The sequence below is a fragment of the Benincasa hispida genome, chromosome 11 (assembly GCF_009727055.1).
Source record: "Benincasa hispida cultivar B227 chromosome 11, ASM972705v1, whole genome shotgun sequence".
Taxonomy (NCBI): domain Eukaryota; kingdom Viridiplantae; phylum Streptophyta; class Magnoliopsida; order Cucurbitales; family Cucurbitaceae; genus Benincasa; species Benincasa hispida.
The window spans coordinates 47798451-47870539 of NC_052359.1; the positions used below are offsets into that span (position 1 = coordinate 47798451).

Consider the following 72089-nt stretch of genomic DNA (forward strand, 5'->3'; position numbering starts at 1 on the left):
TGGCCACATGACAATGCCATCATATATGATGATCTTCTACCACTCAAACAACAATATGTTTTCAAACACATACTTATGCTTAGTCCATGGTGAAGTTGAGCATTATTGTTGCTCAACTATAGAAAATGTGTTAGCTCAAAATTTACAATCAATTTTTTTTCAAGTTCAACATGCATAACCTTTAAGAAAGTCAGAAACTTGGTGGTTTTAACATGGAGTCTAACATTTCTGGCCCAAGTAAATGTGGAAAAAAAAGAAAGGTATGAAATGGATACGATTTATGTTCTAAAGCCTCGTAAGTTATAAATATTTTGTTTTTTTATAATTAAATAATTACTTTAATTCTAGGCAACATTTATTATTCATTTTAATAAAATTATGGCTTACTGTTATAATTTCCAATGGTATGTAATTAACATATAAATAAGAAAAAAGCTCAAAAAACAACTTGAAGGGTCTTCAGTTTCGAGTTTATAATGCAATAGTATTAAGTTAATAAATGAAAATTAATTAATTTTGTATTACAAAGCTTATAGGTCATAAAATTCCCTATTAGGTGACAAAATTATTAATAGATCAACTTTAAGTAGAAAGAAAAATAGATTTTGAAAAGTTGAAATTCATATATGATATATTGTGAATGCATTAAATATTGAAGGAAATAATTTTACTTTGGAAACTCAATGAGGTTGGTTGAAATATTATTGAAGGAACTGGTTGGAATGGCTAAGTACTAATACCTTCAACATCTTCCTAAGGTTCCACGGAATACCCGTTTCTTTCGGGAGAAGCGATTTGATGGGTGGAAAAAACCTCAAACAAGAAGGGTTATATTGCTGAAATCTACAAGATTGATGCAAAAGGAAATAAATGTTGCATCTTAATTCAAGAGGGTTTAGACAAAAATGGATGGAAAACATTTCACAATATGCTCTTACTCAAAGACAACAAAAGCATCGAAACAAAGGTCACTCATAACAGAGACATTAGTTGGAAAATCAGAAACAGAGGCTACCCAAGTTTGGAAGAAGAGAAACAACACGAGTGTAGAAACCACGAGTACAAACCTGTTAGAACAACTACCCTCCAATGGACAGAAGATGATAACAATGAACGGTCACGAACTGCGGTTGTCAGTAAGTAGAACCTGCGAAAAAGAAGCTCGATACAGGCTGAGTCGCAGATCTCGCTCTCTTTAAGACGTTTCATGGTTCTGCCCAAATGTGCAAGCAGTTCTATAAAATTGTCACGTCGTCCCCACAATAAAATAATCCAGAGGAAATAAATTGTCTCGATCGAAGTTGCACTGGAATCGATAAAAAAACTCACACTCTTCAGGATTGTTATGCTCGAAAAACTAAACACATAAAGAAAAAAGAAGGATCAATAGAGAAATGGAAGTGATACTATGAAAATGATTTGTGTCAAACTGATGAAAGGCTCGCCACGTCCACCAGACCAAATGGACAGCGACAGCGCGTGCGTGTGGGAAGTTCACCATACACACATTTGCCTATCTCCTCACTCCCTCTAAAACATGGGCACCCCTTAGAGTCCAAACCCACAACTCAAGGTGGGAGTATAAAAAGGAGGTTCCAATTCACAAATCTAGAAATGTGGAATTTCTCAAAACCTTTTTTTTTTTTTTTTATTTAAGTTTTTCACCAACAATCCCCCACTTGAAAATTTTTTCAGAATACAAGAAAACATTTTTTTCATCAAGCAATACCAGTCTATAAAACACTGTGCATAAGCAAAGGTGTCTAATGACTTCAACCTTTACGTAGTCTAGATGATTCATAATATCTAGAGTAGCTCTTGGTTTTGAACTCAATCTCTAACAACATCTCATACACAACATTATTAAGGTGTAGTTCGAAAGTTCGTGCTTTAAGGCCTAACACGCCGGTTTAGTGAACACTCTAGAGAATTTTCCTAAAATTCAATAGGAAACGGCCCCCACTTCCATGTTCACATAGGTGAGTCTATCAGGAATACTCCTGTAGCCAGATACCCCACTTAACATTAAGTGTAGATCTCATTAAGAACTAAGTTCATCCTTTCTTACGCTTCAAGATATCATGCTCAGACTCTAGGTCATAGGAAGTGAACTCTATTTGTTTTAGCATGATTCACTTCATTCACTTGTGATCAGTTATTACTCATTGAACTTGTTTCTTGGGATCTCCAGTCTACAGGCTGGGTTTTCCTCACAGGTGATTCATCTCTCTATAGGCATGAGTCCCATCCTTTCTGAGATTTTGAAAACCTTCTCTCTGGCCAGTCCTTTTGTCAAAGGATCTGCCAAGTTTTCATCAGTCTATATATGATCCACTCTAGCTGCACCAATAGTGAGGAACTTTCTAATGTTATTGTGCTTACGACGTATTTTTCGTCTCTTTCCATTGTAGTAACGATTCTAAACTTTTGTGATTGCTGCAGTACTATCGCAATGTATCAATATGGTTGGTATCTACTTTTCTCATAAGGGAATCTCTGACAATAGACTTCTAAGCCAACTTGCTTCTTCACTAGCTATTGCTAGTGCTATCATTTTTTACTCCATCGTAGATTGGGCTAAAATAGTATGTTTCTTGGACTTCCAACAATAGCTCTGCCTACTATATTAACGATATAGCCACTTTTAGCCTTTGAATAATCCAAGAGGGAATTCCAATCAGCATCGTTGAACCCTATTTAAGATAATAGAAACTTCTGGTAGTATAATCCTAGGTTTTGGGTTTTCTTTAAGTACCTCATAACCTTTTCTATAGCATTTCAATGTTCTATACTAGATCTACTTGTAAACCTACAAAGTAATCCTATAGCATAATTTATATCAGGTTTAGTATAGTCAACAGCGTATCTGAGACCACATATGATGCTCACATACTCAATTTGATAAACACAGTCACCAGTGTTCTTGAACAACTTAACACTAGGGTCATAAAGAGTACATGCTAGTTTACATTCAAAGTAATTACATTTTTTTATAATCTTTTCTACATAGTAATACTGATCTAAAGAAATTCCTTTTTCAGACATAGTCACTTTATTATGAGGTTATATTGGTCAATGAGAGAAAAAAAATACATGGATTGAAGTAATTCTAGTGATCGCGGAGAAGGTGTTAAAAAAGTCTATGTTTTCTCTTTATCTAAAGCCCTTTGCTACTAACCTGGCTTCAAACTTTTCAACTGTTTTATAAGGTCTAAGCTTCTTCCTTAGTATCCATGTGCAACCTATTGCCTTTTAACCTAAGGGTAGGTCTACTAAGTGCCAAGTCTTATTTGGCTCAAGAGAGTCCCTCTCATTATTTATAGCTTCTTGCCATAAGTTGGCGTCTACAGAGGACACGGAAGCTTTTAGGTCTTTAGGATATTCTTCTACATTGTAGGTCTTGAAGACATCCTCAAAGTCATTGATGGTTCTAGTGATTTTGATTCTTCTAGGTTCTGGGTCGACTTCCTCTATAGAGGTAGGATTTCTAGCTAAGGTTAAACTACTGGATTCTAAGCCCTCACTATTTCTCTATTTAAAGGAAAATCTATCCTCAAAGAAGTCAGCAGCATTTGACTCAATGATCACTCAGTTTACTAGGTCATAGAACCTATAGGCTTTACTATTTATGGCATAACCTAAAAGACACATTCATAAGTTCTACTAGCAAGCTTTCTTCTTTTAAGGTCTGGAATTCTTACAAAGGCTAGACACCCCCAAGTTGTAAAGTATGACAAGTTTGGTTTCTTATTTTTAAGGACTTTTCAAGGTGAAGTTGTGTTTTTAGTTTTTGGTATTATATTTAAAACATAACACATAGTAAGGATGATTTCACCCCACCAATAAGATGCAGCTCCTGAATTGAGTAAAATAACAACTACTACCTCAACTAAAGTTATATTTTTTCTTTACACTTTTCCATTCATTTTAGGAGAGTAAGGTGCAGTCTTTTCATGTATTATTCCATGTGATTTAAAGAATTCATTCAGCCATCTGAGTCATACTCAGTTCTCTTATCACTACGAAGTCTTTTAACCTTTCAGTTATACTGATTTTCTACTTCAGTAATAAACAATTTAAAAGCATCAAAGGCATCACTATTATTTTTCAACAAATTTACAAAGGTGAAATCAAAGCAATCATCAAAAAAGTAATAAAATATTTGTTATTATTCCTAGTCAAAATGCCATCAAATTCACATAAGTCAGAATGAATTAATTCTGGAGGCTCAAATTCCCTAAGTACAGATTTATGTAGAGTCTTAGTTATTTTAATCTGACTACAATATTCACATTTATCAAATTCATTCATGAAAAACTTAGAAATTATTTCTAACCTACTCAAGTTACTAATTGTCCATTTATTTACATGATAACATCTAGCATGCCAAATATTAAATGAACACAGCATGTAAATAGAATATTTCATCTTATTCATTTGAAGGTTAAGTTAAACAAGTCGTCAGTTGCATAGCCTTTTCCTACGAAAACATTATTCTTAGTAAGTGTATATAAGTCTGCCCTTATAGTCTGAGTAAAGTCGGCCTTGTTGAGGAGATAGCCCAAGACCAGATTATTCCTTATCTCTAGAGTGTGCATGACTTCCTTCAGCATGAAAGTCTTCCCAGAGGTAAACTTCAGCTCCACCTCATCGGTTCTAGCAACTTTCGTTGAGTGGTGATCCCTCAACAGTATGTTTTTATCCTTAGTTTTAGTATAAGTTCTTAAAAGACTAAGGTTGTGATAGACATGACACGTAGTGTCTGTGTTTATCCACCACCCCTTAGAACCATGGATCACATTTATTTTTGTGATCATGGCAACTAACGGTTCTTCTGTCAAGTTTGCCGGACCAACAGGACTACGCTTGTTCCTACAATTCCTAGCCATGTTTCCAGGTTTAGTATAGTTAAAACAAAGGAATTGTATCATTTCTCCCAAGAAGGGTTTCTGCTTCTTCTGATTATTCTTGTTGTCAGATCCACGATTCTGACACTTCCTCTTGGTTCTCTTTGACTTTTGGTCAGGCTTTATCATGATAGAGGCAGATTTCCTAGGCACGATGTTTACCTCCTCCCCCTAGTCTTGCTTCCGAGCCTCCTCCTCAATCCTTAGGGGGGTGATTAAACTCTCAAAGGAAAACTTCTTAGTTTATGTCGCAAGGTGTTCTTAAAATCCTTCCACAAAATAGGCAATTTATCAATAATAACGGCCACTTGGAATTGCTCGTTTAGGGGCATACCTTCACTTATTATTTTGTGGGCTATCTTCTGCAGTTCATGGGACTCAGCCTCCACAGATTTATCATCCATCATCTGAAACTTTAGGTAACGATTGACGACATACTTTTTCGATCCGGCCTCCTTGGTATCGTACTTTTTCTACATGCCATTCCAAACTTCCTTTGCTGTCTTCATTGAGTTATAGTAATCATACAGATCATCAATCAAACCATTTAATATGAAAATTTTACACAAAAAATCTTTTTCTTCCTAATCAATAGCTTATTTCAACTGCTGTTCGGTCGGATCTTCCTTTTGGACAGTTGGCTTCTCTGTAGTGCAGACATCAGCAACTTTCTTGACGGTGAGGAAGAACAACATCTTCTGCTTCCAATGTTTAAAGTTTGCTCCTTCAAATTGAAATGGTCGGTTGAGATCAGAGGACATGATGTCGTTCTGAGTTGAAAAGGCCATCAAAACAGCGACAGATGGTTAAAACGTCTTAAAAATTGTTAGAACAACTACCCTCTAATGGATAAGAGATGACAACAACGAATGGTCACGAATAGTAATCGTCAGAAAATAGAACCTAGAAAATAGAAGCTTGTTAGCTGTTGAGTCATGGATCTCGTTCTCTTTAAGATACTTCATGGCTCTGCCCAAATATGCAAGCAGTTCTACAGAATTTTCATGCCGTCCCTAGGATAAAATAGCCCAGAAGAAATAAATCTGTCTCGATCAGAGCTGGAATCGATAAAAAAACTCACACACTTCAAGATTGATATGCTCGAAAAGTAAACACATAAAGGAAGAAGAAGGAACCGAGAGAGAAATGGAAGCAATACTATGAAAATGATTCGTGTAAAACTGATGAAAGGCTCGTGCCTTTTATATTCCTCGAAGGTCAATTGCGGCGCTTAACTAACGGGGAGAGAAGCGCTCACAGCTGTTGAACGTGGTCCACGGACCATGTAAGAAGTAGAAGAATGAAACGACTGAAGGAATTTTTCTTTTATTTATTTTTTAATAAAAAAAAGAAATAATAATAATTATTATTTTTAATGATAAAAAAATAATCCCACACACACATGTCGTCCACCATACTTACATTTGCCTATCTTCTCACTCTTTCTAAGACATGAGTACCTTTTGAAGCTCAACCTACAACTCAAGGTGGGAGTATAAAAAGGAGGTTCCAATTCACAAATTTAGCAATGTGGGATTTCTCGAAACCTTATTTTTCTTTTATTTAAGTGTTTCACCAACAAAACCTTCATATACACAGGTTGCCACATCGGACATAAACTCTATGGAAGATCGAGCAATCAAAGATACCTCTAGAATACCTGCAAAACACTCCTTAATGAATGGAAAAAAAAACTTTCTACGAAATAGAACCAGAGGAATCATTTAAATGGGAATCTATCATGGTCCTATTATGTAGATACTTCCACAACAATCCAACCCAAATACTTGAAGCCCCTAGAGAATCCAATGAATCAGTTGATTCCCTCAATCTCTTTCACACTAATAAAGCTATTCTCACAATAAGGGATAAAGAACAAACATGATTACTATGTATGAACAAAGGATGGGTCACGGTCGATCCCTTCACTGTCAAATTCGAAAAATGGTCTCCATAACTCCATTTAATCCCTAAATTCATTCCTAGCTACGCTGGATGATTACATTCTGTGGAATACCATTAATTTCTTGGAACATGAACACGTTCAAAAATATTGGTGAAGCTTATGAGGGATTCAAGGATATAGGTTATAACACTGGAGAAAATTGGACCTTACTAAAACGAGAATAAAAGTTAGAGACAATTATTGCGGATTTGTACTGGCCTCAAGTCGAATTAAAAAAGAAGAAAGGCTTTCCCTCACAGTAAACACCATCGCTTCGAAAAACGAGAAATAGTTCACCAAAAAACATCCCAAAGTGCACGAAACTTTTTCCAAGGAAGCGACAATTGAATTTGACGAAAATGACGCACAAGCTGAAACGTACTTCTTCCAAGATTATACTACCAAAACACCTCCACACGCTAATACCGAAATCTGCAGTGAATTGTTAAATCGTTGGCTTGCAAAAAAACTTAGAAAAGGAAAAATGATTTCAAAAAATCTGGAAGAAAAAGAAACTAACGAAAGTTAGGAAGATATTCTCGGAAAGTGGCAAAAGAAAGATCAGCAAAAACATAAAAAGTAGCATTCCCCTCACCAAGAAATAATACTATTTTATTTAACACATCCATTGCACTAGTTTTGTCGATTGCAGAGATTGGATCACAAGCTAAAATAAAGCAACCCAAAAGATTACTATTCAAAAAGCTCAAGACCAGGAAAATCCCATGCCAATATTGAAAATAAGAAAAATCAGCAAGAGGCTCAAACTCAGAAATTAACCCATGACACCATGACATATAAGGCTGAGCATCAAAAACAGCCCAAGGCTTGTAGTGGAAATTTAAAGAAAGGTTTTATACATATGACTAATTCTATTGAAGATTACAACACAAATGACACTATAGAAATCAATGAGATATATATTAACCTAAGTGAAACTTTCTCAAATATGAACCACTTATCTCGGGCCCAGAGGAAACACCGAACCAAAGTCATGGGAGAAAAAACAACGAAAAGGCCACCATCACCAACCACAATTATAGAAAATAGTTTAGATAGATTATTTGAAGAAGCTGCCATGGATAATGAAATATTGGTGCATGAATCAACACAAAGGGATGTGAATTTCATAAAACAATTGAATGATTGGTTGCGGGAAAATAACCTCTATGTTATTCCAATCCCCTCTCAGACGTCATACAACCTGTGCAAACAAAGCAATTAAAACATGGGACATTAAGAAAATTGAAACAAGGGTAGAAAGTTACCCTATGAAGTTACTTACATGTAATGTAAGAGACATTAGCTCTGCCCCTAAAAGAGCTATTATTAAAGGGGTTATTGCATCTACCAGCTCATATTTTGTTATCCTTATAGAGACTAAACTTACAAAAGCAAACGGAAACAATGTCAAATCCTTATAGAGCTCTATTAGCATAGCCTGGTCTACAATTAATGTGATTGGTGCATCGGGAGGTATTCTAATCTTATGAGATCCTCTGGCTCATACTATCACTGAGGTATATAAAGGTCTATACTCATTAACCATAAAGTTGAAATGTCAAGATTGCTGTTATTGGTGGCTCACTGGTATTCATGGACCAACTAGTAGACGTGCACGAGAAGCTTTTTGGGTAGAGCTTAATTCTTTAATTACTCGATCTAGTTCTTGCTAGCTTATTAGAGGAGATTTCAATGTATACCGATGGACTAATGAGACTACTTCACCACGACCTTCACATCACTATATGAGAATATTCAATAATTTTATAAATGCAGCTTGTCTACATGAACCGTTGTCTGTGAACGATCACTACACTTGGACTGATCTTCGCAACACCCCCTCAATGTCCAAGCTTGACATGTCCCTATATATAAATGCTTACCGAGAAAAATTCCAAACTCATTAAGTCAAGAGACTCCCTTATGACACTTCAGATCATTTCCCTCTATTATAGAATCTGATTCACTGAGATGGGGACTTGTCCTTTTAAATTTGACAATTCATGGCTCTCACCCAAAACATTTGATCAATTTGTAAAAGACAGATGGATGATATTCCTAAAGAAGGCATCCCTAGATTTGCTATTATGAGAGGTCTCAAAGCCCTTTCTACGCATTGGAAATCCTAGAATGCTCAAGTGTTTAGAAAGGAACGAAATGCTGCTAAGAAAATATCAAAGCAAATAGCGAAAATTTATGGCAAAGAAAAACAAAATGTGATCTTTGATGCTGAGGTGAATAGAAGAATTGCGTTAAAAGTTGATTTACAAAGCATAATCCTTATGGAAGCTCGAAAATGGAGACAAACCTGCAAATTCAAATGGTTAAATGAAGGAGATGAAAACATAACTTTTTTCCATAAAATTTTTATGGCATACTGTCGCTTTAACTTCATATTTAAAATAAAAAAAAATGATCAAGGGAGTAGCCAATATATGGATAGTATAATAGAAATGGCTTTCATCGATTACTTTACCAACATTTACACATATAGTATTGAAGATAGAATGATGGTTGGAAGTCTGAATTGGAGGTCAAAAAATTCCACACAAGGCGCTAATATGTTCAAGCCTTTTGATAAGTCTAAAATGTATATATGATTTAAAGAGTCGAGTTGCAACAAGACTACTGGCCCAGATGGGTTTACGATCGAATTCCTTAAAAAATTTTGGAACATTCTTAAAAGTGACATCAAAAAAATATTCCATGATTTTTTTCTAAAACGGCATTGTAAACAAGGTTGTCAATGCTACTCATATTGCACTTATCCCGAAGACTCCATCTTTTAAAAAGGTATTGGAATTCAAGCCCATTAGTCTCACTATGAGTATATATAAGTTACTTGCTAAAGTGCTTCTTGAACGACTCAAAAAAATTCTTCCTTACACCATTACTAATCCAATTTTGATTGCCAATGAAATTGTTGATTACTGGAAATGTAGGAAAAAAAAGGTTTCATCATAAAACTTGACATTGAAAAAGCTTTCAATAAATCAGGTGGGACTTCCTTTTGGCCATGATGAGTTTTAAAGGCTTTGATAAGAAATGGATTCATTGGATAAAAGCATGCACATCCACTGTGAATTATTTTTCCTAATCAATGGTAAACCAAGATGATACATATAAGCATCTGGAGGTATTCGATAGGGAGACCCTTTTTCTCCCTTCTTATTCATGATTGCAATGATCTCCAGTCTACAGGCTGGGTTTTCCTCACAGGTGATTCATCTCTCTATAGGCATGAATCTCATCCTTTCTGAGATTTTGAAAACCTTCTCTCTGGCTAGTCCTTTTGTCAAAGGATCTGCCAAGTTTTCATTAGTCTATATATGATCCACTCTAACTGCACCAATAGTGAGGAACTTTCTAATGTTATTATGCTTAGGATGAATTTGTCGTCTCTTTCCGTTGTAGTAACGGTTCTAAACTTTTGCGTTTTCTGCAGTACTATCGCTACCACAATACATCAATATGGTTGGTATCTACTTTTCTCATAAGGGAATCTCTGACAATAGACTTCTAAGCCAACTTGCTTCTTCACTAGCTATTGCTAGTGCTATCATTTTTTACTCCATCGTAGATTGGGCTAAAATAGTATGTTTCTTGGACTTCCAACAATAGCTCTGCCTTTTCTCATAAGGGAATCTCTGACAATAGACTTCTAAGCCAACTTGCTTCTTCACTAGCTATTGCTAGTGCTATCATTTCTGACTTCATCATAGATTGGGCTAAAATAGTCAGTTTCTTGGACTTCCAAGAGACAGCTCCACCTACTATATTAACGATATAACCACTTTTTAGCCTTTGAATCATCCAAGAGGGAATTCCAATCAGCATCGTTGAACCCTTTCCAAGATAATAGAAAACTTCTGGTAGTATAATCCTAGGTTTTGGGTTTTCGTTAAGTACCTCATAACCCTTTCTATAGTATTTCAATACTTTATATTAGGTCTGCTTGTAAACCTGCAAAGTAATCCTATACCATAAGTTATATCAGGCCTAGTTAGTCAGCAGCGTATCTGAAACTAACTATGATGCTCGCATACTCAATTTGATCAACACAATCACCAATGTTCTTGGACAACTTAACACTAGGGTCATAAAGAGTACATGTTGGTTTACATTCAAAGTAATTATATTTCTTTAGAATCTTTTCTACATAGTAATATTGATCTAAAGAAATTTCTTTTTCAGACATAGTCACTTTTATGCCTAAGATTACACTCGTTTCTCCTAAGTCTTTCATATAGTTTGCATTCAGCATGGATTTCACATCATTTATGACGTGTAAGTTCAATCCAAAGATCAACAAATAATCTACATACAAGATAAGATCGTGCAAAGATTGTTTTCAACCTTGTAGTAGATTCATTTATCACTTTCATTGATTTTGAAACCTTTAGACAGGATTAGGTTATCAAATTTTTCATGTCATTGTTTAGGAGCTTGTTTTAGGCCATAAAAGAGATTTGTCTAGCTTGCAAACATTGTTCTATTCGTCGTGTACTATGAAGCCCTTAAGTTGTTCCATATAAACCTCTTCTTCAAGTTCATCATTTAGGAAAGCGATCTTCACATCCATTTAATGTACTATGAGATTATATTGGTCAATGAGAGAAAAAAAATACATGGATTGAGGTAATTCTAGTGATCGAGGAGAAGATGTTAAAGAAGTCTATGTTTTCTCTTTGTCTATAGCCCTTTGCTACTACCTTGGCTTTAAATTTGTTAACTATTCCATCAGGTCTAAGCTTCTTCGTTAGTATCCATATGCAACCTATTTCCTTGTAACCTGAGGGTAGGTCTACTAAGTGCCAAGTCTTATCTGACTCAAGAGAATCCATCTCATCATTTATAGCTTCTTGCCATAAGTTGGCATCTACAGAGGACACAGAAGCTTTTAGGTCTTTAGGATATTCTTCTACATTGTAGGTCTTGAAGACATCCTCAAAGTCCTTGACGGTTCTAGTGATTATGCTTCATCTAGGTTCTGGGTCGACTTCCTCTATAGAGGTAGGTTTTCTAGCTAAGGTTAAACTACTAGATTCCAAGCCACCACTATTTCTCGATTTAAAGGAAAATCTATCCTCAAAAAAGTCAAAACATTTGACTCAATGATCACTCAGTTTACTAGGTCATAGAACCTATAGGCTTTACTATTTATGGCATAACCTAAAAGACACACTCATAAGTTCTACTAGCAAGCTTTCTTCTTTTAAAGTCTGGAATTATTACAAAGACTAGACACCCCCAAGTTGTAAAGTATGACAAGTTTGGTTTCTTATTTTTAAGGAATTTTCAAGGTGAAGTTGTGTTTTTAGTTTTTGGTATTATATTTAGAACATAACACATAGTAAGGATGATTTCACCCCACTAATAAGATGCGGCTCCTGAATTGAGTAAAATAGCAACTACTACCTCAACTAAAGTTATATTTTTTTTCTTTACGCTTTTCCATTCATTTTAGGAGAGTAAGGTGCAGTCTTTTCATGTATTATTCCATGTGAGTTAAAGAATTCATTAAAGCCATCTGAGTCATACTTAGTTCTCTTATCACTACGAAGTCTTTTAACCTTTCAGTTATACTGATTTTCTACTTCAGTAATAAACAATTTAAAAGCATCAAAGGCATCACTTTTATTTTTCAACAAATTTACAAAGGTGAAATCAAAGAAATCATCAACAAAAGTAATAAAATATTTGTTATTATTCCTAGTCAAAATGCCATCAAATTCACATAAGTCGAAATGAATTAATTCTAGAGGCTCAAATTCTCTAAGTACAAATTTACGTAGAGTCTTAGTTATTTTACCCTGACTACAATATTCGCATTTATCAAATTCATTCATGGAAAACTTAGAAATTATTTTTAACATACTCAAGCTACTAATTGTCCATTTATTTACATGATAACGTGCCAAATACTAAATGAACACAACATGTAAACAGAATATTTCATCTTATTCATTTTAAGGTTAAGTTTAAACATGTCGTCAGTTGTATAGCATTTTGCTATGAAAACATTATTCTTAGTAAGTTTATATAAGTCTGCCCTTATAGTCTGAGTAAATTCGGCCTTGTTGAGAAGGTAGTCCGAGATCGGATTATTCCGAGTGTGCATGATTTCTTTCAGCGTGAAAGTCTTCCCAGAGGTAAACTTCAGCTCCACCTCACTGATTCCAGCAACTTTTGTTGAGTGGTGATCCCTTAACAATATGTTCTTATCCTTAGTTTTAGTATAAGTTCTAAAAAGACTAAGGTTGTGACAGACATGACACGTAGTGTCTGTGTCTATCCACCAATCCTTAGAACCATAGATCACATTTTACTTTTGTGATCATGGCAACTAACGGTTCTTCTGTCAAGTGTACTGGACCAACAGAACGACGCTTGTTCCTACAGTTCTTAGCCATGTTTCTAGGTTTAGTATAGTTAAAGCAAAGGAACTGTATCGTTTCTCCCAATAGGGGTTTCTGCTTCTTTTGATTGTTCTTGTTGTTGGATCCACGATTCTGACCTTTCCTCTTGGTTATGTTTGACTTTTGGTCAGGCTTTATCATGACAGAGGTAGATTTCCTAGGCACGATGCTCACCTCCTCCCTCTGGTCCTGCTTTTGGGCCTCCTCCTCAATCCTTAGGGGGGTGATCAAACTCTCCATGGAAAACTTCTTAGTTTATGTCTTAAGGTGTTCTTAAAATCCTTCCATAAAAAAGGCAATTTATCAATAACAAAAACCATTTGGAATTGCTCGTTTAGGGGCATACCTTCACTTATTATTTTGTGGGCTATCTTCTGCAGTTCATGGGACTCAGCCTCCAAAGATTTATCATCCGTCATCTGGAACTTTAGGTAACGGCTGACGGCATACTTTTTCGACCTGGCCTCCTCGGTATCGTACTTCTCCTACAGGGCATTCTAAACTTCCTTTGTTGTCTTCATTGAGTTGTAGTAATCATACAGATCATCAACCAAACCATTTAATATGAAATTTTTACGAAAAAAATCTTTTTCTTCCCAAACAATAGCTTATTTCAATGTTCCTATATACAAATGCTTAGCGAGACAAATTCCAAACTCATTAAGTCAAGAGACTCCCTTATGACACTTCAGATCATTTCCCTCTATTATAGAATCTGATTCATTGAGATGGCGACCTTGTCCCTGGTCCCTTTAAATTTGACAATTGATGGCTCTCACCAAAACATTTGATCAATTTGTAAAAGACAGATGGACTGATATTCCTAAAGAAGGCTTCCCTGGATTTGCTATTATGAGAGGTCTCAAATCTACGCATTGTAAATCTTAGAATGCTCAAGTGTTTAGAAAGGAACAGAATGCTGCTGAGAAAATATCAAAGCAAATGGCGAAAGTTTATGCGAAAGAAGAACAAAATATGATTTTTGATATTGAGGTAAACAGAAGAATTGCGTTAAAAGTTGATTTACAAAGCATAATCCTTATGGAAGCTTGAAAATGGAGACAAACCTGCAAATTTAAATGGTTAAATGAAGGAGATGAAAACACAACTTTTTCCATAAAATTTGTATGGCATATCGTCGCTTTAACTTCTTATCTAAAATAAAAAAAAAAAAAAAAAATGATCAAGGGAGTAGCCAATATGTGGATAGTGCAATAGAAATGGCTTTCATCGACTACTTTACCAAAATTTACACATATAGTATTGAAGATAGAAGGATGGTTGGAAGTCTAAATTGGAGGTCGATAAATTCTACACAAGTCGCTGAAATGATCAAGCCTTTTGATGAGTCTGAAATTTATCCATGCTTTAAAGAGTTGAACTGCAGCAAGACCCCCAGATGGGTTTACAATCGAATTCCTTAAAAAATTTTGGAACATTCTCAAAAGTGACATCAAAAAAATATTCCATGATTTTTTTTTCAGAACGGCATTGAAAACAAGGTTGTCAACGCTACTCATATTGCACTTATCCCGAAGACTCCATCTTTTAAAAAGCTATCAAAATTCAAGCCCATTAGCCTCACTACGAGTATATATAAGTTACTTGCTAAAGTGCTTGCTGAACGACTCAAAAAAATTCTTCCTTACACTATTACCGATCCAATTCTAATTGCCAATGAAATTGTTGATTACCGGAAATGTAGCAAAAAAATGTTTCATCATAAAACTCGACATTGAAAAAACTTTCGATAAATCAAGTGGGACTTCCTTTTGGCCATGATGAGTTTTAAAGGCTTTGGTAAGAAATGGATTCATTGGATAAAAGCATGCACATACACTGTGAATTATTCTTTCCTAATCAATGGTAAACCAAGAAAATACATACAAGCATCTAGAGGTATTCGATAAGGAGACCCCCTTTCTCCCTTCTTATTCATGATTGTTATGAACTACTTATCTAGCCTTGTAGAGGAAACACAAAATAAAAAAAAATAAAAAAAGGCATCATCAAAGGCTTTAGCGTCAACAATGGATCCCTATGCATATCACATCTTCTATTTGCATATGATATACTCTTATTCTCTTATGCTGATGCTATCTCTTTGAAGAATCTAAACTACATTGTTGAATATCTTGAAATGGCATCCAGGCTTAAAATCAATCTTCTAAAGTCCACTATATCCAGTGTTAACTTATATTTATACAAGTTATTCTCTCTTAAAGTTAGAATATTTAGATGTAGTTGAGATTGAATGCATTCAAATCATAAGAAAATAATGTGGAAATCCTTCCTGTGTGAGATTGAATGCATTGAAGTCATTATCTTCAAATGAAAGACATGATTCAATTGCATTACTGATCAGTTGAATATACAGGAATACATACGAAAATAAAGGAAAAGAAGCCATGTGTTGGAGCCAAAGACAAACCATGTGTTGGTGCCAAAGATAAGCATGCGTTGGAACAAAAGAGAACCATGCGGCTAGAGGTTCATAAAGCAAAGGATCATAAGAATAAGACACGCGACAAAGCATCCTAAGCAGCAAACATGAGAGCCAAATGCATTTGAGGGGAGTATAGACAACTGCAAGAAGGAATGTGCACATTCCCTGACACGCCTGCCATTATACTGTGTAGATGCAGCTTGACGCACCTGCCACTGTCTTATGTGGCAGACGTGGTCCCACACCAAACCCTATATATACATTTCAGCTTTAAAGAAGAAGATATCATTCGATCATCTGAAATTGCAGCCAGAGTTCTACTGGAGAGGGAGAGCCCGTTGAAATTCTCAAGGAGATTAGTGGAATCCAGCTTCCATTGTAGCCAGAGAAGACAACTCAAGAGAAGATCTTCTCCACACTTTTTTCACCGTGGAGCACAAATCAGCATCCACCTCAAAAATAACCGGAGAGCGCGAGAGTGTCACCAAAAATCATCATCTCCTTCATTCATCTTCTTACTCTATCTATTTACCATTTTATATTTTGTTTCTATTTCTATTCCATCCATTTACATTGGAACAAATTTTTCCTATTTTAATTCTTATATCATGATTTCATCTTCATCTTCTTTTTCTACCACTTTTATGTATTTTTCTATGAATCACTAACTCATGAGTGAGGTGGGATGAGTTAATCCTTGTTCCTACAAGTTTAATGATAAGTAAAGGTTTATTTGATTTAGTGTGAACATATTGAATTGCTTGCATCCATATGGTCAATCGGTGTAAGTAAAAAAACCAACTATTCAAGAGAGCAAGTGGTTGTGGATCTCACTAAACCAAATAAAAGATGTATTTCCACTCGAGAGGGCAAGGAAATTCATCCTTACATTCCAATGTAACCTAAGCATGCATCATGGAGACATGATCTATATGGTTAACTCACCGAGAGATGGAGACCTAAAGGTTATGAACATGAACACTAGTTTGTCATTAAGTTCAAAGGTTTAAGGATTGTTTATTCCAACTTCATTTTCTCATTTGTTTCTTCCTCTAACTCACTTCTGTGCTACGCGTTTACTACCACGCGTCCACCATTGCACATGCATCTTTGCATTCCCATTATTTCACTTGCTTTACTTTAATTTTATGCATCTTTTCATTCTGATCAAGGTAAGATGTTGGATTCCCTAATGTATGAACTTGCTGATGATTTTTCTCAGTGTTAGCAGGAATCCATTGCTCACCTGAAGGGGGGCCAGTTGAGGTCTATCATATCTCTCAACTTTCATATTTTGTGCTGACATTGGAGAATCATTTTGAGCTTCCTATCATCTGTGGCACCGAGGCCAACCTTATTGAGAAATTCCTCTGGACTGATGATGATGCTGATGTCTATCCCATGCCATGTTCAGAACAAGTTAGTAAAGTTAAGTATGAGCCTGTACCTCATTTCAAGGAGTCTTAGGTAAAAGAGTTAGAGGTTTTCGAGCCTCGTTCTAATCTTTCTCCTAGTGTTTCTTACATTTTTTGATATTGCTCATCTTTTCCTTGCAAGTCCGAAAAGTTAGTTGAGTCAGTTCTTAAGTCTTTTATTTTATTTCCTTTCATAAAAATTAAAAATCTCAAATTCGACCTGTCTAGTTCTTTTCAAAAAATGAGAAACCTTATAGCCTTACCAGACTATATCGACTCATCCAAGAAAGGACCAGAGAAATACGAGAATTTCTTTGTCTTGACAAGGGATGGGTCATGTCGAACAACCGATGTTAAAAGTTTGCACTTCCTGGAGGCAGTCAAGTGATTAATTTTATTTGTTTTCTTTTCTTACTTTTCTTAGTTTTCTTTATATTTCTTTTTTATAGGTCTCTCCAAAGTCTTAAGAAGAGAAAGAGGCCAAAGCAAAGAGAAGTTTCCCAACTACCACATCCCGTGAGCGTCAATGTTTTTAGGAGAGGTATTTTGTTCCCTTATTCTTTTTCTTTTTGAGCTTTACTTAGGATACATGGGGACAATGTATGATTTTAAGTTGGGGGTGGGATACCTGTTAGGTATTAATTTTGAGCATGATCTGGAGTCTTTGAGTTTTGTGCTCGGACTATTTTTTTTTTTATGATGTATGCTTTGATTATTGTGTTTGCACTGTTGCTTAGGTTATTATAATGAGTAGTTTATAACACACTGTTCCTGTGATTAAATTTACATGAAATAACATTAGGAGAGCATGATCTTGATTTTTAGCTCTTTTTTTAAAAAAAGATCTTGTCTCTCATGCATCTTTAATTCATTGTTTTTCAAAATTAAAGTCTTGTATGCTTAGAATTGGATTATTTTGTTTATTTTATGTTGTCACCCCGAAAGGTTCACCTTTGACTTAGGAGTAACCACACTTGTTGTATAGCAAAACTAGAAAAAGAGGATAAAATAGGGCCTATGTGAATAAAAGAAAGAAAGAAAAGAAAATTATTTTTTAAAAAAAAAGAAAAAAATCCAAAAAATGAGGCAATAGCTAGCTTGCCTGCAAATATATATATATATATATATATAGTGTGTGTGCATGTGCATGGATAGAGGTGAAAAGAGCTACCTCGTCTGTGTCTAGTTAGGGCCCCGTGTGAAAAGAGTAGATAGGTTCTTGGCTGTTGAATGTGAAAGCTAGCCCTTTAGATAAAACAAATGCCTTTTAAAATGTGTGTGCGTGAGTTAAACACCCTTGTCTTAGTGTTGCCTTTTCACAAGTTAGGTATGTCCAAGATCGATAATCGAGCTGGAGTAGGGGAAACGGATTGAGGACCTTATAAAACTTTTCCAAGTCGTCCAAGCTTAACTAACAAGACTCTAAGCTCACTCATGCATGAATAGATTTAGAAATATTCTTAAAAATATGCTTCATTGATTGATTGTAATCGAATTTCGTTGTTGATTGCAAATCTCATTCTATTTGACTGTTGAGACTAGAGTAACAACTAAGCATGATTTTTTAGTAAGCATGACATTTTTGTACTAATTTTTATTTGTTTGTATGCTTCTACCTTACTCGAGACGAGCAAGAATTAATCTGGGGGTATTTGATAGATCTCAAAAAGAGTTATAGTTTCTTACTTAACTCGGGCTCATTAGTAGATTTTATATGTTAGTTATCTTATTATGCAGGTATCGAGCAATCATGAGGTGGAACCAAGCATTTGAAGCTAAATGGAGTCATTTGAAGTAAATTGGAGTTGATTTGAGCATCCAAGCTTCAAAGGAGTAAAAATGACCAAAATGCCCCTAGACAACGTTGCAACACTCATGTCATGCATAAGCCTAACACTTGTCTGACGCTTAAAGACAGAACGTTGATGTGCAGGACAGCGTTACTATGCTCCGGATCCTTTAACGCTAATCAGTCGCGCGCACGCACGTTCCGTCTTTTGCCCAAATGTAGGGTAACGTTGTAATGTTGCCATCAACGTTGTAACACTGCGATTGATTCTATAAATTCCTCTCATCGGTTTTCGATCAAAATTTGTGCTGAAATTCATGGAGGCCGAGGAGAGGCCGAGTTTTCTTCTTCCCCTTTGATGTTTCAGTATCTTTAGGTTGGTTTATAGTTTAATTTTGGATTGTGAGCACGAATTGGATTGTATCTTATGGGTTTGTCCATAAATCGATGAGGTAATTTTCTATCTATTTCTTAGATCAAGGATTCAATATCAATTTCTTGAGTTTTCTGATTTCAATAGATGATTGCAACTCTGAATTATGTGTTTTCTTTTAATCGGTTTAAATTCCCAAGCATGATTTTGAGGTTGATCTTTCACGCTTAATCGTGCATGCTAATCGATTCTTAGTTTATCACAATTTGCATGAATATCTTGTTTAAGTTTATTTTTATATATTAATGTAGTGTTGAGGTCACAAGTAGCAATAGTAAAGTGTGGATTTGACGACTATTCCTAGGATGCATGAGTTGCTAGGTTCAAAGATAAAATTGGTTAATTGAATATGGCTTTCCTGAAGTTAATCAACATAATTGAATCCTAAATCTTAATGCATGTGTTTTTAGTTTTATATGGCTGCTATCGAACCCATTAGAATTTAGAAGCAAGTAGTTTAATTAGGGTTTCGTCTTTCTGACCTTAATTAATAATCAGGACGCTTTCTCGATTAGATTCACACTAGTTGTCTGTCTTTGTAGAAGCTAGTCAAACCGAATCAAGCGAGTAGTTATGCATGCAAATTCGATTGGATAATCAATTGGCTGAAAATGATGATTGAAATGACATTGGATATCTAACTTGATCTGAGAACTAGATGAGCCAAGTTTTTTTTTATATTTATTCCTTACAATCTTATTTCTTGTCATTAAATTTATCCATTAATCAAAACCCAAAACCCCATTGTTACTATTTTTCTATAGTCAAATTTCACTTAAGAGGGAATTAATTTTGTGCCTCTCTATGGTTCGACCTTGTACTTACCACTGTTGCTACGTTTTTATTGTGATAAGGAGTAGTTCGGCAGTATAAATTTTCTTTTGATTCGCAGTTCTTTAGGGGGCGACACCAAAAAGGCTCGAACACAAGTTATTGATGCTAAATATAAAATTGCATCCCCTGGCACTATACGCATCCACTGTTGGACTGCGTATAGTGCACGTTCTGAACAATATCTCACTTTTTGCTTTGACTAGTGATGCCAACATGATTGTCAAAGAGGCTTGGGATATGAGAAACAACAGTTGGAGAAACAGATTTAGAAGGCCTTTACTTGCTGGAGAATGGGATCTATGGAACCAAATCTCATCCAACTGGACTCCCCCAACTAATGATGCAGGAAAAGACTTTGAACACAAATGACATCTTCAACGTCAAATCTGTTGAGATACATCTATCGGGCTTTTCTTTCTAATATTCACCATTTGCAGGTTGGCTCCCTTTGCCTACAAAATGTAAATTCTTTTTGTGTAAAAAAAAACAAACAGAAACCGTGGACCATCTTTTCAGATACTGCATCTACTCAAAGCAAATTTGGAACAACATTAGCAGCATCACCTCCATGGCTTTTTCCTCTGACTCTCGAGGATTTTCTTATATCGGTGGTATCCCAATCACAAACTTCATAGAAGGGAGTCTTATGGTGCATCTCATTGAAGCTGGTCTATGGAGTTTATGGATATAGCGGAACAAACGTACTTTCCAAAATGAAAGCAAATCCTCTGGACACTTATGGAAAGACATGATATTATTGGTGGCCCTTTGCTGTATTAAATCCCCCTTATTAATAAATCTCATGATGCTTCCACCATTACTTTAAATTAGAAGACTTTCTTTTAGCCTTGCTTTATCTTTTATCTGACTTTATGTTAGAGCTCTCTTCCGACTCACATTTGTATCTTCTTTTTTATCAATGAAGCGTTTTTGGATTTGGGATATGATGTAGACGTTAAAGACATATCAGTCTAATTGGGATACTTGAGTGTATCTACTTATCCCTCCCTCCCTCTAGTATCTTGTTAAAAAAATAAATATTGAAGGAATTAATTTTTTATATTATTCTATGCATTAAATAAAAGAGAAAGCAAACAAAATCTATTAATTTATTAGATATCTTAATAGATGATTAATTTAATAATTTGAGTAGTATCCAATTAATCAACTCCTCTAGCTTCATGCAATTTTTATTAAAATTAGGTGTGCTTTGATTGAATTAAGTTTACATTTAAACCAATTAAAAGATAATCCATCAATAGTAATATAAAAGTGGTCCCAGTTGATTGTTTTGGTTGTTGTTTAAATGCCTTCCTTAATTGTAGTGCGTTATGGGGCCTGTATTGAAATCTATAATCAAACCGTGCAATCTAATTGAAGAATGAAGATTGCTCAATCTAATTGTGGGAAAAATTACATGGGACACACTACCTTTACCGTTATAGATATTGTTATTGTAACAATATGAAAATTATGAATTTGTCATATTTCATTACCTTTGTTATTACTTTACCCTTTATTGTTATCGTTAGGGTCAAGCAGTAACGGTAACAATAATTGTAACAGTAAAGTATGGCAGATTCATAATTCTAGGTAAATACAATTAAAAGCAATTCAATTACATTTGCAATTCAGACTCATTACAATTGATCCATCAATGGAATTCCATTTCGATTACACCAATTTTTATTACAATTTGGTAAACATGGCCTAAAGTCATGTTTACGTTAGGGGAAAAGTAATTAATAGATGGTAATTTAAAAAGTAGGCCCCCCAATGCTTACGTTTGTTGTTGTTTATCTTGTGTTTCGTACTTGTACTAACGAGGGGAGCCTACTATCCAATATGTAATCGAAAAATGCAAATGGATGAAAAGAAGAGAGTGATCAATTCGTTTGTGTTTTAAAATGTCGTTATCGTAACCATTAATGTACTGTTACAGTATGAGAAGTGTGAATGTGTCATGTTCACTATTACTGTTACCATTAGATCAAATGGTAACGGTAACAGTAAATGTGACAGGTGTATAATTCTAACTAGTAACTGTTATCAAAATTATTACAACTATATTTGTGATTCTGACTCATTAGATTGATCTATCAATTGGAATTCAATTATGGTTACACCAATTTTCATTATGGAATATTGGTAAACATGGCCAAAGATTTTATGGTAAACTTTGATACAATTGCCAACTTTGGGGGAGGAAAACAATATTTTCCCTAATCTCTTAAGTTCAGAGATTATTTTTACAATTTACCCTATTTGCAAAAAACTATCCTTCAAATTTCTGTTCGGTTTTGTTCTCTTTAAAAAGGACTACTCCATAACACACGTACAGTGCACGTGAAATTGTATGTACACAAAAACAAAGTCTAAGAAGATTCAAATTATTTCCTCCAAAAAATAAAATTCTAATTAATATACCAAATAATTTTTTTCATAGTTTGACCCAATTGAATAGTTGCAATTAATAGAATAGTTGCAATTATTTGAAGAGAAAAGAGAAAATAGGAATTTTTGAAATTTTGAAAGAGCAAAGACATGATTGAACGTTCAAACATATTTCTACTATTAGATATTAATGTTTCATATTTGTGGTCTAAATAACATCTATACATGAGATATTACTACTTCGACCTAAATGAATTAGTCACAATGTGGCAAATGATTTTACTGTTTGTTCAAACACATCTTCATTGTTAGATCATGATTTTTCATATCTATCGTCTACATCACACCCATACATAAAAATATATACTACTTTAACTCGAATAATTATAACCAAAAAATGGCGTGACTCTTCATTCAAATATGCTTCTATCATTAGGGTCTCTTTTTATTCTTTTATTTCATTTTGGAAGAAGTGAAGCTCATCCTTATACACAGAAAGTAGTTTCTTTTATTATAATGTCTCTGACCCTTCTTTTTCTCTCCTTTTTAAATGTTGCTGCCCTTTTTTCACTTTGGAAGAGGTCTAGAATTGAACAATTTGTAGAGCATGTAACTTTATTTTTAAGTTTATATGCACTAAAATTTGAATCCCATTTTCTCTTGTTTGCCCCTTTTTTTCTTCCACTTACAAAAAGAGAGAGGCTTTTGGTCCATTCCCTCATGCTAGCTTTTGCATCCATAAACAAAACCCCATCTTGAATTTGAATCCATGTGTCTTTGCATCCTTCATTACAAATCATATTTTTTAAGGACCCTTTGCTAATCTCTTTGGTTTTCAATTTTCTTGTTTCTACTTTTTGTTTTTCAAACACATGTTTAGTAATTATTTGGTTTTTGACTTTTTGTTTTTGAAAATTAAGCCTATAAAAACTACTTCACCTCTAAATTTCTTCCTTTGTTATCTTCTTTATATCAATGGTTTAAAGAAACAAGCCAAATTTTGAAAACTATAAAAAGTTATCTTTAAAAAGTTGTTTTTGTTTTGGAATTTGACTACGAATTCAACTACTATACTTAAAAAACATGCAAATCATTGAAAGAAATGGAAGGAAAAAGGCTTATTTTTAAAAATTTAAAACCAAAAATGAAATAGTTATCAAATGAGAATTTAGTAATTCATTAGTTTTTCTGTTTTTAGAATTGAAAAGTTGAATTTAAAGATATTAATGAAACGAACTACTAACAACTTTCATAAAAAAAATTAATTGTAAGAATATTTTTAAATCATTTTTTAAAAAAATTAAGAATGAATTTTTGAAATTTCAGGATATTTTCTATAGTTTACCAAAAAAAAACTTTAGTAGGCTATTAAAATAAGATTAAAACCAATAACTTATTAATTACTTTTTTTAAGAAAAAATAACAATTCTAAATGCTTTTGGCTTTTTCTTCTAAATATTATAAACATTTGAGGTTGAGTGCTTCATATTTGAAAAGTTCATTTGTCACTCTTAAATATATCTTTAGTAGCAACTTGAAATATTTGAACATGGTTAAAATGTCATTTTGATTTCTTTAAAGTTTGTTAAATTTTAGCTCCTATACTTTTAACGGTTCAATATAATCTATGAAATTTCAATAATTTAGTCTACACAAATAATTTATCATCTTTTTAAAAACTTTTAGATTTTTTAAGCATTTTTACTATAGATTTTAAAAAAAATTAACTTTGAGAGACTAAATTTAATATTTACTAAAAATATATAAATTAAAATTGAACTACTGAAAATGTAAGAATTAAAATTGAACAAATTTCAAAATATAAAGATCGAAATGATATTTTAACCTAAGAAAATTTAATAACTATCGCTTATGTTAATAAATATGTATATAGATGTCATCAATATTTCACCATAAGTACTTCCATAATCCCTAAAACTTGTATTCATAATATTCATAAAAGTATTAGTCAATTCGAATGACATTATGAAATTCATAAAATCGAAATCTATTTATGAATGCAATTTTATCATGTCGTTGTTCTAATTTTCAACTAACCTATTTCAAATGCAAACTCTATCTTTAAATAACAAATCAGCCATCTTTTGAGTATAATGATTGTAAAATGAGATTGAACCTTCGATTTCAAATAAGGAAGTGTAAACTGTTGTTGAGTTAAGTTCGTTCTGACAACTGTAATCATAAATTGATTGGAGTGGAGGATAAAATAATGTCACACGCTTAAGAATGATATTTAATGTGGAAAAAATAATTTAATATTATTTCACAAAAGTCAGAGTTCCACTTCCAAAATTAGTTGGTGCCAAGTAGCAATGAAACCCTAATTTTTAAAGAAGAATTATCAAAGCATGGTTTATGTACTGCCAGACTAATATTATTAATTAATAAATATGTTTTTAATTTTTTTTTTTAAAAAAAAAAGGTGAAGAAAGGAAAGCAATACACACCTGAGGGCTTAGTCAAAGTCACATGGTAGAAAAATATTTTTTATATTACTTTCTTGTGAGTAATTTCATATTGTGAAAAAAGATAGGCCACAAGATAGTATTTAATTAAAATAATTCCTATTTATGGGGTTGTTTATTTTTCAGCTATTTGGCTTAGATCTGCAAGAAAATACTGACAGTTTTTCTGTTTTATTATTAATATTATTAACTCTAAGATATCGCACCAACTACAAATGCCTTTTATTAAAACATTTTAAAAAAATAGAATAGTAAGTATTTTAATAGAATATAACCAAAATGATTGAAAAAGCATTTTCATCGATAGAAAAAATGTCAAATTACTTATAGAAATAGTAAAAAAAAACTAATAAACACCGATAAATCATTATATTTACCGGAAAAAAAAATGTATTTCTCATCTCTCTCTATCTAAAGCAATGATTTATCCACAATAACAATTTTGGTATAAGAAGATTTGAAATTTAAGATATAATATATGGTCACATGAATATCTTTTATATACCATAAGAAATGCCACTTTTCAAGCTAATCAATTTTCAATAATTCAATTGCAAGCCCATGTGATAGAATTGGAATTGTACTAATATTCATAAAGCTAATTATTTTTTTGGTTCCCCCAACAAAATGGTAGAGAAATGCTAGATTGGCATATTAAGTACTCACTTCCAATGAGGGGACAAAACACCCTCTTTTTATATATAATATTTAAATTAATTAGTTTTCAACTAACTTTCTAAATGAGATTTATTGTTATTATTAGTTAAGTAAATTGCAAATTTAATCTCTTAATTTTTAAAATCGAGTTTGTTTAGGTGTTCGACTCTTAATTTTGTGTCTAATGTTGACCTCAAGGCTACCATAAGATTACCTCACTCTCCAGCCCTACATACCCAAAATCTAATCCACTTATCAAGTCTTATTAGTTGCTATATTATTTTTTAGTTAATATATATGCAATGTTATATAAAAATTAATCGACAGAATTGACAATAATAATCTACGCATATTTGAAATTTATTTTAAAATCTTGAAAAATTTTTATAAATAGAAAATTTAAAAAATATTTACATTTTATAGCAAAAAGTTCCAAAAGTATGCTGTAAAATATTTTCAAATATTTTTTTATATTTAAAAAGATCCCTAAAATCTTCCAAGCCTATCTATTGTAAAAATAAATAAATAAATAAATAAAGGATTAAGTTGACTTAACTCTTATGGTCTAAACCTACTAAATTGAAGATATATGATGATATTTAACACAAACATTAAAATTCAAGTACAAAAGGTACAAGTATTTTTTAAAAAAATAAATAAATATGTGTGTTTTAATGGACCAAACCCCCTTTGAAATATATTCTAATATCTCTAGAGGTAAAAAAACAAATATTTAGGTGTTTGGCTTTCTCATCGATTTAATCTTTTTTTTTTAATTAATGAATGTTGTATCTACTTTTACATTAAATGATCAAGTCTATTCAATCCTCATCTTATAATTATTTAACTCGACAATTGAGTTCAAAAACTTTTAATCCTCCTAAAAATTACACCATTTTAGAGGAAATACTCCCAATATATATAATATAACATAAACATTGCAAGTGATTTTAAAAACAAGTAAGTGGAAAGAGAAAATGGATGGTAAAAGAGCTTTTGAAATATCATTTTCCAATTAGTTGTTAATACAATGCAATATATTTTATTATAAGATTTGGGATTAAAATAACATTTCAATTGCACTTGGAATATGACTTCTTCATTTTTTTATTTTTATTTTTTTTGATGACCTAGCTATCCATATGAACCTTCCCCAAGTATAACCTAAAGTCGATTATTAATGTTTTTATTTTATTTTATTTTATTTTGGCAAAGGATTATTAAATTTAAAAATACTATCACCATGATGGTTATTAAATTTTCTTAAAAATAAAATTTTAAAAAGAATCTTTATATGCCACGCAGGGAGCAAGGAGAGCAATCTGGACCGTAGATCTTCAGTCTTTTAATATTTTGACTTCTTCAGATCCGACACTGAGGCATGGAACCTTAATCCAACCTGCCACGTGTTCTATTTTCAATTACTCCCCTTGTGATCCAACGGCCTAGATCCAATCTTTAGTCCAAAGTCAACCGTCCGAAATATTAAAAAAAACAAAAACAAAACGTCCATCTCTGTACAATCTAAATTATAGATACGTTGGATAATTTTAATTTTTAGTTTTTTTATTTTTAAAATTTAATGCAGGTATGTTGATTATTCGGGTTATATAATAACGATTTTGTTTCTAATTTTCTAATTTTCAAATTTTAATCTTCATTCTTCTCAATTTTTTTATTATAGTTTTTATATATTTGAAAATAACTCTTAAACTTTTAGTCAAAATTTAAAATAAAAAACAAGCTTTTAAAAATTAATAATATTTTCAGTCTCAAAAACTTAGATATATTTATAAAAAATAGATAAGAAAACAAAGAAAAAAATATATATAAGTAATGCTCATAAGTTTAATTTTCAAAATTTAAAAATCAAATGATTAATTGCGTCTAAATTTTTTTCTTTATAATTTGTTATAATGTTTTTCTTTAACTTTCTTAATGAAATATTTGAATTATTTAACCATTTTCAACGAGAAAAGTATGTTTGTGAAAAATAGTTTTTAGTAATAAAATATTATGACTTATAATGCTTTAGCTTTCATACCTATATTCGTATGATTTAATTTTCTTCTTCTTTTTCTTTTAAATGTATTAAATTGCAATAAAGAGGAGACTTCACAAATTGAAGTCAAACATATTATAAGAACACAATTAGAAGAGATAAAAATATAAGGAAAAGAAAAATAACGCCACACAAAAAGGGTAAAAAACTTAAGAAAAAAAAGTTTTGATGGAAAGAGCGAACATGAATCTCCTAAATAGACACCACAACCCACTTAGAATAGTAATCCCAGTATGCTCTCTCCAAATATGATAAATAACAGCACACTAAACTACTCTTCAAACTTTACGCTACAACCAATTACTTGCACTCATATGGAAAATCCAGCCAAATTGGTGTCTCAATAAGAAATCCGACGAGAGTACGTCTTCCCAACAAGAGCACATCTCTTAGATTAAGGAAATAAATTATATAATTTAATCTTAATAAAGTTAAACTACTTATTAAAAATTTCATAAAATGTAATGTGCGTATAAAAAAAATATACAAATAAATTAAATAAAAAGACCTTTCTTCCTAAAAATTGAAGGTTCAATTCCCACCCGATAAATTGTATTAAAAAAAAAAAGAAAATCAAGTGAATAGTCCCCTCAATCTAAAATAATTACCATGGTACAACTATTTCATGTCCGATTAAATTTAAAAAAATTTATAAAAAAAAAAAAAAAAAAAAAAACCCTACTAAATGCAGACCTTAGAGTTGGTTTATTTTTTTAAGATTCCACGAACCAACTTCAGTTAACCTCCTCTGCTTCTATTTTATTTTTTTTTTTTAACTCTTTCTTTACCCTTTGGATATTTTTTTTTTATTTATTTATCTTTTAGTTTTTTTAACTTCTTCCAATTGTAGACTTTTTCGACAAACACATAACGGGACAAAATTTGTATTATTTTCAATATTAATAATTTCACACCATTAAGTAAAAATTATACACACCATTTTCATAGAATAAATAGAATACAAATTATTTTATTTTCCTTTGGCCCAAACTTCATTTTCAAATTATCCAAGAGATGCTTTCTTTTACAAGAAAAGCTAAAGTTTTACTAAGAAAATGAAAATTAAAAGTGTTTTAGTGTTTGTAAATGAAAATTTAATAGGAAAAATTGTACATCATGGCCTCTTTTGAGGCACAAGTGAAAAATGATGTAAGGTTCAAATTTGTTCAAAAACTAACCTTTTGGTTACGTCAGTTATATGTGAAAATATCCTTTTGACTCCAGAATATACACAAGGTCCTGGCTATTATTACATGAGTCTCATTGCTTCTTGTCACTTCTTCCTCACATTCTTCATTAGACAAAACTTGACCATGGAAAAAGTTCGAAGAGAGAGAAATGAGCGAGAAGTCATGAAATTATCAGACCCTCGCGCACATTTTCGGGGACAAATCGATAATTTCACACTTGACTGACGCAAGCAAAAGGCAATTTTTCGAATAAATTTAAATTTGGGTCAAATTTTATTTCAACCCCTCAAAAGAGGCCATTCATATAATTTTTTCTTTGAATAATTATATTAAAATGGGGATTTGAGAATCTAAAAATTTATTTCGATCAACGAAGACTGACACTCATTTATCACTAAAACAAGCATTTTTTTACATTATAGGTTTTTTTTTTTTCTCAATTTTAGATTTCTCCGACAAACACAATAATGAAAACAAAATCTTGAAGCACTTTCTTTTGGATTAATAATCAATTTTAAAAATTTTAAAAAAAATGAGGATTTTCTTTAATCTTTGTTTAATTAAACATAAAATTTAAATTTTATTCATAAACATTTTATGCCATCATGTCTTACAATTAGTTCCTTGCAAAGGAGTGGCAGTTTGGTAATTTCTACGTCTCCCCGTACTATAAATTCCCAAGAAGCCAATTCAATTGGACCTTTAGATAGCGAAAAGCACCTGAAAAGCGATCGGTTGGACAAAGAAAAGAAACAAAGTTGAGAGCCCTCGCCGGAAGTCGAATCTCCGGCCGCCGCTGTTTCCTATTTCCGATCGAACTGCCGTTCTTCTGGCTGTCTATTGCCGGAACTCCTATCTCCAAGAACCGATTCTCATCGGAAAGCAGTGAAACAAAAATTAGAAGGCATGGTGGGATTTTTTGCGATTCCGCTGGAGATTTCCGCTAGGTTACTGTGGACTACCAGCTTCTTCCGCCATAAGCGATCTTGATCCTCAATTTTTTTCTTTCTTTCTCTCTTTCCTTCTTGAGATTACTGTTCTGTTTTAGGTTAGTACTAAATCTTCGCCTTACACAAATTTGAAATTCCGTACAAATTTCACCTCTGCGCCGCCGTAATTGGAGTGAGATTTGAATGGAATCTGGTCGGTTCTTGTTTAATCCGCCGCCTGCCGGTGGCAATATGCTTTACCTTGGCGGAGCCGGTGGCGATCCTCTGCGAGGTCAATTTCTCTTCCGATCTTCCTTTTTAATTTTCGAATTATATTAAATACTGATTCATAGTTACAAAAAAATAATAATAATAATTAAATGAATTTAATCAACTTCTAAATTTCTTTTTTCCGTTTTGGAAGAGTTTGGTAGAGAATATGTTTTCAAATTTAATCGAGTAATTATGTGTTTGACATACAATAGTTTATCTCAAAATTATTATGTGATCCAAACAAAATAAAATTTCATATGATTGGTAAAAATATTCAAAATTTGGAATTTAAAATATAGAATTATGTTAAATAAAATTAAAATACAATATAAATTTATTTCATTTTCCAAAAAACTTAATATGTATTATGTAATTTACTATAAATTATATAAATTATAAAATAATAGTTTTAAAATTTCTTAAATATAAATCATATTCATCAGCACAATTCTTATAAATAGAAAAATCTAAAAAATATTTATACTCTATAGTAAAAAATTCCAAAAGTGTTTTGTACTTTTGAAACCTTTTGTTATAAAGTGTAAATATTTTTAAATATTTTTTTATATTTAAAAAGATCCTATTCATAAACAAATTAATAATAGCTACAAGTTTTATAATTTTTAAATATTATCAAATACATTTTAAATAATTATTTAAATTAAATCTAATTTCTAAATCTGTTATGAAATACATGTCTAAATACATATAATATAATTTTGTTTTCATATTTTTTTCAAATTTCCTACCAAACCTACCCTTGTTTTGTTTTATACATGAATTTTCTCGTTTTAAGAATTAGTTTTTAAAAAAATTATTTGACTAATTTTGCTTTCATTTGAAAGGTCACACATTTTAAGTTTAAAATGATAATTAATGAAGAAGAGGGAAGGAATAGAGTGGAAAAATATAATTTTTTAATTTAAAATGTCACGTCAAACATATAATGAGAAATCAAATTCTGTCTTACATATGAAATAGAGATATATATTAAACAGATGGGAATTTTGTGTAGTTTAGGGCCGATGTGATAATTTTTTGGTTTTTATTTTGAATTTAAATTTAATTCCTTACTATATTTTTATTAAACAAAATGGTTAGATTATTAGCTAAATTCTAAAATTAAAAATAAATTTATAAAAACTACTAATTTTAAGTTGGAAGAGATATTTATAGACTTATTTTTAAAAATTAAAAATTAAAATCTAAATAGTTATCAAACGGGATCTTAATTTTTTAATATAATTATAAATTTAATCTATATATTATTTTGAAATATTGATAAAATTGACATATATATTTACTTCGACAAGGCTATGAAATAAGAAATCTTATGTCAAATTTTAAAATAGACCAATAATTCGCTTAGGAGTGAAAACTCAATTTGAGTTATGTGTTTTTTTAGAGTTGTTTTCAAATACAGGAAAATGAGATAGGTTAGATATAGTGACATTTTACGTGAAAATATTTTCAATTATTTTTTCATTTAAAACAATTATTTTTTTATTATTAATTTAGGTTTAATTTCTCTTTTTTTTTTCTAACTTTTTTTTTTTTTTTTTTTGCAAATTCATGAAATTTCCAAAAAGAGAGAGAGATGACCTAGAGTTTTTGGAATCCTATGCTCCTCTTTGACGAATTATTTTTCAATATATATAAAAGAGAAATTTGTAATATATTATTTTTTAAAAATTTTAATTTATTATCTAAAACCTCATTATAATGTTTATAATTAACTAGTGGTCTAGAATTGATTTAAATTTATTAATAATGGTTAGTAAACTACCACATGCCTATCTTATAGAATAATCCAAATAACCCTATATTCCCCTCTTATTTAATACTCACATGTCATTTGGAAGTGGGCTTCCTTTTGTTTTGTTCTTCAACAATTGCTTTTTCATTTAGTGCTCTATTTTGCCTAGTTTAACGAATATACATGTTAATGGAAACCCTTTTGTTAAAATAATAATTTTAAATAACTATTGAAATTTTATTTTAATGTTTGAAGTTTTTTAACTTTTTTCCCTATCTTATTTTGGGAATTTTTTTTTTCATTTTTTTGCGGAGGTGAGGATCGAATAGAGAAATTACTATTTTCTTTGGCATTTGTGAGGAATCTAAAAATTAAATGACATGAAATTTTAAGGTCTTGTTTGATAATCATTTGATTTTTTATTTTAAATTTTTTGTTTTGTTATCTAATTTTTATCGATGTTTTAAAAAAATTAAGCCAAATTTTGAAATCTAAGAATAATAGTTATTAATTTTTTTTTTTAATTTGACTAAGAATTCAAATCTTGTACTTTAGAAAGATAAAAATTAGCATAAGACATTGAGAGAAAATAAGCTTCATTGTCAAAAATAAAAAATCGAAAACAAAATGATTACTCAACGAAACCCTAAATAATTATTTAGAAAAAATTAATTCTGTATACCAAAACTCTAATGTCCAGAAAATAATTGAACAAAAAACAAAAACTACTACTAAATACTAATACTTATTTTTGGCAAGAGATTCATGTTTATAAATGTTGGATTACCATTTTCCCTTGCAATTAAATAAAGCTGATTTTTTCCCGCATAATTGGAATAGAATTCCTTCCTAGAGGTGAGAGGTTTGATCTCCTACTTATTTCCTTTCCCAATTTTGTTCAACTAGGAGGAAGAACAATGATGAGCATGAACATGAATGTGAGTCCAAAGGGGAGGCCATTTTTCAGATCACTTGACGATCTATACGACGATGAATATTACGACGAGTTATACCCCGAGAAGAAGCGTCGTCTCACCCACGAACAGGTTCGATATATTTGCCTTGATCCTGCCATGTTAGGTAGTGCTCTCTTTATCTGTGTGTAGAACAAAATTGAAGTTGTGGAAAACTGCTGAAGGTTCAAATGCTGGAGAAGAACTTTGAAGAAGAGAACAAACTGGAACCAGAGAGGAAGTCCCAACTAGCCAAGAAGCTAGGCCTGCAACCGAGGCAGGTCGCTGTGTGGTTCCAGAATCGTCGTGCTCGATGGAAGACGAAGCAGCTCGAAAGGGACTATGATGTTCTTAAAGCTTCATATGATTTGCTTTTGTCTAACTATGACTCAATAGTCAAAGAGAATGCAGTTCTTAAATCTGAGGTGAATTCTATACCCACTCTTAAATTCTTGTATAAAGAGTAAATATTTAGACTTACTCTACAACATGTCCAATTCTCGCTAAAACCAACTACCTATGCATATCAAATTGATTTAAACATTACTTTTATTTTTACTAAAAATAAAAATAAAAATAAACATTGCTTTTATTTATCAACTTTGACACTTTCTTTGCTTGGTTACTGTTATCTAGTGCATTATGAAAGATCTAATTTGACATTTTTTTATTTCAACAAAAATGATCATACAAATTGCAAAAATCACCCCTCAAACGTGGTGGTAGTTGCAATTATACCCTTAAGCTTTCAATTGAAAAGATTAAGCCCTAAATTTCTATAAATATTAAAATTAGACCCTCAAACGTACAATAATTATATAAATTGGACCCAAAAATGATAAAAATTGAACTCTTTAACTTATACAAATGATACAAGTTATGCAATTATGCAAGTTTGAAGGTCCAATTTAATCCAATTTTAATATTTATATAATTTTGAGGGATCGATTTTAAATTTTAAATTTTTAAGGGTACAATTGCAACTACCACCATACTTTAGGGGTAGTTTTTGCAATTTGCTTGAAAATTGAAGAACTAGAAGAGTATGTGTGAAAGGATAAGAAAATAGGAAACTCTAAAAACTAAGAATAAGGGCTAGACTTGTATACAAAATAATCTATAATGCTTTCAGGTGGCTTCCTTAACTGAGAAATGTCTAGCCAAAGAACTGGATGGAGGAGAAGCACCAATTCCATATGTAACATCAGAGCTTCTTCTAGCAGACGTCGCCCATGTCTCCACCCCACACTCCGGCAGAAAGGCTGAAGATCGTCTCAGTTCAGGGAGTGATAGCAGTGCAGTGGTCGACGATAATTGTCCACAACTCATCGACAGCGGTGATTCTTACTTCCCTAGCAATGAGTATCCCCAATTGCCTAGCGGTTTGCAAATTGAACACGATGATACGAACGACAACAGCAACTACTTGTTCTCAGATATGTTTGCAGCAACAAACCAACAGAATCAGGAGGAAGGGCCTCCAGCTTGGTGGGCATGGCCTTAAGGTTGTTATTCAACTTATAACAGCCTGTTGCTTATACAAAATGTTATTGAAGCTTTTACTTGTTTGTAATCAATGAAGTTTAGATAATTATGGTGTCATTGTTTAAAGTATTGTTGTATTGTACTTGAAAGAAAAATGGACTTGACAATTTGAAGCCTGTGTTCACAATTAATCATAGAAGTGGAAAGAAGTTTGTCTCCATTCCACTACTCGAAGCCTCAATTACACAACTCCAAGTATATATGGTGAAAAGTCAAAACTATGAAAATGAAGGCCAAAACCCTCAAAGAAACATTTCAACTGTAAACTTCTAAAACATTACAAGGATGTGCCATACTTTGATTTGTTTTTTCTTTTTCCCTTAAAAAAAATGCTATTAAAAAAAACTGATCCAAATTAGGAAAATTCTCAAAATTCGATCAGTGGAAAACCATATTCCTGTTTGCAATTTAAGACACCGATACTGAATTCCCAACTGGATAGGTTTAGTAACCATAACTGGTTTAGAATGACAGGAAATATCCGAGAGCAACCATGTTGAGCAATCCTTAAAATTTCAAGGAAATCGAGTCATCAAGAATAATCAAGACAAAAAAAAAAAAAAAAAAAAGGCTGTGCAATTAACTACCTTTGATTACTATAAGCAAAAATATTCAAGATTATATAAATCAGTGCATGGTACTTACTACCTAACTGTTACAATGATTGAGGAAGGCCCCAAACAAGTCACTCCTCGAGCACCTAGGAAGACAGAACTCTACAGAAGAAAAAGACAACTTTGCGATTGTTAATACTAATGCCTGTATGGCAACGGCTGCAGAACTTGAACAAGTTTGTGTATGAGAAACTTGCAGGGTAAAAGTCAAATCGAGCAAAAAAATCCCACCATGCAGGTCATTCGCAACACGGGAGAAGACAAGGAGAAAAGAGAGAACAAGTATTCCTCGCCACCAGTGAATGATGGTAAGACATCTACAAGTACCCAGTTGGGATGGAAATAAATTGCAGAGAAAAAATATGGGTCAAGGGGAGGGGGAAAGAAATGTAAAGAATTAAATAAGATTACAACTGAGCTTCAGTTCTTTTTCTAGACTTCCCTTCCTCCCTTTTCTATTTATACATAATGCTTTCTATGTGTATGGATCTTGCTCTTTAAGGATGACATCATTGGATCCTACCCGCTCCAAGCATTTAATGAAACAAAGAAAAAGAAGAAAAAAGAAGGAAAAGAAAAACTCCAGCAGTTCAGTCCAAAATTGGGCCAAGGGACCATATTATCGATTAAGAGTTGGAGCCTCAAGCAGTCTTTATGAACAAAGTGCTTGGCTATAGATTCTGAACCACGTATCCCAGTTAGTAGAGTTACCTCTATGTACAGACGATCTGTCAGCAGCGGGGGTGCAATGGTTGCAGCAGTGACATTGCAAATAACTCCCAAATTTGTGAAGGAGCAATGGCATGGTATAAACAACAAAATGAATTGAAGGTACTTGTCTTCAAACACAAGACCTCTACCACCACCATAACCACTGGAAGAAACCCTCTGGATAGACTTTGTCAGAAGTAATGCTATGAGACTTTCAAATTAACCTTCTGGTTCCTTTCTTTTCTTGCCAGATTTTCTGCTGCTTGTCCTGGGCTTCTCTATTAAATCCACACCACCCAGCTTCTGTTCTGGTATACTGCTCGGCTCCAAATAGTCATTTGAATCTTGATTAGGTGATACCTTCTCGTATATAATAGCAGCATCAAGAGAGAATATACGGAGTGCAAGAGAAGATACGGTAGATATTTGGGCAGCAGCAGAGAGAGATGACCAATACCACCATTCATTCTTTAAGTATTCCGTTCTTATCATGTCCTCTAATGCAATTGTTGCCTGAACCATCTGGAGAAATGAATAAAGAATTTTAACTCCACCACACTAAATAATTCAAAACCAAGACAAATTTAATTATTGCTTCAAACTCTTAGCTAAAACTTCACGTAAATTAATAAGCACCACAAAATTTTGTGAACAAAGTATATCTTGATGGTTACAACAACTATGAATACAAGCTAGCAAGAAATGATGCACCAGAAACAAAAAATCATTAAGGAAACCGATTCTCAAATCACAAAGTGGAATTGAAGTACTCAGACTCGGTATCTGAACTCCGAGAATGCTAACCTCAAAAATTGTTCCTGCAGATTTCACAAATGCACGCCATGACCATCTCCGTTCAATATGTAGTTTTGATGGTCTTAGAGCTTCATCAGGGAGTGCAGCATCCATGTCAAGCAGATTCATTTTTAGTCCTCTTACAACTTGCAAGATTCTGCCAACTAATGGCCTCTGTGATGATTGTGGGATGACACAGCATCTACCGATCCCAAACTCTGAAAAACGGTTATCCATGCAAATTTTTTTACTTTTTGGTTCTGGGCATCCTGATGCGAGTCTTTTTGATTTCAGTGCACTAATTTCATTTCCAGCAGGTTTTGGGATTGAATTATCAGTAGCCAAATATTGATGGCAAGCATTTTCCAGAATAATATTTCCTAGTGAAGGCCATTCAGAAGCCAAGGTCCCATCCTCCGGAGTACTAGAATCCTTCTTGAGATCAATTACATTCAATGTTGATTCCATAACATAAGGTGATACAGAAGACACAAATGATGGAACCCCATTAGAACTAATAAGTCCAATCTCCTTAATAAGGTCCTTGTTTGAATCCTTAGTCAAAAACTTAGAACAGATGAGATCAAAGTCATATGGGCACATCATACCATCATTCTGATATTTAATTAACCCCATACTTTGGTTAAAATACCCTCCTTTAGAAGTTTCTGCTATGGTCATGCTCGAGCTCTCCTCCTGCTTGCTCTCAAATTTGATATTGCATTTACTTTTTGAAGAGTCGCCAACTTCCTTAACACCATCATATGAGGCAGGGTGTAAACTACACTTTCCATTATCATGCTCCTCAAGTTCAACATTAGACAAAAAACTCTTATGGCAAGAGAGACAATGGTACCTAGATGGCCAGACAGGTTCCAAGCATACACACCTGAACATTTTCTCATTTTCAGTTAGCCTGGTCTTGTCTAGCCATCTATTTAAGTCGTCGGGCATTTCAAATTCAAGAAAGGGCCCATACTTACTTACTAATAAAGAAGATGCCCTATTAACAAGAAAACCAGAACATTCAAGTTTTTCAACATCCGAGCTTGATGATGAATCTTTTAACTGCTCCTCAGGACTTTGATTATTGGATCGTGAAGATATCTGAAGTTTAGGTTTATGCCATTGCAAAATAGACTCCTTTAACTCCCTTTCTTTAGGGTCACTATCTTTCAGCCAATCAACGAGTTCTAATATATCCGCCTCCGTTTGATAAGAAACACATGGAGAATTTCCAATAAAATTCCTTGGCAGATGAAGCAGTGAGGAATACATATTTGCATCTAAACTTGAACAATTACCATTGCTTGTTGAAGTATAATTCTTAAACACGTGACCCTTAACAACTCGGTCTCTAGATTCACTTCCAATCTGTACCGAACTCCCACTACTGATGATTTGTGGCTGTCCATTTGACATAACACTAGCCCAATACAGCCGACCAGCAGAGTCACTACCCAAAAACTCCCTACGTACAGATATCTTCAGAAGCTCTAACTCCATACATGCTATAGAATCCTGCACCTGCAATATGTCCTTCTTAATACTATCCAACTCATTATGATAGGCTTGCGATTCATTTGGAGGAACAAAGGGGGCTACAGGCACTCCATTAGCATCACAAGGTGTACAATATTGCTTTCCGGATGGAAGAATAGAAATTTCAGTCTCCATATTACTTTGGTCAGAACCATCCATGTCTTGTGGCAAAGAACCAGACAAAGGTGGCTCAATGAATTTTACAGGTTTGCCACTGTTTTGTGACCCAGAACTGGATAGGACATTGCCACCAGCATCATTGTTATCAATAACATCGTGGGCACTGCTCATTTGTTCTTGAAAACCTGTGTGGTTGTGACACTTATTCTCTAAGCTCGTTAAAGATGAGTATTGATCAGAAGCACCAAGCCTAGCTCCGTCACAACTACCCTGTCCTGAAACATCATCAGAGAACAAATTGAAATAGTTAAACCAATCAAGGAAAAAGAAAAAAGATATTGAGTGAAGACATTTAATGTCATTAGCAGGGAAGTCAGCAGACCCATCATTCATCCCACCTTCTCGAACTGCACTAAGCATAGTTGTATCAAGCTTTGCAGCCCTTGCAGCCACAACTTCTTCCCTAGACTTGAGGTTTTTCCACTCCATGAAACACGAACGTAACTTCTGCTGCAACTCTGCTGATGTCTCCACACACTGCTCAAGATGTTGCCGAATTAAGGCTGAGCTAAGCAACTCATCACATAGATATTTGAGCAAGAATAATCTCTGCATCCAGAAGAAATATATATCCTTAAGGTAATATGAGCCATAAAATGAAACTAACCTTTTTTATTATATTAGGATCCACAACAAGAAACCCAAGCAATATCAAAAGAGAAATTACAATTACAATTGCCTTTCAAGAGGGTTGTCCCTCGTCTCCTCAAGTCCCACACTAGAGCATCCCCCAAAATAATCCACTCACCCTAAGATCCCTAACTCCTCGTATTTATAACCAAATCATCCTAACTAAATTTTTTTTTCCACTACGCCCTTACTAATATCCGACTAATACTCCCATTAATTCTCACGATATATCCCCTATTAGAAATCTCCTTATAATAATCCACTCACCCTAAGATCCCCTAACTCCTCGTATTTATAACCAAATCATCCTAACTAATTTTTTTTTCCACCACGCCCTTACTAATATCCTACTAATATTCCCATTAATTCTCACGATATATCCCCTATTAGAAATCTCACAAATTATTCCATAAACGTGTGGTAATTGAATTGAGGCATAATAGAAATGGCTGCATACTAAAGAACCTTTGAAATACATAGATAGAAGTGCACAAGTAAAACAATGTTCAGAATTAAGAAGAATCAAATAACATAATGGAACAGGAGAAAAACTATAAGCTTATGCCACACGTATGAGAAATAATCCAAGAATGACAAAATTAACAAACCTCATCCACACTGAACTCCGAATACTCCTTCTCTTCCAAAGCAGCTGCTAGATTAGCAAGTTTATTCAGAAAATCTCGAGTAACTTCTCCTCGGAATTTCTTGCCTTTGTGCAGGTTAATAATGTGGTTCTTAGTATGCTCAGATGGATCTTCAACCATACGTGTTCCCATGACACAAGAGGGACAATACCAGTTCCCTTCAGGAATCCGGGCAAGAGGAGGATTCAAACAATATGTATGATATTCAGCATCACATGTATCACATAGAAGGACGCTATCATCGTCTTTATCAATGCCACACACTTTACAGACTCCTTCATCCCAAGGGGCTTTTGGAATCTCATTTGAGGACACGAGAAAGCTATCTACTTCCACTTTCGTCTCTGCACTCAGAGATTCTAGCTTGGAAAATTCCTGAAGTTTTCCAATAAGAGATAAAACCTGCAAGAAAGTTATAATCTTATTTTCACAGAGAGAGAGAGAGAGAGAGCAAGAAAAGGGACGAGAAAAACGTAGTAATTTTCCAAGGAGCTCCTATAAGAAATGAATACAGGAGTTTCTGTCAAGTGTCAAAAATATGTCACCAGTAAAAGACAATGCAAAAGAGAGAATAACAGAATGCTGGCTTCAGATTACATGTACGGCAATGAAATTCGTTCCTAAAACCTTCACCTACAAAAAACATTATAAAATTCCTCATTTATGCCAAATGTATTTTTTATGAAATAAGTTATCTTCAAATAAATGAAAAAAATACAAGGACATACCCAAAAGAAGAAGACAAGCCCTCAAAAGGAACCCCCTAAAGAAAAGGGCTCCAATTGTGCACAATAGAACCTATAGAATAATAGGATCCCCCAAAATAATAAATACTACTATTATTATTATTATTAAAAATAAATAAATAAAATAAAATAAGGTTCTCGATGATAGATATTCTTAGGATTTGGTGGTTGTAAGTTGTAACTCAATAAGGAAAAGGAAAGAACGCCGCTAAGGCAATATGTTGATTCGCATCCAAGCAATCATATCTACGTCTCCCAGCGACTTTAGATAAGACATTGAGAAGTTCATTGGAGAGGAGGGGGGTGACCAAGAGAGAGAACAACCTTGTTAATAGCATGGACAATCATGAGCTTGCCCTTGACTTCAGAAGTTTCATGGATGAGTAACATGAAAAGATGAACACTGTTTGTCTCTCTGAGTGGTTACTGATGTAGAGAAGAATGATTTATTAAATTGCACTCCAAAAGCATCAAGAATCCATTGATAAGAAAGAGCTAGCAAAAGCTTGAACTCTGTCAAAAGAATAGACCGACCCTCTGGCACAAGTCATGAAAGCAAATATGATTTGAACTCTCGGTGGTTCACTTAAAGTTCTTTATGGTGGCAGTGGCAGAGCCCCATGCCCTAGAGGCAAAGTAAATAGTTCTCTTTTAGTTTTTCTAAAGGTGGAAGATTATAATTCAGGTTCGGGAAGTCCTACAATTCTAATGGTTTTTCCCTACCCGCAAGTACTACATCCTAGCTAACAGTCATCTTTAATTTGTATAAAAGAAACAAGATAATTGAAGCCTCATGTATATACATAATATGTTTTCAGGCATCTGGGACTTCTCTGCCTGAAGAGTCCTGTAACTGCTTCTTTTTTATGCATGCCAACAGAAGTATTTTGGTAATCTCATTGACTTAAGAAATGGCAAATGAGTGTCCATTGCTTTCCTCAAAGGCCCTTTATTCCTACATTATTTAACTAAAATATGTTCTTCAATATAAATATAAGGAAACGAAAGGCTTTTAAATCAACATATAAAACTCAAGCGTTAAAACATCCAGCTGCATGTGTAAACATACATCTCATGCATCACAACTGCCAGTACACCACTGCAGAAACATGAACACGTCAAAATTGTAAAGAGAAATGGAAAGTGAAAACAAAAAGGTGCATACCTCATTTTCATACAGTCTCTCAAAATTCTCAGATAATGTCTCAACTAATTCAACCAAATCAGGCTGATCACCATAAGCATAACGCAAGTTATTCCAGAGCTGCAAGGGAATATCAACCATTAATACGAATAAGTTTTTTGGATAGGAGAGCCAAAGCCACAAGCCAAAGGAGTAAAAACCAATTAAAACAAAACACGATGTATCTGGTAAGACAATAAAAGGAAGGAAATGGAAAAATGGAACTCGTCCATGATTAGCTTACACTAACGTTCAAAAACTGTAAGCAAAAGAGGAAGGATAAGATATTTCCATTTCCTTGAAAGTAACAAAGGGATTGGCTTATTAGAATTCAGTCGGTTGGTTTCCCATTGGAGCTCTTGTCAGAACTCCCTTTTGGATGCAGACCAACTAGAGAGGGCCTTTCAGGACGAAATATCTTATCCTTCCTCTTTTGCAATCTTTTCTTTTCATTAATAGAAGTTTTTGTATCTCAAATGAATAGCTTATCCTTCCTCTTTTGCTTACATTAATGGACTATCGATTTGAGAATAGCTTACATTAATGGTCTGCATCCCTTTGTTACTTTCAAGCCAGGATACCAAATAGAAGGCAGCTTGTTTAGTCCAGAGAAACTTTTTTCTCTGAAACTGAAAGATCAGACACAAACATCAGCTGAGAAAACATTCGACTCCTGAACTGTTAAATACCTAGCACTGTAGCATGGCCATGGACATAGCTGGAGTTTTCTTATGATAAACCAAATTTTCATTAAGAAAAAATGAAAAAAGAAAAAGAAAAAAGTACACCTCCCGTTTCCCACAACATCTTGAATAAACAAAGAAGGAAGCAAACTAAAATATCTTTCCACAAGTTAGTTATTGTACTTGCTAACAATAACCTTTTGCCACAAGGTGTCAGAGTCATGATGGAATTGCCAAAGCCATTAGTCAGTAGGATCTTGTTCCTCCACCTAACGTTACCTATGAATTACCCCCCAAATTTTTTCCAGCAAGCTTCCCAGGAAAAACTCTATTAAAATATACCGTATATGATTTTGGGAGGATCCTAAGATTTCAAAGGTCCCTTGTCCATGGCTTTCCTTATATCAAATCTCCTAAAAGGAGATAATGTTATTGCTGGCAGTTGGAGGATGTCTCCCAAACTTAGGACCTCAATATAAGACAAGACTATTTGACATAGAGATCCTAGATGGACAAAGTACACTGAACTCCTAGGGACCTAGAACGTTTGGGCTTAGGCCAAGATAGAGTTTTGTGGAAGATAGATTCCAGTGGAGCTTTCTCAACAAAATCAGCTTTCATCCATCTTACCAAGCTAGTAGTGAGAGTAAGAACTCCTCTGGTCCTTGCTCTATAGAAGCTGCTTGAACAAGCGAAACAGGTTGCAAAGGAAGTCTCGAAGATGGGCCTTCCATTTGATGCTTCTATTTAAGGGAGGCTGAATTTCTTGGTCATATTTTCACCCATTGTTCTTTTGCCCAACCCGTATGGTGCTCCATTTTGTCAGTCCTTCAGCTGCAAATGAGCTTTCCAGATAAAGTGGATGGATGGCTGCTGGAATCTATTGAAGGAAAGGGCTTTAGATAAAACACTAAAACTCTTTGGAAATGGTCTATGAGGGCTATGACTATGCATGGGTTTTTTTAGAAAATTCATCCGGTAGTTCCCAATTTAATCCTTGTCTAGCCCCCTGTTATTGTCATTATGGCACAGTTCTATATGCCCTTTGCCCTATCTTCTCCCTACCCTGTCTTTAAGTTCCAACTATTAGGTCTCAGTACACTCAAGAAAGTAATATACCACCAGGATGCCTCACATAACCCCAAAGCAAACCGTTGAAACTGTCGAAAAAGGGTTTTTTTGCCCTAGGAATTTATTTGTAATTTACTTATGGGCCTAGGACTTCCTATCTATCTATTTATTTGAGCTGTCTTTCTGTATTTCGGTATAACTTAATAATAAGATTCAATCGTGGTTTTTTCTCCCTGGCCTAGGATTTTCCACGTAAATCTGTCTTGTGTTTCTCTTCTTCTATTTTTATTTTTATCATGGTATCAGAGCACAGGGACAAAACCCTAGCCACCATTGATGAGTCTCCTTCGACGACAAATTTTGAGATGACTGATATGATTAAGGAAACTATCCAACAATACCTAGAGACTACCTTACCTCGCCTCCTCCAACAAATGAGTGCCGGTGGACAGATCGGGTCTCGCCCAGATGTGAGCGATGCCTATCCACTCTTCAACCGCAGACGAGCCGACATCCCAAGTGTAGATCGTGGTCGGCGAACAGATCCAGCCTTGTTCGGTGTTCGGCCAGGTTCAGTCATAGCCCAGATGGTGTTCAGCGACTATTCAGATCCGTTAACGACGATCAGACCTACCAATCGGCCGGGAACCTTTGCGCACAACAGGCCGGTCGATCTCCCAGAAGTTTTCGCACAACCCAGACGAGAGCTCCCAGCCACCGCGACTTCAGATGAACTTCCAGCCGCAACTTCAAAACTACCGGGTTGCGCGACCAATCGACGGCGTTTTCTGACCAGCAACCTCCAGGGGTAGGACGGCCGGTCTTCTCTGACTACAGTGACGCCGGTCCGATTGTTTTTCCGGCGAACTCTCCGGCCGGTCTGATCAGGGCATGTTCTGATGAGATTAAAAGCAGGTTTGTTTTCCTCCAGCAACAGCTCGCTGAATTTGGGTTGGTTCTTGGTACAAACTCAAAAATGGTTCAACCGGAATCGTCAAATTTACAGCTAGGCTCTGAGAACCCGGTAAACTCTTTCCATTCTTTACCTGCTACAAATTTATTATCTGGATCAATAGGACACTCTGCAGGGATTATAATTGGAGAAAAGTTGAATGGCGAAAATTATTTTTCATGGTCTCAATCCATACGAATGGCTCTGGAAGGAAGACAAAAATTTGACTATCTAACTGGGGAGATAGCCAAACCCGAACCTGGTAGTCCCCATGAGCGTCTTTGGAAAGCAGAAGATTCATTGCTACGATCAGTTCTGGTGAGTAGCATGGAACCTCAAATTGGCAGACCGTTACTTTATACGGCGACTACCAAAGAGATCTGGGATGTAGTACAACAATTGTATTCGTAGAAGCAGAATGCATCCCGCCTATATACCTTACGCAAACAAATTCATGAATGTAAGCAAGGAGCTATGGACGTCACATCATACTTCAACAAATTGTCCTTGTTATGGAAAGAAATGGACTTATGTCGTGAGATTGTCTAGAGATGTACATATGATGGAATGCAGTATTCAAAACTTAAGGAAGCTGATCGAGTGTATGATTTTCTGGCGGGGTTAAATCCAAAATATGACGGTGTTCACAGCAAGATTTTGGGTCAACGCCCTACACCATCACTGAAGGAGGTGTGCTCTGAAATACGCCTCGAAGAAGACAAGTCTAAGGCCATGAATATTTCAGTTGTTATGTCTACTGAGGCTGCAACTTTTGCCACCAAGTCATCTGGATCAAATAGTGACAAGAAACCTCCACCTATCTGTGAACACTACAAAAAACCATGGCACACGAAAGACCAATGTTGGAAGCTTCATGGGAAACCTCAAAATTACAAACGACGCCAGTCACAGGACAAGACTGGTTCTGGACGTGCTCTGGCCAGCGACTCGGCAAATGACAAGACTTTAACTCCGCCTCAAGTTGACAATCAGAGTAACTTAAGTGTTGTTGGGGTTAGTGCAATTGCACACTCAAGTACGACTCAGTCTTTTGGCTTTATTAGCATTAATGGTAAACAGCCTTTGATTGTGGATTCTGGAGCAACAGACCATCTGACCGGGTCTTCTGATCATTTTATCTCATATCACCCGAGTGCCGGCAAAGAAAAAATTAGAATCGCCAATGGCTCCTTTGCCCCTATCGCAGGGAAAGGATATCTATCTCCGTTTGATGGTTTGGTATTGCGTGATGTGCTGCATGTTCCTAAAATTTCGTATAACTTACTATCTGTTAGTAAAATTACAAGGGACTTGAACTGTCAGACTATTTTCTCACCCGACATTGTTTTGTTTCAGGATCTGAGCTTGGGGACGACGATTGGTACTGTCCAGCACGATAGGGGGCTCTATTTCCTGACTGATGAAACTTCCTTTAAGGATGGTTATAGGACTAGTTTTGTTTCTTTGAATTTCTCTGTTGTTGAAACTAATTTTATGTTATGGCATTTCCGTCTGGGACATCCCAGTTTTCAATATATGAAGTACCTTTTTCCGCATTTATTTCATAATATTAATATGTCATCCTTACAGTGTGATGTGTGTATCTGGGCTAAACAGAGTCGTGTTTCGTTTCACTCTCAACCTTACAAGCCGTCCAGACCGTTCAGTCTTATCCATAGTGATGTCTGGGGTCCCTCACCTACCACTACCTCTACAGGCAAACGGTGGTTCATCACCTTTATTGACGATCACACCAGATTGACCTGGGTCTTCCTTTTGACCGATAAGTTTGAGGTGTCCTCTGTTTTACAACAATTTTATGCGACCGTCGAAACCCAGTTCAACACAAAAATTGCCATTTTACGGAGTGACAAAGGGCATGAATTCATTAATAACTCATTCCAGGACTTCCTGGTATCTAGAGGAATCATCCATCAAAAGCTCGTGTGCTATACTCCCTAGCAAAACGGAGTTGCCGAGAGGAAAAATAGACATCTAGTAGAGGTCGCCTATTCCCTTATGATATCAACCTCTCCTCCTTCCTATTTGTGGGGCGATGCTATTCTCACTACAGCCCCCACTTGTCAAACCGCATGCCTTCCCACGTCTTGTCCTTCCATACTCCTCTTGAATGTTTCAAAAGAATTGTATCCCAACACTCGATTAATTCCTGACGTACCTCTGCGGGTGTTTGGATGTGTTGTCTTTGTCCATACCCATGGTCCCAATCGTACAAATTCACTCCTCGTGTCCAGAAATGTGTCTTTGTTGGGTATTCTCTCCATCAACGGTGGGTACAAGTGTTATAATCCCTGTCTCGAAAATACTTTGTGTCTATGGAGTCACCTTTCTTGAGGATCAACCGTTTTTTTCCCGTTAGTCCCTTCAAGAGGAGTGTCCTAGTGAAGAGACTAACTGGTCCTCGTACTCTATCCTCCTAAAGATGTCGGCTGAACCTGAACATCCATAACCCTGTTCTTCCTAGTCCTGTTCTTCCCACTAATCAAGTCCCTTGGATAACCTACTACAGGAAGAATCTCAGGAAGGAAACAGTGTCGCCTCTCCGGCTCCAATTCATGAGTCTAACTCGGTCTCAGTTCCAGGTATGAATATCCTTGTTCGTGATATTGATGATTGTGTTGAGACTGATAATTGTAGAATGGATAGAGATGTAGAGATTGATGCAGATAATGAGAAAATAGAGGGAACTAAGGAGGATGGAGAAACCGATGGAAAAGACAACACTGAAGAAATAACTTTAGCAAACAAGAATAGTGGAAGGGAAGGTGATTGTGTGGGAAATCCTTCTGACAAAAGATCCATAGATCAGACGGCTGACTGCAGTAAGGAACGTGGAGAAGAGGAGAATCATGATGCGTCTCTTGATCTTCCAATTGCCTTGAGAAACGGGACTAGGTCATGTACAAAGTTTCCTATGCATAGTTACATGACATATAGTAACCTATCTCCTGAGTTCAAGGCTCTTACTACCAATCTAGATACGGTAATGGTTCCACGTACTATACAAGTTGCCATGGAAACTCCCAAGTGGAAGGCTGCGGTTATGGAAGAAATAAGAGCCCTAGAGAAAAATGGAACATGGGAACAGGTTACTCTTCCTAAGGGGCACAAGACGGTTGGATGTAAATGAGTATTTACTGTCAAGTACAAATCCGATGGCTCGATTGACAAATATAAGGCGAGACTGGTTGCCAAAGACTTTACCCAGACCTTTGGTATTGATTACTCTGAGACATTCTCTCCTGTGGCCAAACTCAATACAATCGGGGTGCTATTATCTATTGCTGTTAATAAAGATTGGCCTTTACACCAGTTGGATGTGAAGAATGCGTTTCTTAATGGAGAACTCGAAGAAGAAGTCTATATGAGCCCTCCACCGGGCTTCGAACACCAATTTAACCATTGGGTTTGTAGATTGAAGAAGTCTATGTATGGGTTGAAACAGTCGCCAAGAGCCTGGTTTGACAGATTCACCATGTTTGTTAAAGCTCAGGGGTATGATCAGGGACACTCAGACCACACGTTGTTCACAAAAAGGTCGAGTTCAGGAAAGACTTCAGTACTTATTGTGTATGTAAGACTTCAGTACTTATTGTGTATGTAGATGACATTGTTTTGACTAGTGATGATCCTGATGAAATCATAAGACTTAAAACGAAGATGGCTAAAGAATTTGAAATTAAAGATCTGGGAAAATTGCGATACTTTCTTGGGATAGAGGTGGCCCGATCGAAAGAGGGTATATCTGTATCACAACGAAAGTATACTCTAGATCTCCTCAAAGAAACAAGAATGACTGGGTGTAAACCTGTAGACACTCCTGCAAAGTATAATGTCAAACTGAGTAATGTTAATAATGGAGCTCCTATTAGCAAAGAAAGATATCAGCGGTTAGTCGGGAAGTTGATATATTTATCTCACACGAGACCTGATATATCATATGCCGTGAGTGTTGTTAGTCAGTTCATGCAAGCTCCCTATGAAAAACATATGACAGCAGTTGAACACATCTTACGGTATTTAAAGGGCACTCCTGATAAAGGTCTTCTGTTCAGGAAATCTAGTAAACATGGTATAGAAGCCTATACAAATTCAGATTGGGTTGGATCTGCTGTTGATAGAAAGTCTATGTCTGGATATTGTACATTTGTCTGGGGCAATCTGGTCACTTGGAGAAGTAAGAAACAGGGAGTGGTTGCCAGGAGTAATGCAGAAGCCGAATACAGGGCCATGTGTTTGGGGATATGTGAAGAGATCTAGTTGAAGAAAGTATTAACAGATCTTCGACACGACAGTGAGCTTCCAATGAAGTTGTTTTGCGACAATAAAGCAGCAATAAGTATTGGACAATGGGAGCATATGCTAACATTCCGGTCCAGCATGATAGGACTAAACACGTCGAGATTGACAGACATTTCATTAAAGAAAGATTGGACAATGGGAGCATATGTATTCCCTACATCCCTTAAAATCAGCAGATTGCAGATGTCCTTAAAAAGGGGTTGTTAAGACAAAGTTTTGATTACTGTGTCAGCAAATTGGGTCTAATCGATATTTACAACCCAACTTGAAGGGAGTGTTGAAAAAGGGTTTGTTTGCCCTAGGGGTTTATTTGTAATTTACTTATGGGCCTAGGGCTTCCTATCTATCTATTTATTTGAGTAGTCTTTCTGTATTTCAGTGTAACTTAATAATAAGATTCAATCGTGGTTTTTTCTCCCTGGCCTAGGATTTTCCATGTAAATCAGTCTTGTGTTTCTCTTCTTCTATTTTTATTTTTATCAGAAACAATAGCCTTCAAGTTCACTTGGAATTTCATCTCTTAAAAGGTGAACTTGAAGGCTATTGTTATCAATGATTTTTCTTCTAAATAATCATTATAACAGCAAATATATTTTCTCTTACAACCCCAAATATATCCCCTGTTAGTAATCTCACACATACATCATTATTAATACATTCTCTGAGGTAACTAAAAATGTAAGCAAAGACATAGAACAAGACACTATTATAACAGATTTCGATTAAAGAACAACAACAAACCTCCTGAACATCCTCAAGAAATGCTTCATGTGATCCACCATAAGACCCGGCAGCTAATCTCAAATCGATAGTCCGGAAGTCCAATGGTCGAGCAACCATGGCTGGTGGACCAAGAAGTCCTTCATCATCATTATCACTTGAAGCCATCAATTTCCGGCCAAGCAAGTTGCAGAAGACTTTTGCATCATCTGCAGCAGCGGCACGACGTAATACAATGCGACATTGCTTCATGACTATATCTGATATAGAAATAGTAGTTATCCTCTTTCTTCGTTTTTCAACTTTCTGGGGCAAGCCATCACCACATATATCGGCTAATAATGAAAGAACGGCTTTCTGTATTTGATAATTAGAAATAAGCAAGTTATAAAACAAACAAAATGAAGAAATAAGCACAATGAAGTTTGGAAGAAGCTAAGCTATATTCAACTAAGAAATTCCTGAAACTGAAACAAAAAACAAGAGCCCAGACAAGATAATTTCCACAGATTATCTGTTTGAATAACAGCAAACACTCAGCATATCATGACCACAAACTATGCTGACAACTTCAGCTGTCTAGCCTATTCTCTCTTTTTGAAGGCCACCTCAGGTGTATAACTTACCCTTGTATAGGTTGCCATTTCATCTTTTGATAAGAAATTAAGATACAAATATAAAGACAGCACATAATATCTATGTTCAATTTTTTGCTATAAAATAACCGAACTTACATTGAGAAAAATGAAAGAACACATGAAATGCACAAACTAAGCCTTAAAAGTCCTCTCGAGCCCTCTAAAAACTCAATTGTTCCTCTCTCCCCAAAGAACCCACAAAACAACACACTTTGGCCAGCCGCAAAAGCCTTCCCTTCTCATGAAATGGTGGATAAAAAACTAAATAAGGAACTCAATCTATTCTCCTCTCTCAGTAATCCCTATGCCTAGGAAAACACAAGCCAAACTCATCAAAGAAGCGGCTCCAAACTCAACTACCCTCTTACCAATACTGCAACATAGCAACCAAATCAAGCTGGGCATTCCACGATACCTGATTTTAGGTGTTAACTCTTCCATAGATAACCTACCACACCAAAAACTTGACCAAACCACCCATGGAGGAACAAGATACTACAACATAGCAACCAAATCAAGCTGGGCTGCTTTCCACAATACCTGATTTTAGGTGTTAACTCTTCCATAGATAACCTACCACACCAAAAACTTGACCAAACCACCCAAGGAGGAACAGACAATAAAAATAGGATCTAAAATGGGGAGGGGGAAAAAAACCAAAACTCCCGAATCAAACATGAAAAGGGCCACAATATCCATCATTTTCCCGTCAGACAAAAGATGATTAAACCCATACAAGGCGAGGAAGAAGTCAAAAAATGAGAAATAAACGAGGCCACCTAACAATTCCTCGCAAAAGAATAGAAGGTAGATGTTATGAACGAGGAAATACAGAGCAAACAGGTCTATCTCCAACCACCTATCCTCCCAAAGATTATAAACCTTCCCCTCATCCATCAAAACAATCAATGATAGAATTAAGAAAAGAATAGGAGCTCCTCAATGATATCTCTCCACTTCCACTTCCACTTCCACCCCCACTCCCCACGGTTTCTGGAAGCTCCTTTTGTTTTGTAACACATACACACTTGGGTTTTGGATCAAATCTAAAATAAAAGTAACCATTATTGTTCCTTCCAAAATATGACAGATATTCAATGGATATTGAAGCATCTAGAAAAGATTATGCTTTTGATTGGACGCTAGTCCCTAGGAAAAGTGATGCATCCAACAAATTCAGAAATAATAGCACAGCAACCCTAAGATGAAACTTAATTCCTGCACACTATGCTCTATGGAAAAGTTAGGCAGAAGAACTACAATTCTTTGTGCACTCCCTGAGCTTGGGGGGGCCTTTAATAAATAAATAATGGTTCCCTGACAGTAAAAAGTAAGATGAGGTTCTTTAACTTGCTCTCGGTCCTTGTATTCTTTAATTTTTCCAAACCATTGTAAAAGAGGGGGGCTGCCCGGGGGGTATCTCTACTCTCTAGTTTATTTCCTTGATTCTTTTCATTAATGATTTATTATGCAATTGAGGTTTAAAAGATACTCAAAAGGAATGTAGAGAATAAACAAAATGGCACCTTTGTAGGTCCTGAAGCGTTGCCCTTGTAAACTTCCTTGCTAATTGAATGTTCCAAAATCTTTTTCGCCCATTCCGGTGGGTTCCTCTCCAAAGCATCATAAACACACTTTCTAATTCTGGTTCCCACATTGGTAGGTAACTTTCTAACAGGTTCTAGCACTTGTGCCCACTCTGGCATGTTACCATCAGTAACCAGCACCTTCTCACAACCACCCCCAGTTGTATCAGGGGTTTCCTCTTCTATTGTAATAACATGCTTCTCTCTATTCAATGTTCCAAATATTTGCTTTGTAGCCTCTGCAAGCAGCTGAAAATAGCAAATATTAGCATGAACACGAAAGAGAAAATATCATAAGAGTTAACAATAATATAACAGGTAAAAACAAAAGAACCCCGTAAACTAAACAGGGGTATACTTGTCATGGTTCCAAACAACATATTCTCTAAACTAACATGATCACTGTAAAGTAGCTGACCCGAGGTCGAAAATGTTCTCCATAAGTTGACAGATAGAGAGGGTAGAGATACTTTCTCAGAAGGAAAAGATGTTTTTTTTTTCCAAAAATCCTAATTATGAGCCTACTGATGTGTAACCTCAAACTATTTTATCAGACCAAACTGCTGCAGCAGAACTCAAGGAAGATATAATTCATATTGCTGCTGTCTTACTCCTAAATATACGCTTCAAAGTGATTAACCATTGGCAAACTCACAAGAACAAACTCCTTTCATCAAATCTGAACTCATAAGAATATGTATCAAGTACATAGTAACAAACATGAAAAACATTTCCCCTGCCACATAAAAATCCTCTCAACACTCAACAGAAACCTTAAAAACGAGTTTTTAATATCCCATTCAAACGAAAATAAGTTCTTAGTATTATTACACAAGGAAACCAAGACTTTCAAGTACCAGACTAAGTATCTCCTTGCCCATGCTAGCTTCCTAAAAAAACTAATCCGCATGGAAGCTAATATGTCAATCATGTGACTTCAGGATTTTCTTTCAAGTTAAAGTTATAATAAATAATTGAGCCTCAATCATCACAACAAATAAGAACGATAGTGCTATCATGGTGACTGGTGAGACTACATGCATTATCTTTCCTTACAAATTACTATAGTGCTGAAGATTAGAAGAAAAAATCAGCATTGGCTACAGAAGTTTAACATATATAAAAACTGGCAAGAAATGAAGGCACAAATTTGAGATGTCACGCTCAAGAAAAGATGTGAATTAACTAAAAGCCATCTTACAAATGCATCTGCCTCCATCCCAGCCACTCCAGTGAGAGAGCCACAAAGCACACCGCCATCACCTTGTAGGCATCGAAAGACTCTTCCACTTTCACGAGCAGTTACTTCAGCTGACTCAAGATTACCATCCATGGATAAGACAGCCAAGATGAATCGGTGAGCTAATTCTGGCCACGTTAGTTCATTGAGAGGGAGCAAATTCAGCTTCATTTTCCTAATAGAAGATGCACTGTCTGCATCTTTTTTCCTTCCTCGCTTTGGTTTTGACTCTCCAGAATCAAAATTTGGATCCACAAGAGCAGCTACCTTGGATTGAAGCTCAGTAATTAGCACTCTTAACAGAGAAGTGTGAGCTTTTGTTAAAGCTGCACCCATGCATCTGCTGTCTGTTGAGAAAGCCAGATTACCTTCAGATACCTCCTTCATTACCCTTGTTTCCATTTGTATAAAAGCATGTGGATCTCCATTAGCATTAAATTTTGAGGATACTCGGCCATTTGAGAACTCAGTGTTAAGAGCATTTGACAGTGGGTGGTCTTTCTTAAATTCACTCTCAGACTTTTGGAGAATATTAGCCCCACCACCCGGCAGGTTGAGAAGATCTTCCTCAAGTTCCTCAAGAGATAAGGCCTCTTTAAGGCCCAAATTTTCATGGAAACGAGATAAGAAATCCCAAACCTGGGTCATTAAGATAACATCTAAAGGTATCATGCTAAAAGAAATAAGATTATACATCCAAATTAAAAACAAGATTTCATTTTCTCAAATAAACAAATTGCTAGCATGTACCTGGTAAACGTCACCAGTAAGTTCAGGAGGAATACGCAAGCACAAAAGCTTTCCAGGAGGAGGATTCTTGTCATTGGCATTGCCAAAAGCAGCTAACTTGGCTTTCTTGAATCTTCTAAATAAAAAATTCAGTGGCTCATCTTCTTTACATTCTTCTCCATCAAATTTCTGAACCTCGAGGACTCCATTTTCAACTGTTGGTAAAGTCGTAGTGTCTATTCTCTTATCTACAAACTGATATTTTGAACAGGATTGAACCCGTGGAATTTTTTCAAGTATTTCTTGTACAAATTCCATGTCTAACCCAAATCTATCCTGATCCAGCCACTTTTCAAGTTCATCAGGCAAACTGCATTGCTCGTTCTCAACTTCAACCACAGATCGAATGAACGCAGAGTTTGGAAAACCACAAAATTTTGCTAGTCTAGAGTTCAGTTCACAATCATCTCTAATTCTACAATGGCCTAGAAAACTCTGTTCGTTACCCACATGATTACAACAGAATCTTAAAGTGTTTTTCCGACTGCATAATTCAGAACAAGCTTTGATCAAATCATGTGACATCCTTTTCCAAGCTGTTGATGATGAAGCATCTTCAACTGAAATCTCACCAATTTCATCTCTCAAATACTGAAAATCTGAGAGGTTCCCAGACTTCCCCATGGAACTTGCTTCATGATGCAATCCATTTTGCATATGAATATTAAAAGCTCCGTCAGAACAAACACCAAGACAAGACAAAATATCATCTTCATTTGGTGGAGAAAGGTCTGAGAAAATCGTCTGTAAGTTCTCGTCACTACCATTATTGATTAAACCATCTTCTTTGTGTTGTTCAACAGAAAAATTCTCACTTTTTACCTTAGAGAGGACAGTTGAACCTACTGGAATTGGAAAAGCAGAGCATGTACACCTCCTAACCTTAAAGCGGGGTCCAGAATCACCGCCATCTAGCACTTCATTTATAAAAATAGAACCAGTAACCTTGTCATGCCAACAAGATCTAAAACCTACTGGATAGACCCGGGTAACATCATGATATGAGGGTCGTGCATCAATTTCCCCCAAGGAAAGAACAAAGAAGTCTTCAAATTGAAGTGGAAATCCTTCCTACGCAGTAAAACAAACAAAAGAATTAGTAAGGAAATGATAATAATTATCAGTTTAATTTAATAACAAAATCGGTACATAGGCACTGTGGGGAAAGATTAGAGCTAAATGAACAGAATAAACATAAATCACTGATACACTTACATAACATTGTGATAAAATGGAACCTCCATTCTCTTCTGCCACAGCTTCCTCAGAATTTTCAAGATTTACAACTGTAATAACAGATGGGCTTCGACCATCACACAAGAGCCCCTTACATCGATCATTAATCAAACTCTCGTTGTTATCAGCAAAACCATTGGCAACCAAGGATTTGGTTGGCTTCCTTCTTTTTGGTATATAAGACTTTCCAGAAAAATGTGAAGACCCTTGTCTTCTTGTTTTGGGCTGCATAGAAGACATCAACCCAAGATGACAAGCAACTTCATAGACTGAACCAAAAGTCTTCCCGTCAGGTGCACGGTAAATAGCATAAAATTCACAACTGTCAACTGACTGTTTAATCTCTACACACCATCCTTCCTCCAACACACCATGCCTCTCAGAAATAAACTCTCTAAGCGCCTGCAAAAAGACCTCACTAGTATTTTGAGATGACAATTTAACTGATGTGCCCCTACTACTTCTACAACTTCCTAAAGGACAGCCCAAATCTACATCCAAGCTTCTTCCTGCAACCTGTGTCTGCTGCAATATGTCTTCTAAACCCATTTTAACTTTGTTTTTCACAATATCTGAAGCTCTTTGATGGCCATATCCATTCCCCGAATGTAACAGGTTTCTATATTTTGCAGATGTGCAAAAGGGAGTACGAAAAGAATTGTCTACTGCAGTGTGCTTTCTAGAAAAAGAAAAAATCAAAATTGAAGTAAATTACTCCAATAAAAAAAATAAAAGAACACTACTACATACTAGTTTGATCTCATGAAACAGAGTCAATCCCAATTCCCAAACATGCAAATCTTCATAAGTAGGTAGATGATGAGAAACACGTGATACAACAGTACTGATAAGAGTAAGGCCTCCACCAATGTTCAAGCTAGAAGACTAACATAGAGATATGACATAATAAGTCAAGCAAACAACCCATGCAAAAAAACAGTAGGAGCTGAACCTATGCATCCTTCTCCGCAACCCATCTTATCCCCTTCAGCAAAGACCAAAGGAGATGAAGGCACATTTAACTTCTTCTTTTTTTTTTTTCACTTTCATTGATAAAAAATGAAAAAAATACAAGCACGGATATACAAAAAACCAAGCTCACAAAAAGAGACGTCCCTCTACAAAAACGGACTCCAACTATGCAAAAAAAATGCCTATAGATTAGTTACAAAAGGTCTTCGTAATCGAAGCTCAAAAAGGACTTGATAGCAAACAAGAGACCAAATCTCACTAGGGTCCTCCTTTCCCTCCCTCTAAAAGTCATATTATTCCACTCACCCACAAAGTCCATAAAAGTCCACAAAGTTAAATGTTGGGCACATTAAGCTCAACAACTGCTCTTGGACTGTCTCTTATACACATCTAGATGTGTATAAGAGACAGCCCACAAAGTCCATAAAAGCCCACAAAGTTAAATGTTGGGCACATTAAGCTCAACAACTGCTCTTGGATGTGGCAGAGTAACTAGAAAATGATGAACTAATTTACCCACAGTCAAGATGTTTGAGATTAAATGGCTCAAATTCACACCCTTGGCTATTTAAAGTTTGTTCTTCCCAAAATTAGGAAGCTCACAAGTCCAATAGATATAATATAGCTCATCTTCACAACAGCTACCTTAAACAAAAAAAACAAGACCCAAAAAAAAAAAAAGACACCATTACCAGAACACAAGCAAAGGGGTAGAACAAGATCTAAGGGCATAATTTCTGACACGGACACATTAACTCACTAACCAGCAGTCATTAACTTGGGGGAAAATATCAACTTATACTATACCATAATACCCCTAAATTTTGGGTTGTATCAATTAAAATCCTAAACTAATAATTATATCAATTTAAACCCTAAACTTTTGCAAATGTATCGATTTATATCTTCCATTATATTACATTTTGGATTAACATCATGCAATACTTATAAGTTTATCAATTAAACTCTTAAACTTTTATAAGCAAATCAATTCAGACTCTCAGTTAGAATTTCCTTTGAAAATCATCCATACATCTATTCTAATTATACATTTTGTCAATCCGACGTTTAAAGAAGTCTACACATATGTAAGAATTGATGAGGTAATCTTAGTAAAGGGTCTAAATAAATTCACTTATAAAAATTTAAAAGTTCCATATTTTCAAATTTGAGGATGATTGTAAATTGGTACACTTTTAAAAGTTCAGGGGTTAAATTGATACAATTATTAGTTCAAGGTTTTATTCGATACAACCCCAAAGTTAAGTTTAGTGGTATAAATTGGTATTTTCCCTTAACTTTGTACGTTTCGAAGCTGAGTGAGACACCAAACTCCAAGCATAACAAGAAGACACATAATACATGAGAGTGTTTCATTTCGCAACTTCTAAAAGACTTATTAAGCCTACAATCTATAGACATTGACATGTTCTTCGTATTAAACGTGAAGCACTCATCTACAAACATTTAACACTCAAAACGACAATAACTCCAACTAAATTTCCCTAACATGTAAATTTCCTAACTCAAAGTTCTCGTGGAGGAGTGGAAACTCAAACGATGTACTCCAAACAATGACGGCAGTAGCTAGAACTAGAAGAGACACGAAAGTAACTATGTCTACTATTCCCCAATTCACCCACAAAACCCCATACCTGGAACCCGGCAATTCCTCACCATCCTCGCCATACGCATCACCGTCACTCGGGGGCGAAGCGTTAATATCCAACAGCTGCTTCGACTTAACCCCAAGCGGCCAGCGTTTACTCTTCACTCCGCTGCTAAAACAGTCCCCACAGACCCAATCCTCGAAATTCAACGCGTGAGCGCTCCGCATTCCGGTGCAGGCAAGGTGAAACCCCCGCTCGCATCCGTCACACACAACCACGTGGCCGCGCACTTCCGGCTGGCCGCACAAACCACAGACGGAGCCGCGAACCCCGCGAGGGACATGGGCTGGGTCGCCATCGAAAGGCGGAGGGTTGTCGTGGAAGGAACGGACGACGTCGAATGTATCGGATAGGGTTTCGGAGAAGGAAGAAGGAGAAGGGATCTCGTTGAGATCGATGCCTATGCCGGTGCCGCTGGCGGAACGGGTGGTGGAGTCAGTGGGGTTGGGAAGGTCGTTGAGTTGTGGGTGTTCGTCGCTGGAATCGGCGAGTTCCATCATCCGAGAAGGGGTTCGGAGGTGAAGTGAGTAAAGAAGAGGATAAAGGATGGTACCATTGCTCAGTTGAGAGATTCCGGCGGGGAATCGGAGAATGTGAGAAGGATCGACGGCGGAGATTTGAGGTTTTTGGTGGTTCCGTTTTTGGTTTTGATTTTGAGGGAAATGGGAGAATGAGGAGACAGAGGTGGGGAATGGAAGAAACTGGGACCGATACAAGACCGGACCGTATCCAAGAGACCGTCTTTTCTTCTTCTTTTTTTTTTTTTTCCTTCTTCTTTTTTTTCTTTTTTCTTTTTTCTTCTTTTTTTCCTTTTTTCTTTTTTCTTTTTTCTTTTTCTTTTTCTTATTGATAAATGCTTTTGTTTCTTTTTTTTTCATCTATACGACGGGAAAATGTAATGTTAGAGTGGAATGTTATGTATTCATGATGGACAACTGATACATAGACATTTGAAGTAATTAAAAAAGTGCTCAAAGCAACCGGTTATCTTTCCTAATAATACCATTTGGACATCTCAATTTCTGATTTCCACTTTCGAAATTTAGATTAAAAATATACAATCCAATCTATCAAAAATATATATAATAATATATACAATGCAAGACGCATACCAGGTGGCAAATTATATAAAATTTTATTTTTTTAATTAAAAAATTACGACTCTGATAATTATTTGGGTTCGTTTCTAACCATTTAATTTAAAATTTTTGAAATTGAGTTTATTTTTTACCATAGGTTTCATTAAAACAAAAAAAAATAATAAGTCTAAATTTTTAACCAATTTTAAAAATTGTTCTATTTAATTTTCAAAACTTGGCTTCATTTTTTTTAAATATTGATAGAATAGAAGATAAACAACAAAGCAGCGGAATTTGAGGTAAAGAGGTGTTTATACGTTTAGTTTTCAAAAACTACAAATAAAAAGTAGAATGATACAAATTGGGACCTTGATTTTTTGTTTTTGTTTTTTGGTTTATAGTTGAAAAATCAAAAAACAATTTCTAAACATGTTATTGATTTTTTGTTTTTAAAAAATAGAATACCCAAAAAGGTAACCGAACATGTATGATTTTTGTTTTAGAAATTAAAAACCAAAAACATGTTTTCAAAAATCAAAAGAAATCATTTTTTAAATTTTGTTTTTGTTTTTTTTTTTAATTTGATTAAGAATTTAACTTTTAGCCAAATTGAACATAGCTCAATTGACATCAAGTATGTACGATAATATTGAAGTTAGATGTTCGATCCTCCACCTTATATTTGTTAAAAAAGAAAAAAAGAAAAAAAAGAAGAATCCAACTATTATACGTAAGATATATGCAAAGCATTTGAAGAAATTAAAGGAAAACATCCTTAAATTTCGAAAACCAAAAACAAAATATTTACAAAACGCGACAGGTAAAATTTCCAAATACTATCAAAATTTGCACTCTACGTTTGTATTTTTGAGAATTAGAAACTCAAATTTTTTACTCCAAGATAATTCTTGGCAATGTTTGGACTAAAACCTCGTCCAAACTTTGCTCCATTCAAATATTGGTATAAATTATATTGATTAAAATTTCAAATTAATTTTGGTATAAGTTTAAACTATAAATTTTCATATGTGAACCAATTTTGAAATCGACATTTTAAAAGAATCAAAACTGAAAGTATTGGAACCAAAGTAATATAAAGCTAAATATTTTTTTGTCTTTATATTTAGGGTGAACAATATGGTGTGTTTGGTCCAAAGAATTAAGAAGTAGGAGTTGCGAACATCATTCACTGTTTGGCCCAAGCAGTTGTGGGTCCTATTACTACTCCTTACACATTGTAGGTGAAGGATCTCTTATCGAAGCGTTCCATGAGCGCGTTCGGATCGCTCCAATTTCACAGTGACTGAAATACATCAAATACATTCAAACGCACAGATATGCAAACAAACAGTAATTATCGGCATGCTTTGAACAAGAAATTACAAGGGAGAGAGTTGCCATACCAATTGAAGACGTTCTTCAAACTTCAGAACTCAATGCAACGGAAACCTCTACCTGATCAACCAACGCCCAAACAACTGCACGAACACGAACGTCACGGGGACGACACCACCAGAAAAGAGCCCTAAGTATTCTCGGAGTGAGAACCCAAAGTGTGGTCTTTGGTGAATTTGGTAGAGGAAGGGAGGACGAATAGATCGTGTAGACAATAAGCAAGTGGGAGGGAAAAAGACGTTATCGTATAACACGATGCTTATCGTTTAGGAGAAACTACACAATCATGTAGATTTTACTGAACGATCGTTTAGGAAAAGGTATACGATCGTTTAGGGAAGTTATTTGATCGTTTAAGACTTAGTGTGCGATCGTTTAGGCGCAGAGCGACTATCGTATAGCGCTCTCGATTTTAAGCGATCGATTACGTTTTCACCAACGCGCTCTTCTGATTTCTTTTTGGACGATTTATTCAAAATGAAAACTAATTTCATTTTAATTCATCGGTTACAATAATCGATATACAATCATGTAAATTTCCAATAATCGACGCATTCCACTAACGCACGTCCGAACGTGATTTTTGGGTTAATTATCCTATAATTAACCAATTAAAATATTAATAAATATAATCATATTATATTTTTACCTTATAGTTTTGAATTCACATATCTACTATAGTAATTTCCCCTCTACTTGATATTAAATCATATTTTATATCTAATTTCCTCCAAATAATGTACTTATACATTTAGCCAATTATATCATATATAATTAACCAATCCAATTATATCATATATAATCGAACTTCCTGTTGTCAATTTGAACATTTCAAATTAACCCAAACACTGATTCTCGACTTTATCTAAGCTATCCAGAGGACCTAATGAACCTTTGGCTCGAAACTCTAATGGTCCGTGAATAACTAACTAAACTCTTTAGCTACGAGATCCACCATCCGTTAATTGTCAGGCATTCCACTATAAGACCAATAGCTGAACTCTTCTTACACAGATATATTTCTGTGTCCATCAGATATAACCAATCATGAGTACGATAACCATTCACAGATGCTCGTAAGTACAACTGGGCCAAATTACCGTTTTGCCCCTGTAGTTACATCTCACTCCTTAAGTACCACTGATTCCTCTAATGAACAATACACCATAGTCCAACTATGTGTGAACACCTCTCAGGCCAAGAGAAGGTGTATGGCGCCACATCGTTCAAGCCCTGGAATCAACGCCTTAAGGGCGCTATCTATCTACTTACCCCTGCCTCAGGGAATGAGTTAATTTCATCTTGTGTAGCTGAGTTCCCAACTCCCAAATCAGACGAATCCCCAAAATGGTAGGTTTGAATCGGCAACCTGGCCACTCGCACCCATACAAATCAAAGGACCGCCCTCAATGGAAGGAGTTTCCAACTCACTCAAGATTGAGGTCATGTTACCTATGGTCATTCTAGTGAAGTGGTGTCTCTGTCATGAACGGTGTTATATAACGAGACATTAACACTTCGTAGTCAGGTCTTATACAAACTCTTTTTATAGGATGCCCACACTCACATGTCCTCAACACAAATGATCAGGATCAGACCATCTATGACAAGTCATAACACTTGTGACCATTCCACAAAGCGGGTCGCTTCCGTAGCGTTACCAGGATAAAGTTTTCCTCAAATATCCATATACTACAGACCATTTTGATTATCACTCAAGACATGATTCACTTGTATGTCACCACATACATGCTTGAGTCACATACAGATAACTAGTGATTTTATATTTATTGGTTTGTAGTAAAGCAAATAAAACAAACAACTGAGCAAAAAACAAGATGTGACGTAAATATCATATATTATACAACACAAGCGTTCGTACAAACTGCTTACAAACTACAGGACACGAGACTTTAGGGCATCAACCCCAACAGTGGGTCCCATTACTACTCCTTACACATTATGGCCCCAAGGAGTTCACAACTTCCTATACTTCATATATCTTTGGAGCTCATTATTCTACTCCTTACCTCAAACACTCTTAAGTTTGTTCAATATGGTGATCTATTATTGTATATATTCGCATATTTAACATATATCGCATATATACTAATTTATAACTTAAGTAAGCAAATAAGAAGAAATTTCGTGATATTTCTATATTTATTTGTGATACACGTTGGGGGTTTTTTTTTCAAATATGTCGACGTATCTACAAATTTTAATCATGGATACTAACTTTGAATATCAACATTTTCTATCCTTACATACACAAGTGTTAATATATTAATATGAACATAATTCAACTAGTTAAACACACGGTAACTTTAATCTAAAAGATCATAGAACCAATTACTCGCCAGAATTTTGACCTCTATAGACTGTAGGTTTTAGCATGCAATTAGCGAAAGAAATCGGGGTCATTAAGCACACTAATTCATCAATTTTAGCATCAAAGAAAACATGTTCATAAGTAAAAAGATGATTTTAGAAAACATATCTTTGAAGACTTCAAATTCTTCGAAAATGAGCTTGAATCTCCACTCTAAAAGGCTGTAGACCACCACTTGATATTCCCTACTATTCTCTAGGATCTTAGATTGGCTTATGGGAACCAAAATGAGTTAAGATTTTGGGAATTTTGAGAGAAGAATTTTTTGGTTTTTTTAGTTGAAGAACGAAGAACCACTTCTCAATAATTTCAGCTTATCAAATTTGATTGCATGACCATGAAACTTTATAGCATGAAGTAGTTTTGTTCGCCTATCATCATGCAATCAGATTGCACCTAAAATGGGCAGCTTCTACTTCAGAATTGAAGTGGAATTGTGAGTTTGAAAGTGGGAAAAACTCACTCAGTTTATTTTCCCATTTATTTTGTTTAATTTAAAAATCAACTTTTAAAATTGAAATTCTAATTTCAATTTAATTGATTTTTGATTAATATGAAATCAAAATTTAGAAAATGGAAAATTTTATATAATTAATTTTAACTAAAATTAATTCTAATAATTAATTTTAAATAATTAATTAAACTATTTAATTAACTAAGTTAATTTAATATCAAATATTAAATTAATTAAATATCAATTCCATAATCATGAATCTCTACTCATGAAATCAAATATTTAAATCTAATTTAAATATTGTTCAATTCTCTAACTTCATTTTATTCAATAATTAAACATGTAATTATATTGTATATAATTACTAATTTCCTTAATTTAAATTTGAACGTTTCAAATATATAAATCTGTTTGTGAGCTAGTAAGGAGACCTAATGGACCTATAGATCATAGGCTTCAACGATCTGAGATTATTCGGCTAAACTCTTTAAACCAAATTAATCAACATTCGTTAACTATCGGGTCACTCCATTAAAGCACAATAGTTGCACTCCCCTCACTATAAATATATTTCCTACCACTTGATTTAACCATAATCAGTAAATCAATCCTTCACAAGTTGTTCATAATAATAGCTGGGTCAAAATATTGTTTTACCCCTGAGATTACATCTTGCTCCCTAAGTTCCACCAATCCTCTAATGAATAATTGGTTTATGATCCAATCACCAAACTGAATCCTTCTCGAGTCAGTGAGAGAGGGTGGAACCCATTGTTTAAGATTTGGAATCAGTACTTAATAGAACAACCTCTCTACTAACCCTAAAGGGGGTAGGAGTGAATTCTGTCTTGCACCTTACATCCTCAACTATCTACCCGGTCTTACCCCTGAAATGGGAGGCTTATTGAGTCGGCGTTGTTGAGCCAACCCTCAATCATGTAAATCTAAGGATAATCTTGAATAAACAGGAGTTCATAGTTAACTCAGGATTAAGGTCAAGTTACCTAGGTCATCACTTTGAAATAGTCAGTATTAAACAGAAAACAACGTTATAAAGTAAGAATGACTTGTTTCTTGGTTCCATCTTACACAAACTCATTGCATAGGATGACCCCACTCGCATGTCTCCACATGAACGATTTAGGATCACATCGTTTGTACTAAATATAAAGTAGACTGCATCCAATAATGTTACCAGAATAAGATACCTGACCTTATTCATATACTATAGACCATTTTGACTATTTACTCGAATTTGATTCATCTTTATGTCTCCACATAAAGTCCAAGTACTTCATGTAATGGGCATGGATTTTAAGTTTATTGGATTTAGGCTTTTACAAGTGCAATTTGTATATTTAATAACATATTTATTGAATAAACTTCAATAACATCTTTATTCAAAAATAGAATATGTTTAAATTTATAAACTGCGAGTTTTAGGATATACAACCCAACAAACTCCCACTTGGACTAAAACTCCAGTGGATTTACATATACAATGTTGAGTAATGGGAGAATAAATACAATAAACTAGGACATCAAATACCCAATATTTCTCCCACTTGCTCTAGATTTATCTATCTCATAGTTCTAGTCCCACTAGGTGACCCTCGAACACTTTAGCCATAAGGCATTGTAAATGGATCAGTTAAGTTGTCTTCAGAAGCTATCTACATGACGATCATGTCTCCTCGGTGTACGATCTCCCTGATGAGATAGTACTTGCACTTAATGTACTTTCCGCTTATGGCTTCTTGGTTCTTTGAAATTTGCAACTGCTCCATTGTTGTCACAATAAAGGGTGATGGGCAGATGCATATTTGGAACCACTTCCAAATCTGTTAAGAACTTTCTAAGTCATACTGCTTCTTTGGTTGCTTCACATGCAACTCAGCTTCCATGGTGGAATCAGCAATACAACTTTGCTTTATACTCCTCCATACTATAGCTCCTTCATTCAGAGTGAATACTGTTCCCAAAGTTGATTTTATAGGTTCCACATCGGCCTGAAAATCAGAATCGGAGTATCATGTAAGGATCAAATCCTTAGCACCATATAAGAGCATATAGTCCCTCGTTCTTCGAAGTTTTTAACGACTATCCAATAACCATATCCACGATTGGACTGATATTTGCTGACAATTCCAATTGCATAGCAAATGTTGGGGCGTGTACATAACATGGCATACATTAAGCTCTCGACTGCTGGTGCATATGGAATTCGTTTCATAGCCTCAACCTCTTGAGGTGTCTTAGGACATTGTTCCTTAGACAAATAAATTTCGTGCCTGAAAGGTAACATACCTCTATTGAAATTTTGCGTTTTATATCTAGATAGAATTTTATCTATATAAGATGTCTGAGATAATGTTAATGTTCTTTTCTTGTAGTTCCGAACTATTTGGATCCCAAGAACATACAACGTTTCTCCCAAATCTTTCATTTGGAATTGTGTGGCTAGCCATCTCTTAACGTTAGCTAGAAATTTTACTTCATTTCTAATGAGTAGAATATCATTAACATACAAAACTAGAAAAGTTACAGTTTTATTGACAATCTTCTTGTAAACACAAGATTCGTCAATGTTTTGTTCAAAGCCATAAGATTTTATTGCAATGTCAAATATTATAATCTAGGATTGAGATGCCTGTTTTAACCCATAAATGGATCTTTTAAGATTGCAAACATTTTGCTCTTGACCCTGTTCAATAAACTCCTCTGGTTGAGACATATAGATACTCTCTTCAAGATAGCTATTTAGAAAAGTTGTCTTGACATCCATTTGCAAGATTTCATAATCATAAAAGGCAACAATGGACAAGAGTATTCTAATAGACTTGATCATGGCAACTAAAGAGAAACTTTCTTCGTAGTCTACCCCATCTCTTTAGGTAAACCCTTTTGCCACGAGACTAGCTTTGTAGGTCTGTACCTTACCAGTTTGGTCTCATTTTCTATTGTAGATCCATTTACAACCAATAGGTTTTGCCCCTTTTAATTCATCTCAAGTTCCCAAACTGAATTGAAATACATTGACTCTATTTTGAGGTCCATAGCTTTTACCCATTGGTCTTTATCCACATCTTCTATTGCCTGTTTAAAAGTCAATGGATCTTCTAAGTCATCATTAGGTATGATGACCTGAGTTTTTGTTAAACTTATATAGCAGTCAGGCTGATGAACAACCCTCCCACTACGTCGAGGCATTCTCAACTCTTGAGAAGGATGTGAAGTACCAGTTTTATCAACAACTCTTGTTGAAAAATCGCTTGATTAACAACTCTTGTTAATCTATCTATAGTTTCTCTGGACATCTCTTAATACCAGGTTACTACGAGGTTGATGATTCTTGATATGGTCTTCCTCAAGGAATGTTGCATTTATCGATAAAAATACTTTATATTCCTGAGGATCATAAAAATAACCACCTTTTGTCTCTTTAGGATAGAGTATAAATAGGCATACTTTTGAACGACGTTCCAATTTCTTTGGATTCTGCACCAACACATGTACTGGGCATCCTCAAATTCTGAAGTGATGTAAACAACCTTTACGTCCTCTCCATAACTCGTAAGGTGGGAGAAGAGAGAAGGATGAAGAATTGTGATTGTTTACTAAGAAAATCTCACACACAAAATGTTTCTGTCTTACTAGATGAAGAAGGAGATTATCTCCTATCAAAAGCCAAATATCATCAACCACCCACTTACGTGGGTGGAGAGAAAAAAGAAGGGAGGGAGTTGTAACTCCTTCCCTATTTCAACTAAATTAATTTTAATAAATTAAATAATAAAATTAATTTATTATAAAAAAACTTTAATACATATAAATATGATAATTAACTAACCATATAATTATATATATATAAAATTATATGTTATATCAAATATGACGTATAACCTATGTTTTTAATATTGTATCATATACAATATAACCTATAATTTCTTTTCTCTCTCATATAACATTTAATATAAATCACATTTATATTAAATTTAACAATTATAAATCCAATTCATATAGTTAATATTTTTATCCCATTCAAATATTTGTTTCCTCTCACAAATGCTATAATGTATCAAATACATTATAATAATTATATCATATATAATTAAAATAACTTAATTATATCATATATAATTAAATCCCTTAATTTATTTGAACAATTCAAATTAATCCAAAAATCTGATTCTCATTTAATCTTATTGAGCTATCAAGGGGGCCTCATGGACTTGTAGTTTGAAGCTCGAACGGTACATGAATAATTAATCAAACTCTTCAATTAAATTATTCACCATCCGTCAACTGTCGGGTACTCCACTAAAAGACCATCAGCTACACTCTTTGCACTCCAGATATACTTCTATGTCTATTGGATATAACCAATCAATAGTACGATGACCCTTCACAAATTGCTTGTAAGTACAGTTGGGCCAAAATTACCGTTTTGCCCTTATAGTTACATCAAACTCCTTAAGTACCACTGATCCCTCTAATGAACAATAGATCATAGTTCAACTATGACTAAACCCCTCTTGGGCTAGGAAAGGGTTTGGTGCCACATTGTTCGAGCCTCATAATCAACCCTTAAGGGAGTAATTTATCTATTTATCCCGACCTCGGGGAATGAATGAATTCATTCTTGTGTAGCTGTGCTCTTCAATTAGATGAATCCTCAAAATAGTAGGCTTATTGAGTTGGCGATCTGGCCATTCTCACCCATACAAATCAAAGAACTGCCCTTATAGGCAAGAGTTCACAACTCACTTAGCATTCAGGTCATGTTACCGATGGTTATCCTGGTGAAATGTAAGTCTCTATTATGAATGGTGTTATATAATGTGACTAAACATTTCGTGGTCCGATCTTATACAAACTTCTTTGTATAGAATATCCTCGCTCATATGTCTATACATGAATGATCAGCATCAAATCATTTGTAGCACTTTACAACAATTGTAACACCTACAAAGCAAGTCATACTCATAGTATCACTAGGTTAAAGTACTCAGCCTTATCCATCTACTACAAACCTTTCAGGTTATCACTTAAACATGATCCGCCCTATGTCTCTACATACATGTTTAAGCTACAAGTTAAGTTTGGATGTTAGTTTATTGGTTTGTGGTTAATGCAACTAAAATATGAAATAAAATATCATATATTTTATTAAATAAACAATGAGTTTGTACAAAAAAATTACAAACTATAGGACCCTATGAGATTTAGGGCATCAACCCCAACAATATCCCACTTAACCTAAAGCTAGTGGGGTGTACAATATAGTCAAAATACAAAACACACAAATAATAAACTAGGGCATAATATGTGCCCAGTATAAATCTCCCACTTACCCTAGTCTAGACGTGGCTTGTCCCATTGACCCATACTCTGCAGGCCTTCAAACACCTTAGCCATGAGGGCCTTTGTAAATGGATCAGCAACGTTGTGCTCTGAAGCTATCTGTGTGACGATCACGTCCCCTCGATGCACAATCTCTCGGATGAGATGATACTTCTGCTCTATATGCTTCTCGCACTTATGACTACTAGGCTCTCGGGAATTAGCCACAACATCACTATCACAATAAGGTGTGATGGGTTTTGACATGTTTAGAATGACTCCCAGATCAGTCAAGAATTTCCTGAGCCAAACAACTTCCTTAGCAGCTTCACAAGTCACTACATACTCAACCTATATGGTGGAGTTAGCGATGGACCCTTGCTTGGTGCTTCTCTAGGCTACTGCCCCTTCTGTTAAAAGTGAACACTGATCCTGATGTAGATTTCCTATAATCCTTATCAGTCTGAAAATCAGAGTTCATGTATCCCATAAGGATCAAATCCTTAGAACCATACACTAGCATGTAGTCCCTTGTTCTTCGTAGAAACTTGAAGATGTTTTTAAGGCGGTTCAGTGATCTGGATTAGATCGATATCTACTGACTATCCCCACTGCATAGCAGATGTTCGGTTTAGTGCATAACATCACATGCATCAGGCTGCCTACAACCGATGCATAGGGGATCCGTCTCATTTCCTCAACCTCTTGAGGTGTCTTAGGGCACTGTTCCTTAGACAATGTAACTCTATACCTGAAAGGCAATAAGCCCCTCTTGAAGTTCTGCATTGAATACTTGACAACCACCTTATCAATATACAACGCTTGAGACAGAGCTAGCATTTTGTTCTTTCGATCTCTAAAGATCAGAATACTCAGAACAAACTAAGCCTCTCCCAAATTTTTTATTTGGAAGTGGGTCGCTGGCCAGTTCTTAACCTCAGTCAGAAAACCTACATCATTCCCAATGAGTAGGATATCATTTACATATAATACTAAAAAAACTACTGAACTATTGATGATCTTCTTGTATACACAAGACTCATCAATGTTTTGATCAAAGCCATAAGATTTGATCGCAGTATCAAGCTTTATGTTCCAAGATTGAGAAGTTTACTTCAGTCCATAAATGGACCGATTAAGCTTGCAAACCTTTTACTCTTGACCTTGGGTTATGAATCCCTTGGGCTGCTCCATGTAAATGGTCTCCTCAAGATTGCCATTCAGAAAGGCAGTCTTGACGTCCATCTGCTAAATCTCATAGTCATAATATGATGCAATAGATAGGAGTATTCTGATAGATTTAAGCATGACAACAGGTGAGAAAGTCTCCTCATAGTCAACTCTTTCAACCTAGGTATAATCCTTTGCCACTAATCTAGCCTTGAAGGTTTGCACCTTCCCATCAGCATCCCATTTCTTTTTGTAGATCTATTACAACCTATAGGTTCAACCCCATCAGGTTGATCTACAAGATCCCATACAGAATTGAAGTACATAAACTCCATTTTGAGATCTATTCATTTTTGTCAATATCCTCCATTGCCTTCTTGTAAGATAGTGGATCCTCAACTACACCATCAGATACCATAGCCAGGATTTCTGTTAAACCCATATAGCAAATAGGTGGGTTCACAACCCTCCCACTACGTCGAGGTTCCTTCAACACTTGAGGTGGATTTGACCTACTGGATGATCCTACTTTAACAACTCTTGTTGAGGTACTAGGTTCTTCAATAACTCTTATTGAAAATTCAGTAGTTTCTTTGGAAATTTCATTCAACATAATCTTACTTCGGGACTTGTGCTCCTTTATGTGGTCTTTTTTAAGAAAAGTAGCATTTGTCGATACAAACACTTTATTTTCTTTAGGATCGAAGAAGTAACCACTTCTTGTTCCTTTTGGGTAGCCTACAAATAGGCAAAATTTTGAACGTGGTTCCAATTTCTTAGGATTAACCTCAAACACATGTGCTGGGCAACCCCAGATTCTGAAATAGCGTAAACTAGCTTTAAGACCATTCCATAATTCCAAAGGTGTTCTAGCAACAGTATTGAATGGAACGCAGTTCAGGATGTACGCTGCAGTCTCTACTGCATAACCCCAAAACGAGTCAGGTAAGGAAGCGTAACTCATCATTGATCGAACCATGTCCAATAGGGTTCGATTTCTCCTTTCTGATACATCATTCTGCTGAGGTGTACTAGGCGCTGAAAGTTGGGATACTATTCCATGTTCTATCAAATAGTTATGGAATTTTAAATCCATAAACTCTCCACTTCGATCAGATCGAAATGTTTTAATCGTTCTATGTAATGCATTTTCAACTTCAACCTTGAATTCTTTGAACTTTTCAAAAGATTCAGACTTATGTTGCATTAAATAAATGTAACCATATCTTAAATAATCATCAGTAAAGGTGATGAAATATTTATAACCTCCTCTTGCTTTGATATTTATTGGACCATAGAGGTCTGAATGTATTAGCTCTAAAGGTTCTTTGGCCTTGTGACCCTTTCTAGTAAAAGGTATTTTAGTCATTTTGCCTTCAAGGCAAGGCTCACACATAGATAAAGAATTTTCTTCTAACTCACTTAGAAGTCCATTATTAGTTAATCTCTCAATTCTATTGAGATTGATATGTCCTAGTCTTAGATGCCAAAGTTGGAGATTTTTTTAGGAGAAGTTTTAAGCCTTTTATGTTGAGTCAATGCAGTCTTAAACTTTTTTGTGTTATGGAGGGCGTTAGTTACTAATAGTCTTAGCACATAAAGATTGTTTTCCAGTTTTGCAAAATAAATATCAACATTATTCTTAGAAATAAACACTTTATTTAAAAGAAAGTTGATAGTATAAGATTGTTCAATCAAATACTTTACAGAAATAGAGTTCCTTTTTAATTCAGGAACTACATATACATTTTCTAAAAGAAGAAATTTATTATGTAAAGTCAACCGGAGACCTCCCACTACCACAGTCGAGACAACGTGTCCAATTCCATCCCGCATCATCATCTCGCCAGCATTTAGTTGCCACCAAGAACTAATTCCTTGAAATGAAGAACAAATATGGTTAGCTTTAATTTTGTACTTTTAAGGCAATTTTACCTGGTTCATCAACATTTATTTATTATACATGTGATCTATGGTGCTTATATGGCAAAGTGTTTGATATATAGTTTAAAACTAACCTTAGGTTGTGCAATTATTCATGCATCATATATTATAAATGTTATAATCTAGCATGAAGAAATTACTTGAAAGCATGCTCATGCATCATGAAATATAAGAGTTATATTTTGCATGCAGTGAGCATTATCATGCATCATCCTTTTATTATACGTGTTATAGTCTAAGGGTGAATGGAAGCATGTTGTGCTTATTTCATTGTTGTTTTGTATAAGTGTTATATAAAAAAAGTAGCAATGAATGGACAATGCATTGAGCATGACACTTAGGTTATTTATAAGCGTTATGAATGCCTTGCATGTGTTAGCTTAGCATTGTGGTGTTGGTTTCCATTTATAAGTGTTATAAAGGAAATTAGACCTAAAATCAATAAGAAAGGGTTGCATGCGGACTTAGGGTAAACTCAAGTTTTTTAAAAGGGTTTTAAAATTGGATTGAGATAGACCTAAGTTCAAATGGTTCTAAAGACTTTAGTAACCTAGATTAATCTTTTAAAATTGGTTTGATAGGATTAAATTGGTTGGCATAAAAGATTAAATTTGGTTTAAATCTATCTATAAAGGACCTTTTGTCTAAGGTGGGTTCTAGCTAGGCTGGGGTTCTTAAGTTGATGGAAACATAACACCCCTATTTGGGAATCTACATGGAAGTGAATTAGATAGATTTTCAACAAACATGCGACAATTTTGTTAAAGACTCCAATAAAGAGTTTAATGGATGATGATAAAAAAGTTATTTAACTATCCAAGGTAAAAGTTACTCTTGGGCAAACCTAAAAGTCACTTAGTTAAAATCCTTAGCCGCGTTTTTTCTAAGTAAACTAAACCCTAGGTTATAAAATACTCAGTGGGAGGAAGAGATGTATCTGATATGTCT

The 72089-nt window shown here is 34.8% G+C and overlaps 2 protein-coding genes across 3 annotated transcripts; one reads left to right on the forward strand and one right to left on the reverse strand.

The window, feature by feature from the left end:
- The first annotated feature begins 29670 nt into the window (after nt 1-29670).
- LOC120089945 (homeobox-leucine zipper protein HAT5-like) lies at nt 29671-34604 on the forward strand. Its single transcript, XM_039047392.1, has 4 exons — nt 29671-30201; nt 32845-32984; nt 33077-33316; nt 34024-34604. Exons 1-4 carry the CDS (start codon nt 30114-30116, stop codon nt 34393-34395), a joined length of 840 nt encoding a protein of 279 aa, XP_038903320.1. The 5' UTR covers nt 29671-30113; the 3' UTR covers nt 34396-34604.
- A 406-nt stretch (nt 34605-35010) lies between these two features.
- Nucleotides 35011-58093, reverse strand: LOC120091018 (methyl-CpG-binding domain-containing protein 9). Of its 2 annotated transcripts, XM_039048804.1 has the most exons (12): nt 57350-58093; nt 54702-55401; nt 53448-54557; nt 52659-53336; nt 51398-51706; nt 49255-49590; nt 42024-42113; nt 41467-41565; nt 39517-39957; nt 38617-38827; nt 36566-38493; nt 35011-36283 (listed from the first exon to the last, which is right to left on the reverse strand). In XM_039048804.1, the coding sequence occupies exons 1-12, from the start codon at nt 57862-57864 to the stop codon at nt 35981-35983; spliced, it is 6720 nt and encodes a 2239-aa protein (XP_038904732.1). In that variant the 5' UTR covers nt 57865-58093; the 3' UTR covers nt 35011-35980. The 2 variants fall into 2 exon arrangements, with proteins under 2 accessions (XP_038904732.1, XP_038904733.1); XM_039048805.1 differs by lacking the exon at nt 42024-42113.
- Nucleotides 58094-72089: the final 13996 nt, after the last annotated feature.

Coding starts and splice junctions, on each gene's coding strand:
- LOC120089945 (XM_039047392.1), top strand. CDS start 30,114: ATGGAATCTGGTCGGTTCTTGTTTAATCCGCCGCCTGCCGGTGGCAAT. Junction 30,202..32,844: donor CGGTGGCGATCCTCTGCGAG/GTCAATTTCTCT, acceptor TTGTTCAACTAG/GAGGAAGAACAATGATGAGC. Junction 32,985..33,076: donor GTCGTCTCACCCACGAACAG/GTTCGATATATT, acceptor AAACTGCTGAAG/GTTCAAATGCTGGAGAAGAA.
- LOC120091018 (XM_039048804.1), bottom strand. CDS start 57,864: ATGATGGAACTCGCCGATTCCAGCGACGAACACCCACAACTCAACGAC. Junction 55,402..57,349: donor GAGGAATTGCCGGGTTCCAG/GTATGGGGTTTT, acceptor TTCTTTTTCTAG/AAAGCACACTGCAGTAGACA. Junction 38,828..39,516: donor CGGAGTTCAGTGTGGATGAG/GTTTGTTAATTT, acceptor TTCTGGATGCAG/AGATTATTCTTGCTCAAATA.